The following is a 71,201-nucleotide window of genomic DNA, read 5'->3' as shown; positions in this document are numbered from 1 at the left end:
TTCCTTTACTGATTGTGTTCAGATAGAAAAAAAAACAAGTTTATAATCTGCGTTACACCACACCGGGTCCCTCTGTTCGCTTTGCATTTCATGACAATGTTACACACAGAATTTTCCCAACATCAGCAAACAGATACGAGGGTGAAATCTTACATGTTAAGGCACAAATACGGGAAATACACTCGGAAATATACGAAAATAAAAACGTCGACAAAAACCAAAAATCTGAACGAGGCCGTTTGTTACTAACATGTATTTTGAGTCTTATCAGACAGAATTAAAAAAAAGACCACGAAATGATAAACAAATGAATTATAATGAAGAGTGACATGCTTAAAGCACTCAGGAGCACATGAAGAGTTACAAATCATACAAATAAAATATATAGCTTAATATAATATAATAGCTTTTCCAATCATTTATTTTGAAAAGTGTGCCGTACGCCATATCAGACCGACAGAGACATACATGTACGGGACCAGAACGACTCCCGTGAAGGGAGATACATCAAACCTCATTTCAAAGAAAAACAAGATGACGAGGGTTGGGGTTTGTGTGTCGCGACCTTCTCTTACTTCTGTTTTCCAAGTGACTGTCTTACATCGATCTATTAATAGGTAAAACAAGGCCATTTTCATTTTTGGTTTCCAATTCCTGAGCGACCGAGAAACAGTTGTTACCCTCAAACCGAAAGCGAGTCACAAACCTTCTCGTGAGCCGACGCTCCTCGGCGGTCGTAAACTCCGTGGAAGCGGCGATTTGGCCGTCGGACTCTTTCGGTGTTTTTCAACAGGCGGCGACACTCAGGATAAAAACCTCCCTCACGTCCCCGATGTTCCCTCTTGACTCCTCAGTCGCCATCGCCCAGGGCAGAGCCATCCAGCTGACCGGCCCCGGGGCCGAAGCCTTCCAGGGGGGCCAGACGCTGACCGTGGCCGGCTCGGCGGCCCCTCAGCCCGGAGCCGCCGTCCTGCAGTGCGCGGCCCGGCCCGGGGACACGCCTCAGCAGTTCTACATCCAGGGAGGACAGGTGGTCATCCAAGGTAGGCTCAACCTGGCAGAAACGGTTATTTTATTGATCGGTCGTCGCCTTACTGGGAAACGATATCATGGATTGTTCTCAGGCTAAAACTAATAGATAAACAGGACCGTTTCTGCTGACTTGCTGAATGAAAATGCCAATATGACATTTGCTCGGGGGTCTTTGTTACGGAGCAAAAGTACATGAACATCAGCGGGACGTATCGGAGCTTTTTTCGATCGCAGAAATGCTTGCGATGTCCTCTGATTACGCCTCACTTGGTTTACTTTTTTATGCCTCCGGTAGCGTATCTGATGAGATCTTCATGTCGCCGATCGCCGTTCAGCTTTACGACGGCGATCCGGATCACGTCAGCGTTTTCATTGACGATAAATGTCGATGGGTGTTTCCCGGACGCCCTCGGGTTACCGACCGAGAAACGCCTCATCGAGCTTAAATGAAACTACAGGGAAGACTGTGTTCATTCATTACCGGCGGTGTTGTTTTTGAATATTTTGAAGATGCAGCTTCTTGAATTTATTTACCGTCGCAGCTTCAATGTAAAGCAGCAAGTCAGTAAAACTGAGGGACGTCTGGAGCGCCGTTGAAAAGAAAGCAGTGCGGTCCAAATACCCAGTATCTCACATAATCGTGCGATGAAGTAAATGTACTTTTAAAACCCCCCGGCCAAAGTCATTATTTATATTGTCGGAGGAGGTGGAAACAGATCGTATAAAAGCAAATGATTTTTCTCCGCTGCTCCCAAAGTGCCGGGTCCGGGCGCTCAACAGTTTGCACGGCGGCCGCTTGGGACACAATATCCTCTTGTTTGTCGAGCGTCTCTCCTTCGGTTGCGTCACCGGAGCTAAAAATACGCCCACGCCCCCCCCTTCGCTGCCCCTTCCCTCCCCGGCTCCTCCCCCTTCCTCCCTCCCGGCACGCCGCTTCTCTGCCTCAGCTTCTGATCCACATGGGGAGGCGGGAGGCGGGAGGCGGGGGGAGGGGAGGGGGGGGGCTCATCTAATCCGACGTCTTTCACTGACTTCAGCGGGCAGGAGTGATGTCATTGTGATGTCAATGCCCGTAATTGTAATCCGGCCGCAAAGTTGCCGAGCGCCGGCGCTGATGCAGAATTAGCCGAGCGGCGGGGGGGAAGGAGACGCCGAAGCCACGGGAATAAGAGTAGGAGAGCGCTTCAGTTGGCAGAGGTGTTTGTGCCGCCGCGGTGCTGGATTATTGGAACCGAGAGATGGCCGTGACCGGGGACGAGACTGAGTCAGGTACTTTGTTTTGGTCGTTGTTTTGTTTCCGTCCGGTGCAAAAGTGCGCCGGCTGGTGTCAGCGGGTGTTTATTTCCCTCGCGACACCTGCCGTCGCGTTTCCCGGACGAATGTCTCCGACGCGGGAACGGGTTCCAGTCGCTTAAGCCTTTCAAGATGACTATCTTTGTCAGCGAAAGGGTGCAAACGCTTGGCGGTCTTTTCTCTTTTGGACACGGAGCGCGGCGACGGCTCGGGGGCCAAAAGAAGGGGGAAGAAAAACCAAACGAGCTCTTTTACGCCGCTTCCAGTCTGTACAGACCAGCTTTCTCAGAGCCAGGCGCTCCGGCGGTTGTCAGGCAGAAAGCCCAGCAAAAGGGGGAGGTGTGTGTGTGAGAGTGTGAGTGTGTGTTTGTGCGCGCGGGGGCGGGGGAGGCGGCGGGGGGTGAAGGTATTTGCTGGTTTGACGTCACTCCGGTTTCCTGGAACAGAGGCCGGGCGAGAGAGAATGCAAAGTGAGACGCACTCGCTGACGTCAGCGGGGCCAGTCACTGTTATCACAGGGAGGGGAAGGGGAGCATTGTGTGTGTGTGTGTGTGTGTGTGTGTGTGTGCGCACCTGCCACACATACGTGCTCTGTGTCAGTGTGTGTTTACGAGCGTGGACGTGAACTTCTCGGGAACAGAGTGAAGTAGAGAAGCCGTCATAGCGAGAGCCGGGAGTCAGAGGTGAACGGCTGAGTCATCTGCAATGACTAAACTCAAATTACACATTAACCACTTCCAGAAAGACGCCTGCTTCCTTTTTTTCTGCCATCTGTGTCACTTTTACCCCGCGCCGTACAATAGATCGCCCGTGATCCGAGGACGACGTTCTCGCAAAACATGAACTCTCATAAATTTAGAGGAAGGAGGGCAAACAGGTGGATTTTGTTTGTTTCTTTTTTATTTTCCCCTCCCTTTAAAAAAGACTGTTCTTGTTCCCCGGAGGCTCTTGTTATTTTGCTTTGTGGTCACCTAAAATCTGATTTTGTGGCGTCGCCTTGTTTCCTAATAATGGTCATGAGATCTGTTCCAAAAGAACTTGCCAGAAGAGAAAACAACTCAGCAAAAAGTGTTTATTCATATGCTATGGATGAGGTTGTTTTCCTTTTTGAGACGGGGGTTCCAGTCACGGTTTGTCCTCTGTGACGCAGAAGATCCAGGGCCAGAAGTAAGCAGAAGCGAAACATGTCTTTTGTAAGAGGAGATCAACGAAACCGGGGCCACGTCAGCGTCACGGTGGCCCTCAAAGGGCCTCACGGAACTGAACCAGGGTGAAGGGAACGCAGTGTAATGGAAAATAAATGTAATTACTCCTTCATGTTAAATAACTCTGAATTTATGACTCATTCAAATCCAACATGTTCCATCTGCATCAACTCTTCTCCTCCTGGACATTTGGGCATCATTTGATCATTTTCTCAGTTCTTCTTGTTGGAAATGTCATGGACGTGGATGCGCTGCGATCTAATGGCGGGCGCCGTCACTGTGCGGGTCACATGATCGGCGTGAGTGATGAGAAATGTAGTTGATGGTTAACGCAAGGGTTTGACCGCTTCACTTTGAGCCAATCAGACCTTTTTTAGACGTTCTGACGGGCCACATACGACGACGTGGCGGCCGCATTTGGCCCGCCGGCCTCGAATTTGACACGTGTGAATGTCAAATAACAAAAAAAAATGAAATAAAACGAAATACATAAATATGCATCATGACGGTAATCTAAAAACATATATAGATACGAGATAAAATCAGCAAATCAGCACGGGCAAAAGTTCTTTCTTACAAAAAAAGCATTTTCTGTGACAGCCACAAGTAGCGTTGAGTTCATCTTCTACTCGACGAAGTGCGAGTCGTATTCATTTCCAATGTGATAAATGTCAAAAAGTAGTTTGCTGGAGGTTTAACGGGCCCTTCGGGGTTTAAATGAGCCGCAAAAAAACAAAACCAGGTCGTCCATGTTCTTTTAGACTTCTCCATCTTTCCACAAGTGCGGCCAGTTGAGGACGGCTGGTCACCAGGACGGTACAGAGGAAACTCACCTCTTCAGGCAGGAGGCTCTCACAGGGCGCAACCGGGCCTGCAAAATATTTAAAGTTCGAAAACATTTGTGGAAATGTCGGAGTTTGAAATGTCACTAAAAGACGCAGGGGCAGGGACGGTAATGAGACAGCAACTATCAGATTCATTTCCTGTTTAATTCATTTACTTTTTACTGAATTTCAAGCCTGAATATTTGACTTCCGATCTGCGCAGCCGCCACCGGAGACATACCCGCCTACCAGCTGAGGTCCCCGAACTCAGGTCTGGCCCAAAGCATCGTGATGGCGGCATCGCCGGGCACCACGCATAGCCCTTCGTCGCAGCACGCAGAGGAGATCACCCGCAAGAGGGAGGTCCGGCTGATGAAGAACAGGTAGGACGTTCGCTCTCCCTCCGTGTCCTGAAACATTACAGTTCAGGGAACTCAAAACAAAATGTTAAGACACTTGGATGTGGAGTGGAAACCCATCCTTCTGGGGCTCAGCGCTCGGACGCACGGGCATGAACAATGGAGCCGAATCATTTTACCCTATGCTTTTTGGAGGGGACGAGGGGGGGTTGCAAAGAATTAGGGTAAACAATTTTGTTTGGATTTCAACGAGCCAAAGGTAAGTCAGAGTTTTGAACGGAAAATCAGTCTGACTTTTTAAAATGTGAAACACGGTGTGAAAATTTATCTCAAAATCAGGAAGATAGCCTTTGTCAATGAGCAGGTAGCTGAGTAAGAGTAAATTGCAAAAAAAAACAAAAAACATGAAAGATAAAGTAGTTTAATTTGCAAGAAATGAGTTGAAAGCAATCCAGTAAAAATCAGCAAGCAATTTAAGTGAACCTGTGAAGTCACAAAATGAGACTATAACTCTGAAAAAGACACGAGACAAATACAAAGACCGTGGAAAAGTTTGTAAAATTCAAGTTAAAATGATCAGAAAATCATGGAGAAATGACTAAAATATGATAAAAAATAGCTGTCGTCCGTTGCCATTTTTTCCATCTTTGGTGCCAGTTTCTGGACCTGAAAGTCGGACTGTAGAAACGTTGTCACGCCGTGTGGAAGCCGCGGGCGGTGCCGCCTCATTCAGCGCCGCCTCATTCAGCGCCATGAACCGCAAACAAACAATCAGACGTTTCGGTCCGTCCAGGGGCGGAGCTCCGTGTCGTGGGAACTTTGAAACGTTACTTCCGTCAAAACATGATTGTATCCAGATCAAGAAAAACAAATAAAAACTACCAAGATGAATGTGGCAGCAGCGGATGAACAAGAAACCGTTGAAAAACATCTGCCGTCTCCCTCGGTCCGTGCGAGCTTGCATATTTTAGCACGGAGGAGGAATTAGTTGTTCATGCGGAGACTCAACATTTTCCTTTGCTCTGCTTTCTCTCCTCTCCAGGGAGGCAGCCCGCGAATGCCGCAGAAAAAAGAAAGAGTACGTCAAATGTCTGGAAAACCGCGTGGCCGTGCTGGAAAACCAAAACAAGACCCTGATCGAGGAGCTGAAGGCACTGAAGGACATTTACTGTCACAAACCCGAGTAACGGGCGCTCGGCGGCGCCCTTTTACCGACTGCTGCATCAAAACAAAGGAAAAAAAAAAAAAAAAGAAAAGACTCCGGAACAAAAACCGCTTCGACCGTCTTTGTTTCCCCGCTCACTCAGGCCCGGCTCGCGCCCAAGTCAGAAGGAAGTCGAGTCACTTGAGCTTGCCGTTTTTTCGCTCTCGTTCGTATGTGGTGCGTTTTTGCATGTGAAGCCTCAAGTGTCCTGCGCACTCTTGCTCGCCGTCGGCGCCGTGCACCCAGACAATGAGCCGAGAAGCCGAGTCAGAGGAAGAGGAAACGCAGGTGCTTCCTGAATACGTAGAGCTCCGAAAAAGAAACGATCGCCGCGTCTCTGAGGTCCGACAAAGTTTAGATGCAACACCAGCCTAATGAGTCAGCCTGACCTGGATAAATGCCATTTCTTTTTTCATTCATTCTTAAACGTTCGGTGGTTTCCCTCATTCCTTCCCGAACAGAAACATGTCAGTGAGTCAGCTACGTTTTGTCAACTTCATTTCTCGGTTGTAAAAAAGGGGAGCGTCCGCCAATGTTTGTTTGGGTTTTCTTTTGTTTTGTTTTTCAGACCAGATCGTAAGACATGATCTGCAAAAGCCCAGAAGAATAATTTAAGTCATTAATATTATTATTGTGTTTGAAATTTTGGAGCCGGACCGCTCTCTAATCTCGTCTCCAAGGGTCCACAGAGTTTTGCACCCAACTGCTTGAAGACTGGCAGATGCACTTCCTGAAAGCAAAGCGCGCCCGTCTGTCTGAAACTCGCCTCCGAAGGCGAGGTAGAACTTGTCCTTCATGCTCTGCAGAGGAACCCACCCGATTGTCGCTGATCCCATAGCCGATCGGTCGAGCACAATAACAGCGACCGGCGGGTTTTGGGGGAAAAAATAGATAAATAACTACGTAGCCCGTTTGCTCGCGTCACATCAGCAATTTCTGTTTCAAACGACGACGCGCGATTCATCCTGCGCTGCAAAGCATTCGGGTCTAATTAAAAACCAATTTCCAGAATCCGAGTAACCAACAAGAACCCGGAACAGCCATTTTGCCAATATCAGTATTATTCAAGACCAATTCATTTAAAGTTAATTGCCGAGACAAAAGGGAAAAAAATGCATCCGAAACCCGGAGAAAGCCAAAACGACATGTTTATTTGCTTTGATGTCAGAATAAACCTGCCGATTGGCATATACATATATATATATATCAGTGCACGGAAAAGTTATTTTCCTTTTTTACCATTGGATAAACAACAAGTCCAAATTCCAGGGAAATCAGTCGTATCAACAAGTCATCCATTTGTATCGATGATAATATTTGGGCGCTCGCGTTGCCACGGTGAAGGATGTAAAACGTTATTTTAATCTGCTGAAGATCACTTTGAAAGGTTTCGCTTGTCCGTTTCCATGACTACTGAAGTCGGCGTGGACGGTTTGTCTCTATGTGACGGCCCGGCGGCCCGAGCGCGTTTACACGTGCGCCCCAAAACCGGGTTGTACCATTGTCTCTTAATTCAAGTGGTCACATTCGCAACCCAGATTCTGCCCGATATTATATTTGTATTTATTTGGTGGACATTTTCAAAGTAAGCTCTGTTTTTCCCTGTGTGTGTGTTTGAAAATCATCCACTGTGTTTGTTACGTGCTTGATGAGAAATCGATCTGGTAACGAACGCATTTAAACAGGATTATTCTCACACCCCGACTTGTTTGCCACCAAGGGATTATCGCGCGGCCGTGAACGCTCTGGGTGCGGGACGAACCGGGGACCAGCAGCAATAGAACCCGGAAACAGCCGCCGAGCTCCTTCAAACTGGACGGGCGGCCGCACGAGTCCCACGTCGGGGGTCGCCGGGGCCGGGGGGTCACCGGGTCAGGGGGTCACCGGGACCGGGGGGTCACCGGGTCAGGGGGGGTTCACCGGGACCGGGCGCACCGGTTCGCCCTCCTCCGTCGTCGGAAGGCACATAACTCACCGGACGCGAAACATTTTCTACTGGAGAATAACGGCGCCGTCATGCAGATGTTTTTGTTTTTTTATCGATGGATATCAATTGTGTAATGGCACTGTATTTGATCCTGGTTAGCTGTAAACATGCTCTGTTTAAAGGGTGATGCCAATTGTTTTTATTTTATTTTATTCTGCCGACTCTCTCGTCAATGTTACGATGGCAAGACCCGCTTTCCGCTTGAATAGATGTTCATTTTGTCCCACTGAATATCAGAGCCGGCCGATAGAGAATCCTAGAAATTGCACTCCGGCTATTTGGCCGCCGAAGCTCTTCAACCACCAGTGAGGTTTATAATTACCGTTCAGGCCCCGAAAAGAGCACGTTCTCGTGTCGCAGCCAAACAGCTCGTCATGGTTTGTTTTCACAAACCTCCCGCGAGAAGGCGGCCGGCGATGGCGTCCAGGTCTTTGATAACAACCCGCTGGGATTTCTCGCGGCGTCAGGTGGCTCCCTCTCTTACCAGGTGTCGTCTATTCAGTGTACTTCTTCATTTAGATTGTAAAAACCAAAACTATTTTTGTTTCTCTAATAAAATATTCAAATGTAACACGGAGTCCTACATGGCTTGCTTCTCACTCTTCCGTCTGCAGACTTGGGTTCGTGTAAGTATGGGAGCCGCAGAAAACACCATCCATCGGTGGCGATTCCGGGAGAGAGGTTGATTTACTTCCAAAATCAAGAAATGGTCCCATATCACGCTTATTTCCAGACAAACGTCTCCCAAGACAATGATGCTTGAAGTGTGTTGCTGGGCGACAGCGGCGCCGCGCTGTCTTTTTAACTGCAGCCTCTCCCAGGACTTCACCGCAAACATCTTCAGTGGAGGGAAAGATGGATTCTTCTCCAATCGTGAAATGCTTTTTGCCTCAGCGATCCGCTTCGCCGCCGAGTATGATGCTAGTATCTAGTATCTACTGATGCGGTGGCCCTCAGTCATGTCTTCTGTCCTTCGGGTTCCTTCTCCTGTCTTTCTAAATACTCCAGGGCTTGTCTTTTAATCCCGGGCTCTCGGTCTCTGAGTGGCCAAGCAGTTTTGAAGGCCTCATTGCATCCTTTGAGAGCCGCTTGCTGCACATGATGCAGAGCCGGCTTGGTATGTGGGAATTATCTACCAGGATAAAACCATATTTCAAGTAGAATTCCTGGTATCGTCTGTTAAAAGCTGTCTTTTTTTTGGAAGTAGGCTTTTCTCGTGTCTCCTCTCTGGGTCTTTTCCCCTTCGCAAACAAACCCTCCAAAGACGTCTGTTTCTTACTCATTTCGTTAGATTGTGGGTTCAATTTTGCCGCACAAGTGACCCAGACGTCACCGGGAGAATCATTTTTCAAAGTAAAGGTTTTTCAAAATAAAAGATCATCCCTAAAGCAGAAGTAATTCATTATTGTTTGTGCGTCCCGGTACCTATTGATCCAGGCCCGGGGTCGGGGCCCAGCGCTGTAGAGCAGGGGTCGGCAAACCTTTCGTCTCAGGGGCCGAATTGAGTTTTAAAATTTGACAGACGGGCCGGGTCAGCACGAGATACCATACATATAAAGAAAAAAAGCATTTGTTAACAGTACATATCAGATTCATCTGAGATTTGCTTTGAAAGTCAAACCAGCTCGGTTTTGAAGGCTCTGACGTTTGCTTGCATTTCATCCCTCCCAGCTTCACGTGCAGCTCCTTCATGTGTGTCGCATGTCGGCAGTAAAGGCTGAATCACAAAGCCAATCTGTGTCATTCCACTCAGGAAAATTCTCAAGTAGCTCCAAAAAAGGAAATACCTTTGTCGAGCGATGCTAGTCCACGATTAACGGGTCTAATGGATAATGAATAGGTGCTAATGTTTAGCCGGCACGGTGCGGGTGCACGGAGGGGGCTGTGTCAAGCAAACTGTAAGAGATGAATGCAAAAGATGCAGCCGCTAATTCATGTCAAAAGAAGACACTGGCAAAGTTCACGAAAGGTCTTATAGGGTAAGAGGGTGTTTCAAAAGGACTAAAAGATTCTCTGATGTCTTTTTCTGGTCCAAATGACACACCAAGATGCAGTATGTCGCTGTGATTTTCTCTGCCCGTGTTCATCCAACGTGAAAAGAGAGCCAATATTTGACCTTTCCTTTCTGTTTCAAGTCTTCCTGAATCGTGTAAAAGCAGTGAATAGAACCAAGGCCAAATCCACAACACACGGTGTACTCGCATCTGACGTCAATGCTAAAGTATACAATGCCGCTGCAGCAGACCTTTAGCTACGCTGCAGTACAAACATGGGTTGCCGGGGGCGACGATTTCATACTTCTCTCTCGCATGGCACACATCAAGTTTGGAAACATACTGACAGTTTGTTTTTTTTGTGAAAGTTTCTGCGAGGGTTCGGGTGAAGAGTCGACCCTGGTATCAAATACAGACAAAACAAAAAGACGCGCCGATGGAAGGTCTGTTTCTGCTGCCAGCGGAAACACCGTCTTTATTTTAAAATGCACCTTTCAATGGCAATTTGAACAGAAGAAACCAAGATACAGCATCACTTATTTCATTCTCAAATACATTTTATTGTCTATCTTTTAACTTAGTTTGAGTCATTTCATCTGTTCTTTGAAAAGACATTTTAGTGTTGATGAGTCCTTAACCGCGGCCTCATCTGTGTTCTGCAAAGTTCTTCTCCTTTTGCGAAAGTCCGTGAACGGAAAATATCTCCGATATTTGAAAGTTTTCGTTCCCGTCGCCCTTCGGTGACCTGAAGCGCTCGCCGGAAGTCTTAAAGTTCAACCAACTTCACCGTCGACCACAAAACGCGTCCACGAATCCTCCGACTGCGTTTGCCGTCTTTTATCCCACAAGGTCGGTCGGGTTTTTATGGTGTTCGAAAAGTTAAGTCTCAGAAAAACAAGAAGAAATCAAATTGCTCCGCGACAATAGGTTTTTGTGTGTTATTTTCCAAGAGAAACTCTCCCCAAACGCTTCGTTGGGGAAAAGAATCTATTTATGTATTTATTTATTTTCTCTTCCAGCAGAGCCAAAATACAGCAAATGACGTCTGAACTTGTGCGTTGGATGTTTTTCAAATGTTCTCCCATTGGTTTTGTTTCGCATCGGTTCAGGGGCCTCACTGAGCCCCCGGGGCGGGGGGCCACGGGACCGGAACACGCTGAACAATCGCCCCGACCAGATACCCAAACCGTGACCCCGACCCACATGGGGCGATCCGGGCCGGACCGCGACACTCTGAGGAAACCCAGGATCTACAGGAGGGCAAAGGGTCCCGTCTCCTTCCGTCGTACGGAAAATGTGACGGGGAGTCCAGGGCGCTTTTACCCGTCGCCTTCCTCCATCTGTAATTCAGCCGGCACTTTTACAGACGACATCGTGTCAAAATAAGAAGTGCGCATGTGGTCTTTTCATGCCCGGTTTCGGGTCATTTCAATTTCTGAACAAAGAGTGAGAAAATCGCCGCCCTCAGGTGAAAAATGAATTTAGAGCGTAAACCCACGCTGCCACAGCCCGCCACAGCCGGCGCTTCGGTTCTTTTCAGAATCACAATCTCCGGCAAGGTCCGACGACACCAGAAAAGGCGATCAAAATGAGTCGTTTCCATGGCAACCTCCGAGGCGCATCTTTAGCCTTGGAGGAATTGAGTGCAATAAAAGCAGTGGTAAGTGGTTTTTGCTTGATTAAAGCGGAACCGGCGCTCTCTCCTTTGTGTTCACGCCGGTGAAAGCACAAGAACACGCCGTGCCGTCGGGTGAAAGTGAAGCTCGCTCGCATGAGGAACCGGGAGATTTTCTTTTTTAATCTTCATTAGACGACTCCCAAAACATTTGCAATTTATGTTTCACACCATAAAAAGAAATGACGAGAGGCCTTGGAATGAAGGGATAATATTTGGACTTTTTTTTCTTTTTACAAAAGCGTCGTCAATATTTCTTAACCTGATATGTAAACGTATGTTCCGCGTTTTTACGTCATGTCGATCCGAGAACTTCCCATTCAGACTGTTGATACGAACCCACCAAAGTGAATAACCGGGAACTGCACTGGAAAAAAACCAGTCGTATTCAGTCGTGTTCAAACGCATTCACGAAACTTTAACCTGGTTTCAGTGAGAACAAACACAACTGGAGCAGTGCGTGGGAGTCTCTTTAATATTTCATTTTGTTGCCTTTCAACCGTCTTCATGGCCTTTAGTCCACTGAGGCTGGAGTGGAATTTTCCACCTAGAGACAAACCGCCTCCAAGCTGCGAGGACGAGCCGCCGCTGCCTTGACAACCGAGGCCGCTGTGGAGACGGAGCGGACATCTAGCGGCCAACATGCGCCACTGCAGCAGACATGTCGACTCTACAGTAAGTTTCTTTCTTATTCTTTTACTCTTACAGTTTTTGTTACATTTAACCACGAAGTCCCGCGGAAATTTCTGTTCCAAAACATCATCCGCGATGCACAAATGAACAATAGTTCTGTAAAAACGGGCACGCGAACGATAAAAGAACTGACTTCTAAATCAGCAGTGAGGCGCAGGGGTCTCTCCGGTAAAAACAACAATCCCTCTCCTTTTTTTGCATTCGTGATCCTGTTAAAATCAAAAAATGGAATCGAATTTATGTAATTTAACAGATTTTTTGGAGCCGATTCCTCAACCGCGGAGCGCTGGATGAAAATGCTGTTTGTTCTGTATTATTGTGATGTATATGACATTAGGATATATTACACACACATGTATGAATGTGTTTATACACGGAGGCAGATGATTGGCTGTAGCCAAAAAGAGAAAAAACAGCGAGTGTTTGGGAACAGAGGGCGGTCATTGCTGGAGGTTCCAAAGTTGAAATCTTCACATTGTTGCTTCGCACTGCTGTTGAAGGTCACGGCCCGGCCGGCAGCGACGTCATGCGTCTTTAAGCCGTAAAACTACCAACCGCGCCGGACGTCCCGCCGGTGACGTCCCGGGTGGTCCTTCTCCTCACGCCTCTGCGGGGAAATGATGTTTCTGGAACGCAAATTCAGTAAAGAGCCCGTCCCGACCAGATGATCTCAGCTCCGGTGAGGCCGCCTGCTGACGCCGTGTTCCTGACCCAGATGCTATTTGTTTAGAGCGCACGTGTCAAACTCACGGCCCGCGGGCCAAATGTGGGCCGCCACGTCATTGCATGTGGCCCGCGAGAACGTCTCAAAAGGTCCGATGGGCTTAAAAGGAAGAAGTCAAACGTGTGCATTGACCATAAACTACATGTCCTGCCGTTCACACCCATCTTCTTACCAGGGAAGCGACGGCGTCCCTTCATCTGTCAGAGATTTGTCCTGGACTGGAGCTCCGGATAAAACCTGGGATGGTAAACACATGAATGTCAAGCCACAGTTCTTAAATTGTAAGACAATGTCAGCAACTCTGTTGACTTTCTCTCACACACACACACACACACACACACACACACACACACACACACACACACACACACACTCTTTCTATTGACCTGCACGATAGACTCTTCAAACAATCAAGGTGCAACATTTCACAATCACAGGTGCAATAATAATACAAAACCACCTCCGTGCTTCTCGGGTAAATTTCGTGCTAACAGCGCTAACTTCAGTCTTGCTAACTCCAGTCTTGCTAACTCCAGTCTTGCTAACTTCAGTCTTGCTAACTCCAGTCTTGCTAACTCCAGTCTTGCTAACTTCAGTCTTGCTAACTCCAGTCTTGCTAACTCCAGTCTTGCTAACTTCAGTCTTGCTAACTCCAGTCTTGCTAACTCCAGTCTTGCTAACTTCAGTCTTGCTAACTTCAGTCTTACCAAAGTGTGTCTCTCTCCTGTTTACATGTTCACATTTTGCTCTTTTTCGTTTTTTTTTGCTCTTCTATTTGTTTTTTATGGCCTGAATTGGACCTGGGTACAAATTTCATAACACACACTGTAGGGTGTGCTGGTGCGACAATAAAAGTTCCTAGATTTCTTGACTCCTTGTCACCCTGCTAATTATAGCAAACAAAAGTTGCTTTGTTAGGGAGCCTTTCTCAGCTAATCATGATAGTGTCATGTCTTTCACTGCGGTCCACGAGTCTCCTAAGCCGTAGGTTTTCTTTGCAAACTGTGTTGTTGGCATACAGGTCGGAGTGGTCATGCTTTTACAGCAAACAAAGCTAACGTTGGATATCAAATATATCGTCTTTGTTGCAGTTTGAGTTGAGATAAATGCAAAAAAAAAAAAAGAACGAGTGGATTGGCAGGGAGAAGGTCTTCCTGAGAGGATGTTGCATCTCCGCCGTGCCACTCACAACCGGGATGGGCTGAATATTCCTGGACTATCACAGCTTACTTTTTTTACATTTTCAGTTGCAAACAACCAAAATATAGAACAAGAGTTGTGAGAAGAGGAAACCCGAGCACGGCCAGGGGTCAGAATCACGCAGGTGTTGCATCCTGGCCTCCGGACGAAGTGGAAGCCGCCGATATCAAGAGCAGAAAGCTCAAAGTCGGAGGCCTCCTTGAATCTAAACCCCGACATTCCCTTAAGCGTTGCGATGTTCTTCAACCTGTTAGTCACAAGCAAACCAAACCAAACCAGACCAAGAAAAAATGGTTACCGTCATTCCGGACTATAAGTTGCTACTTTTCTCACACGCGTCTAATTTATGGATTCTTTGGGCCAACGAGCTTCACGCCGCCAAAACATTTAGTCACACAGGACCGGTGAAATGACCGAGAAATTACGAGACCGTTCAATTCCGACGGCGCAGGAGTAAAACCCAGATAGGAGGGCAAAGCCGGCGCGGCGTTTATTCAGGTGCGCTCAATGGTCCAGAAATGACGGTACATCTAAATAAATTCTAGAGATTCAAAGTGTTTATCGTCACATGCACCGTGGAGAAACGTGTTTCCCTGGACAGTGAAAGTCCAACTTTGCTGTCTGCAGTGCATTTTCATATGCATTGATGAGAAATAATGTTAGTTCCCATTATTATAAGTATGAACGGCGCTGGCAGTGCAAAAAGACACTGGAGTGGCGCTCGGTGTGGAACCCACAGGAGGAGTGTCTTTAAATGTGTGCAGATGAGCGCGGCGCCGACCGCATCTGAAAGGGCAGAAAAAGAAGAACGAGCGTCTGCTGTTAAGAAGTCCGAAGGCGGACGGGTGGAACGAGTTCTTCAGTCGTGTCCTTCAACATTTCACACTCCTGTTCCTCCGGCGGAGAGGCAGCGAGGTTCTGCTGATCCTCACGGCAGGCGTCTGCGGCCCGGAGCCGTGGCGCCGCCGCACCACGCCGTCAGGATGCGCTCAACAATGAAGCTGCAGAAGTTGCAATGGCTATAATATTTCCACCAACCGTGATTAATTTTACTCACAGAGCCCTTTTCTCGCACAAAATACCACACAAAAGCTTTTGGGCGAGTGAAAAAAGCAAAAAATAAAACATGCTGATAGATACAGTTGTGATGCAGCTCTTTGAATATTTGGTTCAGTGATTAACTAACAAAGATCTTCACTCAACACCGATTAAAGGGACTTGTGTTCTGTCTGCGTAGAATTTTGAGGCCGAAGACGACGCGTCCAAATGTGTGTCCACTTCCATCGCTTTACCAGCAGATGTCACAACTTCCCCGGTAAGCCACACAGAAACTGCACAATACTACTCATCCTTTTACTTTTAGATTTATTAAAGGGCATATTTGAACATATTAGAAACTGACTGCGCAGAAAATTGAATTCTTAGTGATGAAAGTGATAATGACTAATTCTGTGAAACATTTATAATGATGTTGTTTGACAAACCACGGGCAGAGTGGACGTTGGACAATGTTTTTAGCCACAGCAATTCAACCACAAACATAACAAATGAAAAATTAATCTTGCTGTCATTTGCTCATTTTGAACAACGTTTGACCTTTTTTACAACAATACCACATATTTTGATTTTTTTTTTCTTGGACATTTTACATTAAATCTTTTTTTTAAATCTAAATAAAGTGTCTGCCCCCACAACCTAAGGCTTCATATTGTTTTTCGCTGATTTTTTTTCAGACATCGAGCTCAGGGTTTGCCAGCGACGGAGGTGACGTCATTGGAAGGTTAACCAATGCCAGCCCAGCAATCAGAGGGCACAACAAGCTTCATGAGGCAACACACACACACACACACACACACACACACACACACACACACACACACACACACACACACACACACACACACATTTGACATCAACATTTCCCTCCCATGTGATATGATATGATTCATCAATATTTCAGGCCCATCATTATCCAAATATATAGAATAAATGCAGAAAAATGAATTGAAGCTACATAAATACTGACATATATATATATGTATCACCACTATGAGTTTTTTTGAATCAAATTGAATGTGCTGAGTATTTTCCTACATCTTAATAAAAAGGATTCCTAGTTTTGTTTTGTTTTTTTTATTAAAAAGATAGTATTCTTTATTTTTTTTTCCAATTACTGATTTCCATTTGTCTCTTCTAAAGAAGAGGTAACGCCAACGGACAAGTGTCAATAAAGTTCATCATTTAAAAATCCAACGTGACGTCAATTTGCAAAATGTCCGCAAAGGCGACTTCTATATTTATCTTCCATCCGATCGCCCGGCCGCCATCCCTCCCTCATTGGTCCCGTCCCACCCCCGTGAACCGGAACCGTTTCCCGGGATCGTCAGCCCTCCCTGCCGGCTCCCTCGCCTCGACGCCGCTTAGCGCCCTTCCTCTCCCCGCCTCCTCCTCCGCCTCCTCCGCCCCCTCTCCTCCGGGGATGCGTCCCCCCCTCCGGGATGCCTCGGGTAGCGGAGTCGGCTCGGAGCGCCAGCCGCTGGAAGTGACTCGGACGACCGACGGGAGCTCGACGGGGCGCCGCCGCCGCGGATGCGACCTCCCTCCGCTCGCCGGCATTCCGCGGTGAAAGCGAGCGGCGAGCGGCCGGCCCCGGCTCCGGCTCCGGCTCCGGCTCCGGCTCCGGCTCCGGCTCCGGCTCCGGCTCCGGCTCCGGCCCCGGCCCCGGCCGCGGCCGCGGCTCCGGCTCCGGCTCCGGCTCCGGCCGCGGCTCCGGCGGGGCACCATGGGGAGCACCACCTCCTGCTGCGTGCCTTCCAGCCCCAAGCTGAGCAGGAACACCCACTCCCGGCTGGAATCCTACCAACAGGAGTCAGAGCTGAGCCGGGAGGAGACGGGATGCAACCTGCAACACATCAGCGACCGGGAGAACGTCGACGGTAAAACACAACTTCTATTTACTCCCGCATTGACACGGATTTTTACCCCGGTTAGAGTCACGCAACGTGACAAGGACTCATGCATCTGCAGCTGGAGTGATCCAGAATAGGATTAGATCAGATAAGATAAGATGGTCACTTGTCGATTGTCACTGCAAAATGACAGGGTAGAAAATAGAAATCGTCGAAATGATATGCAAATAAAGAATTGTACAATATACAATTGAGTGTAAACAACAAATAACAGACATGCTGTGTGTCTTGTTATAGAAATAAGCGGTAGGAGAGGAGGGTAGCAAATGATCATCCTGAAGAAGTAAGGCGTCCTGGAGGACGTAGGAATATAATATATAAGTATTGCATGGATCGGAGTGTCAGGAAAACAAGGTCGGGGGTCGGGAGGGTGCTTCAGTTCTGGTGAGGCCTCGGAGCTGCAACATGGATGAGGTTAAACCATCGGGAACGCTGCTGAGAAGTAGATGTGGCACATGAACACGTGTTTCCTAAAGGCCAAAGATACAGCTGAACATTGAAAACAACCCAACACATCCTGTTTTAAGCGCCATCGTGACTCTAGAACTCGACCGTGTCGTTTTGAAATGATTTGATAAAATCGGATTTTAGCCGCTCTCCGATGTCCCCCTACCGGAGGCGACGTCGCTATCGACGGCTTGCAACCGAGGCCGGCTTATTGTTCAAACCGCGGCGGAAAGATGCGGCTCGGACGCGGCGTTATAATTATCTGTCAGCTTAATAACTTCAGAAACAGTTCCGCTCGTGCCTCAAATCCCACGGCTGCAGTCGTTATGCGATATAGATTTGCCACGGTCAAGCAAATATCTAGATGTGGACGGCCCCGCCGACACGCCAAACAAACCGATTGGATAAAGTCGGTGTAAAATACCCGTGCGCACAGTTGTCATTTCATGAATAATAACTGATAGCGATGAGCGTGGTCCCGTCCGGTCTCTGCTGAACGCCAACGCAAACTGATTTATGAACAAATAAGTGAAATGACCGCCGCAGCTGGAAAGCGAGTGCATTTGTTCATTCTTTGGTGACCCGCAGTTGACCTTCCGGTGACTTCCTTGTGGACCTTCGAGATACTTTGGAAGAGACGTCTTTTTGTGGGGGATGCACTGTTTCTGATATCCTTCATATACCGAGTCAAGATAAGGAAATCAAATCCACCAAAATGATCAATATTCATGCTGGATTATGTAAAATGGGTCAATTTGCCCGCCTTGATGTAATTATGTTAAGCTTTTATTGACATTTGAGCAGCGTTCAGAAGATGCACCGGAGCGAACGGCTCCATCTCTGTAGCTGCTCGGCGTCTTTTATCATCATCATCAAAAAGAAAAGAAAGAAAGAAATCGGACGAACCGTCTGAGTGACATGGAAATCCGACCGACGCTAAAATTCTATCTCAGACGGCGTCGTCAATGGAGATATAAATATCGCGCCGCGCAGAATCGGAGATCTGGACGTTGGCATGATATTTTGGTCTGCCGGCTACACTCTGTTGTTTCTTCGCGATGAGACGGCCCACATCAGCCACCCAGGCACCGGATTTTCACCCTTTGCTAATCCCATCCCGCCGGTGACTGTTTGCGTCCTAGAAAGCCGAACACGGCGTTCACGCCTTCGTTCCGGAGTTGGTTTGAGGGTAAAACGGCAAATCGGTCCGTGAATTGTTCTTTTTTATGCTTCCAGGGAAGTTGAACCCTTTTAAAATGGAGGAAAATGGCTAAATTGTTTGTGCTCGTGCTTTCACATCGAGACAAGAGAGAATAAAGAATCAGGAAATCCGTGCACCTCCGACAGCAGAACTCCCATGCGGTCTCATGAAAGGAATCGTGCACGTGAGGCCCAACTCGCACCTTCGGCGCCGTCACGGGAGCACAGATGATGCAAACCTACAGGGAAAGTACGCTGCCTTTTCCGAGCTTTAGGCAGGGATGTTGTGAAAGCAGGAGCACGAGGGAGTCCTGCGGGTTCCCATCCTGCACGGAGACATGGAGGTGCAGACACGCTCACGCTCACGCTCACGCACACGCTCACGCACACGCTCACGCTCACGCACACGCAAACTGCTTTGTGTCGCTCTTTGTTTTCATTGTGTGCATAAAAGAAACTGAAACTATGGAACACACACACACATATAGATCAGAACGGAGCCCTTCACACGCAGCGTCCTTTGAATGGTGGCTTCTTATCAGCAGAGATCCAGACTTTACATGCAGACTTTCTTTGGTCAGAAAACCAGGCAGACTTTTATTCCCAGGGTGGAAACTGAAAGGATCTGAAGGTTTGATAGCACTGGGCCTTTGCTGTGGGTTTTAACATCGCTTATGAAACCGCACAGGGCTCGGCAGTATATTGATCGATCGATCGGTCGATGGTATATATGGTCGATGTATGAATTGACAACGGCGGAAGATACTTTCGCCGTTTTTTGCCGAATTCTCTCTTTTGTTATGTTGAAATTAAAGTAGATCGTACCATATTTGTAGGTGCGGTTTGGAGAACGTCAGTTGGTTACTTTGCAGACCGAAGCAGATAATGGAGTGTATTGATTGAAACACGGTCATCTGACTATTCATCCATTCACTCTCTGTACCGCTTGTCCTGCGTTCGGGGCCGGAGCCTCTCCATCGGTCGCAGGGCCGCATGTGGATGCATTTGTCCGTGGAGGTCTTCAATCTTGTCCAAATCTTCTTGTCGTGGCAACCGCACTTGAATTTCTCCACCTGAAGACGTTTCGGCCCTCGTCCCAGAGGCTTCTTATGATCTGTGGGTAACCTGCCCAAAAAACACCCAAAACCCTGGCGGTTAAACTGAAACTCCGCACAGGTCAGTAGAAGTGAAGAAGCCTGCGGGAGGAGGGCTGGAACGTCTTCAAGTGAAGAAAGTCCGGTTGCCACGACATCAAGAAGCCTGCAATCTCCTTCATCCACATTTCTGGGTCAAATTTAGGGTCATCGATCGGCCGACGGCGTGTTTTTGGACTGTGGGAGGAAACCCTCACAGACACGGGGAGAACATGCTACCGGCATCGGAACACGGTGATAATTGTTGTGTTTTTCGTCACGCATCGCACCGGCCCGGAGGCACTCCTGAGTTGCTATTATCTCAATGTAATCTCCCGAATCAACAGAGTTGGTTCATCGCAGTGAGCGGCAGGTCGGGCCGATTCACAAACTCCTGTTTGTGTCTTCCAGAGCAGAAGAGGCCACTCGCACAGAAAACATGATTGTAATGCTTTCATTTAGTCCCCGTCGTTTCAAACCCTATGGTTGCGTTCGCCACGGCGTAGCGCTCGATGTTTCCATTCCACCGGAGGCCTTTCCGTGTGGAGTTCACACGTTCTCCCCGTGTCTGGCTGGGCGTCCTCCGGGTTCTCCGCTCTCCCGCGGTCCCAAACACAAAACATGCCGCAGGTTCATCGGATACCCGAAATTACCGGGACGTGCGAATGAGAATGGATGATTGTGTGTGTCTGCGGGTGCAGCGGCCGGGATGAACCTATCCTGCCTCTCGCCCAGCGACAGGCGGAGTAGGGTCCTTGGGTGCAGGGAAAGTGCTTTCGGGAATAAATGAATAAATGAATATATATATCGTATCATTTTCTTCTTCTTGTATTTGCAATGTAGGTGTTCGTTCCTTGGACGCACGCACACGTCCGAGTTCATCTTGTGTTGTTTTTCCGTCTCCCGGGGAGGAAGAGGCGCCAATTTTGAGCCAATTCAGTTTTGAACTCAGCCCGATTGCACCGTACACATTTGATTTTTGCCTCCTGGACGCCGTGCATGTACACCATCATTGTTTGTCATCTTTCTCTTCACCATTGGTCGTCAAATCGCAAAACCTGCCAAAAACGATGGCGCGACCATATTCCGACCGGCATTAGTAACTCGGTGTTGCAACTCCATCGGTAGTTGCCGGCATCTGTCAGCTCACCTCCAACCAGCACCCGTGAAAACACAAGTTAGCAGGTGCAAATTTCTGCCTGAAGTTCACGGGTTCAGCTGGAACCTCTGTAACCCTTGATTTTCATCTCCCAAAATATTCCACCTGTTTCTCTGCAAGGGGAAAAGATAAAAATGAAAGCGAGCGACGCTTCACCCACCAAAACAGACAAACACAGCCGCTTTGGATTCTTTCAACGCTTTGAAAAATCACCCTTCCGACGACGGCGATGTGACGTCCCCCGCGTGTTTCCAAGTCACGGCGTCGCATTCAAATCCCCAGATGGTGGCGTTGCAGCGGGGGCGCGGGGGCTCGCACCATTGGACGCTCGGCAAACAAAAAAAAGAAAAACATATTGTGTGACCGTTGTGACATATTCGGTGGTTACCGGCAAGGAAACAAAGCGGTTTGAAGGAGATGGAAGAGACGGACGAGGAGCCTCTGTTTTCCAGGAGGGGGATGAAGACGCCCCGTGCTGAGAGGCCGTCTGCCTTTCTCCGTGGTGTAAATGAACCCGGAGCGTGTCTAATACCTTGGCTCTGTTACGAGTTCACAGACGGTATGAATGAGATTAGCGGCCTTCATTACAATCTGCAGCATCAGAAAGAAGCGTTTTGGCCCATCAAAGAGAAGCCCGGAGGGGCAGCTGGGCGTCTGTCGGAGCAGATAGGAGAAGTCTCCGGGGGCCGATCATCTCAAAGAATGAATGCCTCCATTTCATGTGTGACGTGCCGCTTTCAAAGACGCAATCTCTGTCTGGTCCTATAGGCTCGAATCACCGCCTTTAAAAGTCGGTCGCGCCGACCGTTGGCCGCGGCCACGCGCTACCGCTGCGTTTCTAGCACATTCGGATTCTGCACAGAGCGGCTTTATCTCAAATAAAGCATCCGGTTTTAGCCCAAAGCTAAGCTAAACTGTCAGAAGCCGTTTTGTCCGTCTGATCTTGAATGGGGTTATTCAAAAACTCGCAGCTGATTTTTTGAAGCCGTTGAATTTTGCAGTGACTCGTGGTTCATTATGTGTTAGCCACGGCTACGAGAATCATTCAGAAGGTTATTTATAAGAAAGAAGTCATTCGTGATGGAGCGGCGAGATCCATATTGACGTAGACTTCGTCCGATCCGTTTACGGCCTCCGCTCATCGACCGAAGCTGCGTTTCTCATCTTTTGTCAAAAGAACCGCATTTACTTTCCAGCAGAGTCGTGGTGTGTTTGGAGAGACCAGCCGGCCGCTCACGTTGTGTTAAAATGAACCTAAAAGCCAGGGGTTGTGCAGATGCAGATGCAGATGCAGATGCAGCGGCCCGGCGATCCTGCACCGAGACCAGACACGGCGTTCATGGTTGAAAACCAAGACGGATCCAACAAGTCTGGGAGAATTTTTCCCTCCAGAAAAGTTTGAAGAAACACTCAGGCTTGAGGAGGAGATACCATTTTGCTTCTGTTTAGAACCCATAAAACCCTGTGCCTTGATTTTTTTTTTTTGGTTTTGTTTTTTGACTGTTCCGACACGTCGACCGGTTGTAGTTTACAGGCAGTCGTACCATTAATTCTGTCTAAATCTCCGTCAGTTATCTGAGGACAGCCATTCATTTATTCAGTCCAACTATTGGAAATGACTTTTAGATCCTTTTTTTGTCTTTCAGCAAGATATGGATGAAAACTGCCGCTATATAATTTCCCCCCCGGCCTGTTACGTGCGGTTGAGTTTGGGTCTTCGGTTGCTTTCCCCCTCAGTGCAGTTAAATTTAGAACGGAGACCCAAAAGAGCCGAACCGGGACTTTTTTGGAGAAGGCGGTCACGGTCTGACTCCCCCCAAAAAAAAGAGAAAAGACAGAAAGTTACGGGGTTCATCTGTAGGATGACGTCACTGCAAGAAGCGCCAACCAGTTTTGTTTCTACCTCAAAAAAAGCCACCGGCTCCCGGAGCGGTGAAGCCGATGCGACGATGGATGAGAGCGAGATGACGGGCCGACGTTTGTCCAAAACACACTCTTTCTCCTTTCCGGCCTTTTCGAGCATCTACTCCGGAGGTCAAATAGTTTTCCCGACAGAGACACAGAACGTCTGTCTATGGTGGAGAGGAATTCTGTCCACGGAGAAGCGGCCGCCGTCTCCTCGCCGTGGAAGATGGCCGGCGACGGAGCCGTCATATGATCGTCCCTCCATGACAAAGCCCGCTGTGTTTCCGCTCTTAATATGCCTGTTGTTTCTGCGAGGCGGCGCCATCAGCTGATGCTTCGGACGGTGAAGTGCAGTAGTGTGACGGGGGGGAAGGAAACAGGCTGCGGCTGAAATGGTCCGAGGGTGAACTTTGTGTGGTGATTGTTATTTAGGCCCTCGCATGCACGGATGCCCGGGAGCTTCAAATTCACCCAAATATGCTCTTCAATTCAATAAGTATTTACCCAACATAAATGTCAGTGGCTTAATTCTACTGCGTTTTAAGATAGCATTTCAAGTAAACTACGTCAGTGAATAAAATACATTTGTTCAGACATTATTATTATTATTGTTCAATTCTCACCCTTGCTGTTGTTTTTTTAATCCCAATTCTGTTGTTGTTGTTGTTGTTGTTGTTGTTGTTGTTGGTCTCTGCTGTCTATTTGTGGATGTCTTGCTATCTTTTAATTGTCTTCTCATTGTCTATTTATATTTATGTTTGTATTTATTGCTCCTCTAATCGTTACGCTGCTGTGATAAAAGGGTTCCACGATGGGGATCCAAAAGTTCATCTTATTTTATCTTAAATCCAATTTATTTTGCGTCTTTTTTATTTCAGGATAATTTGTTGCTGGTAATTTGTTGCCAGTTTTTAGGTTGTTTATTGAACACCATCCCAAACATCTAAATATTTCCCGATAGGTTTTGTTTGTAATTTTTTTGCCATATTTTCTCATGATATCTATGCAAGTTGTCTGTCGTTCCAATGAAATGCTGAAGTATATTTGGCATTTGTTTTGCCTTTTGAGTTAACTCACTGCCTATGTTTGGAAATTTGTCCTGTGATTTTTAGATACGTTATTATTTTCTTCATTCTGATTTTCATGTCAACCGTTTCTTCAGTGCAGAGAAGTTGTTTTATTCAAAATTGAAATAAGTCTTAAAATGTATTTGATTTTGTCCATTTGATACGTAACCGCCAAAGTCAAGCCATCGTTTCTTGGCTTATTTTTCAATGTGACCAAAGAGTAGAAACATGAAGCACGTGTTGGAAATGTGTTATTTTTAAATGTAAGCTACTTTTGTAGTATTAGTGTTAAATCTGCTGTCAGAAACGTCTCCTTGATCTCTGCGTCTCCACACTGGTGGAGACGGAACGCGGTAGAAGTTTGAAACTGATTCCTCGCCGCGTCCTCATTATCTTGTCTCCTTCACTTTGAAGCTTCTGCCGCCGGTCGCTCCATAAATTCTTTAAATCTCCACCGTTTTTTTTTTTTTTTTTTTTTTCAAATTAGAGGAAGTCTTGTCAGATGTTCTTTAATTATTGGTCGTTCCACGAGCGAAATATCTTATAACTGCATCACTTCTTTAAAAACTTGAATCCCGCTCTGTCTGAATGTGTTCAGCGACTGGCGTTCGGGACGGCGTGGGCTCTGCCATGCTTCCCGCACGCTTCCCGCACGCTTCCCGCACGCTTCCCGCACGCTTCCCGCACGCCCGCCCACAAATCTGGGCAGCTGCTGAAAAACCCAACGTCTTACAGTTTCCGACCGATGGCGCCGCTCTGGCAGGGTTTCTCACGCAGACGAATCGGGTTCTTAACAAGGAGGATCATAAAGCCCCAGTGAAACCCATATGCCGCTAAAATTAATCAAAAGCATTTTTTTTCTACAATTCAGACATTAAAGCTATAAATGATCATTTCCATTTAATATATGTATTATAGAATCTGAAAAAAAAATCACAAGATATTTTACCCGTTAGATATTAAATATCTTTATTGTGTTTTATGGTTTGTGATGCCAAAAGCAAACGCTTGTGCAAAAAGTTAAAACTTTTTTTCTTTGTAATATTAATATTGGAAGGGGAGATGGAACAAATTCCCCTCAGAATCAATGACAGAACTCACCTCCGCCTAAAATGGAATCCGTGTCACCTTTCTCCTTTTAGCAGATGAAACATCCGACAAAGTAAAAAAAAGATCTAAAAATATCCTGCCTGGATCCATGGCGATATTGATCAGCTGTCTGTCACTCAGTTTATGAGGGATGAAAAATCCCTGATCGGCAAAGGGCTTTTTTTTCCTTCCTCTCTACAGATTTCTGATTGGTTCATGACCAGATTTGTCAGCTTTATGATTTGGCGGCTTTATGTCATTTTCACATTCGTACAATGCATGTAGCGTTTCGCCTCCACCGAGCCGAAACACGCGTGTTCAGCTGGACGGCACGCCTCGCTTTTGACCGTCCGGAATACGTTATTAAACACATTTGATAATGAAGGTGTGAAGAAAACCGGCTCATTAACACATCAGAAGCGTCTGCTCCATGTTTGGTCCCTGCCATTATTCTCTCCTCAGTCTCACGGCAACGGGACGCAGAATACATGGAAATGTGTTCCGGCGAGGCGCCGAGGAGGCGCCGCGAGGTCGTACGATCGCATCGTAATTATATTTGCTCGAAATGCATCGTCCTGAAGAGCGATCTGGCGACGGTGAAACAAAATGGCCCCCGGACGGTCGAGGCACGACCTTAAATCTGAAGACCGGGGTGAGCGAAAATATTAGTAACACAAGAAATCTGGAAGAAATGTTCAAGTTGTGCAAAATAACAACCAAGTGTATTTTGTTGAAGCTTTTTAAAAAGGCATTTAAGTGACGCTGTGTTAGATTTTTTTGTTATTTAAATTTAAAAAAGCACTGAATTTATAGTTTCGTGGACGTGTGATCGTCTCTCCTTCACACGTCCTAATCTTACCTTGGCTTTTTTCACCATTACTTTTTTTAATGTCACTTTTATGTCACAGACTGAGCCTGCAACTTCTATCCAGTCTGAGGAAAAAACAAAAATCCCCATTTGTTCTGTTTAAGAGGACTCAAGTCCCAACGCTGTAATGACACACACACACACCCACCCACACACACACACACACACACATACACTCAAAGATGAGACAGTGGCTCTGGCAGAGGTGAAAATAAAGCGAAAAACAATATACAATCAGCGGCGAGAAGAAGAGCTGTGCTTGGCTGATGCTAAACAATGGGTCCCGGGTCCCGGGGGTCGGGGGTCTTCTCATGAAGAGGCTCCTCCGTTGATTTATCGACTAGCAATGAGCCGGTAATTCAGTCGTCCGTCCTCCCCCTCCTCTCACTAATTATCACTTCAGACGAGGCCGTTGGCTTTGAGCCGTCAAGGTTGAAAACGCTTGAAAGACGCCGTGATTCTCAGGCGGACGGATTAGTTTTATCCAATTTTCTTTATTTGGGTCTATTCTCAGAACTGCAACGCCGTTCTGGCCGAGAAGACGTAAATAAAGGTCTCGCCACCTTCACCGTCGAGCGTGGTCGTTTTTCGGCGGACGCATGTTTGGTTTCATGGCTGCTCGGTTGGAATGTCATGGAACGAGTTGAGCTTCATCTCCCGCAATTTGAGAAACCTTGAGAAACCTTTGTTGCCAATCAGAGGTTTTGTCTATTTCTTTATCTTTCTCAAAGTTAAGAGCGTCTCTACTAAATCTCTCACAAAAGCATCGTGTCAAGAAATAATATTTGTCTGGAAACTGTTTGGTCTGTTTGGTGTTTCGTGGTAGAAGTGATATTTAATTGGATTTAAAGGAGTCGTTTTGATCAGTGGCTGTTTTGGTAAAGCTCTTCGGATTCTATTTGACACCAGTTCACATTATTTAGACTTTAGATTCGATGAATCTTCGAAGCGGTGATCGTATCACCGACTGCTTCCGATTTTGTTGGATTTTTATCGTTGACGTTGTGTTTTTAGAGTTATTCGTATAATTTGTTATTCGATATTATTAGACTGCTATCCGACAGCCTGCCTTGTTTCATTATTTGACGTTGAGTTTTCTTTGTTTCTATTCCCATGGCTTCTCTTCTGTAAATGCAGGGTTTGGTGTCGTGTGATTCTGTCTCTTGCGAAGCCTCTTTCTGAAGGACGCACCTTTTATTGCAAAAAATAATTCAGAAAAATCATCAAGAAATTTCCAATTATCCTTTCCTTTTGTTTGCATTGCTGCCCGCAATTTCCACTCCGAAGCAAATATCGTGATAAATAGAGAAAAACAGGTTGTGTTCTTAATTATTTTTTTTCGTTTGTTTGTTAGTTTCTGCCTTCAGGTTCAGCCCTCGTCTGCTCCATTTTACCAGAAGAAACGGAATTTAAATCCTAATTTTCCACAATGGGAACATGCAGAATCCTTGATCATTCACACACACACACACACACACAAACACACACACACACACCGATCAATTAGTTATCCTGAACTTTTTCCTTTTCGGAGGGATTATAATGAGTGGAGCGCAGCCGTGATTGTGTTTGCCCCTGAGAAGAATCTAGCGATTTTGCGAAGGTTTTATGGCTGTGTTTATTAAATGGTGAGAGTTTCTAGACACGTGGGATTGGAAGACATATATGGGTTGTCATCCACCGAGCCAAACCTCCATGAGAAAACACACACACGTGGTAAAATTAATGTTTTTGGCCTCACCGAACGGATCGAAGAGTTTAGCGTTTGAAAGGCGCAAACACTCGAAGCTATGATAAAAATACATTTGCACTTAAATCCCAACTTGATAGAAAAAGCCAAAGCACTTGCAAATCGTTTATTGTTTTTATTGTGCTCACCGGATTGTGAAATATGACTCACTTTAGGAATGATTAGCAAACGCGAATCACAGACAGAATCAGAAAACACTTTATTTGTCCCCGAGGGCCGACCGTGCACGTGCACGTTATGCATCTTGTTTCCTTTTTGTGATATGCAGTTCTCTAATTTGGTCATTCTTACGGTCTTTGTTTGCGGCCATTTGCAAATTTGCGACGAGGAATGCGGAGGAAATCACTTCCAAATCTGCGATAAATCACCTGAAATAAGAAAAGGCTTCATCATCTCGATAAACATTGGTTTAAGATATTCACACTTGGCCAAAAGTGGCGAAAAGTGTCAAATGCTGTCAGGAATCCTTGACCGCAAACACAAAACTGAACGCCATCCAAAACCATTCAAAGGTCAAACGCATTAAAGTGTTCGTTTTGCCGTCCATAGATTCGGCCGCAGTAGCATCGGATGCACTGGTTCTTGTTCGGAAAGCACTCGGATGGAAAACGCTTTGTTATTATTATTGTTCCCATTGTTATTCTTATTTATTGTTAAAGCCAGTATAGGACCTAGTATAGGAAGGCTACTTACAGCAAACATACAGAGTTGTTTGCAAACACCTTGATATATTTCTGCAACAACAATAACAACAGCAGTAATAAAAATAATAATAGTGATGCTAAGAAAAACAATCATAAATAATTGCTGATAATCATTAGTGTGGTTGTCATTGTTGTTCTCAAAGTGATTAATAGTAATCATATTGACAGTAATGATGATGGCAGAAGCTGTTTCACTGGCCGTGATGAAGGACTTGTGAATCCCGGCTGGAGAAGCTGCTCTCCGCCTGCAGGAGTGATTCAGGAGAGCACCAGGAGTGATTCAGGAGAGCACCAGGAGTGATTCAGGAGAGCACCAGGAGTGATTCAGGAGAGCACCAGGAGTGATTCAGGGGAGCACCAGGAGTGATTCAGGAGAGCACCAGGAGTGATTCAGGAGAGCACCAGGAGTGATTCAGGAGAGCACCAGGAGTGAGTCAGGCTTCACGCCGACGCAGCCGCAACCAAAACAAGGGGATCACAAGCAGTCGCTGCACATCGTCCTCGCTGGCGCCGACGGGGAAAGAATCCCGGGTGTCCGAGCCTGAACGCCACGGCACCGAGAGGGAAAGGTGAAATAAAAACGGTCTTGATTATGATCGCTGTCTGCAAAGGCCGGAAAGGAAAACATAAATAACTGCAAATTTGAGGCTAATAGTCAAAATGTGTCATTTAGCATGTTGGGGATCAATGTTATGGCCCCATGTGAGTCATCAACAGCATTGTTCTTTTTTGCAAAACTTGTCGCCGTGCTGAGCTTTTAATAACGTTCTCCAGAGACGTAATTATACACTGAAAAATGTGTAACGCTTTCTCACGGTGTCACACCTGTTCCAGAAAATAGGTTAAACTCAGAGCAGAAAAAGCGGATCATCATGGTTTTCAGAGGAATTCAGCAGAAAAGTCTCCGTCTCCTCGCGCAGTGAACAAACCTTTTCCAAAAGAGCAGAGTGAAGATGTCTGCCTCATTTTGGTATTTCAATGATGTATTTATTTGGGTTTATATTGCACTGCTATGTATAACAAGATTGATATATTGATTTCAAAAAACATATCAATATTTTTCTTTCATTTTTTTCTAATTGAATACTACAAAGTAGCCTGTAGTACAATATTAGCAACATGAAAAGCAGTTTTTTTTTTCTTTCTCGTTTCTGCCGCAGCTTTACCAAAACCTATTTTCGACTTCAGAAAAAAGCCCTTTTCAATATCAGGCCTCCAAAACAACCGGTGGAGGTTTTTAATCACGGACTACCTTTTCATAACCTCGGACGAGCTGCACTTGACTGTTTGACATTTTCCATTTTCACCTTTCTCACTGGCACACGTGCAGTTTACACACTTATTGCACTTCCGGCTGATATTGCACACCACTTCAGTGTGCAAACCATCTGCACGGCTTGCATTTCTGCATAGCTAATATTCCTATTGTACCAGTATGTGTCACATACTGCCGTTTAAAAAGGGCCTCTATTGAGCACTGCTACGGATGTATTGATGCATTCATAGATTGACACTCTGGTGACCTTCACCGTGGACAGCAGAATGTGCATTCCACCGTAAAGGGGAAACACCTTTTCTTTCCATGCGCACGTCAACCAACGCTTCGGATCCTCAATCCTTTTTGAAACTTTAGAGCTCATCCTCAGAAAACCCGGGTCAGGACATGCAGATCCGGGCGCGGCTCGGTTGGCCGAGGCGGCGCAGGAATGTCTCAAAGAAGATAAGCCGTAGATGGCGACCGTTATGCCGCCGCCGCGGACGACGTCCCTACGTTTCGGTTCAAGATACATGGTGACATGGATAGATCATGAGCAGGATGCGTGGACGTCATGGCGCGCTCAGCCTGTTGTTAATTCATTATGTAATGCCGGCCGGCGGACGAGCTTCTCTTGTTTCGCCCGGGAGAAACGGGCCGCGAGTCTTTGTCCAACTTTACCGAAGGCGTCACATAACAAATGAAACACTTGACACCAGATGTGGCTCGGAGAGGAGAGTTTCAGCGGGTGCGCGTGGACACCAGGCCCGACAGATCTCGTCCATAAAACGCTTTCTTCATCCTGGACAATCACACAGCACAAACTCTGAAAGTTCCCGGGGCTGATAATGGTGGCGTTTATTTTCAGCAGCAGATCATTTGTAATATGGGAGCGAGCGAATGGGAAAATAACTTCTCCCAATATCCTCTAAATAACTGTGTTACGCATTTAAAATACGAACCGTCTTTCCGCTCTTTCTCAGGGAATCATTTAAGGATTTTTTTTTTTAAATAAATTCCTGAAAAAAAGTCCAGGAAACTTTTTCAGATACTTTCTTGCAAAGAATCATCATCATTATTGTTGTTGTTGTTGTTGTTGTTGTTGTTGTTATTATTATTAATGGGAGTAGCAGTGTTGTTGTTGTTGTATTTATTATATATTTGTATTTATATTTGTAGTTGATTGATAGGTTCTGGCCAATATTTTGATACAATATGGTATGATATGGATGGATGGATGGATGGATGGATGGATGGATGGATGGATGGGTGGATGGATGGATGGATGGGTGGATGGATGGATGGATGGATGGGTGGATGGGTGGATGGGTGGATGGATGGATGGATGGATGGGTGGATGGGTGGATGGATGGCTGGATGGATGGATGGATGGATGGATGGATGGATGGATGGATGGGTGGATGGGTGGATGGGTGGGTGGATTGATATGGCTGTTGAAAGGCAAAATAGTGGTGTATTCAATCACCTCTGAACATTTTTTAATGCCTTAAAAATGTGTGAAGAACAAAACCCAAACTGATTTAACAGATCTAAAAATTGCAGTTTCAAAAGGTAAGTGGGGTCGAGAGCAGTGAAAATACATTGATATTAGAGAATAAGCGTCCTTCAGGAAATTCAAAGGACCGTGTCTAGAAGCGTAGATCGCTCGCCCCCTTAATGCACAAACTGCCTGCGCCGTTTGCATTTCTGCATCGTTCATGTTTGACTCTCATGTTTCACATTCTGCCTCTTAAAAACGGCTTCTATTGAGTCCTGCTATGGATTTATTTACTCATAAATTCATACTATCTTGACAGAAAAAAATGCATTTCATTCGAAGGGGAAACACGTTTTCTTGTGGCGCACACGTCAACAAATTATTATAATTGCTATTATCTACTTTTAATTATATTTGTAGCTGCTTTCTTGATACCTTCTGGCCCATATTTTGACAATGAGGTCGTCATAATTGTTGTACTCAATCACCTTTGTACATTTTGTACATTTTAATGCCTTAAAAATGAGTGAGGAACAAAAGGCAAAGTGATTTGAAGGCCGTCTAAAAATGCTCAAGGGTTAAATGCTTTTTTAGAAATAGAAATTGCAGTTCCAAAAAGGCAAGTGTTGTCCAGAGCAGTGAAAATACATTGATAGTGGCGTATAAATGTCCTTCAGTAAATAACCAGCAAATGATAATTTGCTAGGTATTCGTGTTACATGTCGTATGACTTTCTGCATGAAGTTTCCTTCTGTGAAACACTGTCTTGCGGCACAGATTGAGTGGAAGCTTCCTAAAAAGAGTCCTGTTGTGGCCTCCAAGTCCCTTCTGGTGAGGCGCCTGGAAGCGCTCGGTCAGCTGTGTGTCAGCGGCAGCCTGGAAGACCTGTTTGACACATCTGACGTGCACTGGATGCCTCGCTGGCAGCCGCCAGGAACGATTCCTCCCCGCTGGGATGGTTTGGAGCGCACGTTCACGCACGTCCTTTGTCAGTTCACGTGCACGGCGCAGGCGCGGCAGCGATCACTCGCACTGCTGCTTTGGTTTTCATTCTGGGGGGGAAAAAAAAAGCACTTCATGCCTTTTGAATGGGTTTTTTGCTGAAAAACACCCGGTAGATGCTCATAGAGATAGAGATCTTTCTTTAAACCCAAATATAAAACAGTAAATCCCAGGCATTGGGTTCACACGTTCAGCCGCTGCTTAAACTCTAATCTGCGTTTTAAAAGGACCGGATGGCGGCAGCAATACCGGTGATTAGTGTTGCATTAGGTTTTGCAAAACCCCCAGTTTTCTGTAATCCATGATTATTCCTTCCAGCCTGGTGTCTGCCGCCTTCAGCCACCTTTAATTACAGCTCCTGTAGGTGTTTCTGAGAATAGAAAGTTAAAGGAGGTATCGGCAGGCATCGTGCCAGAATAGTGCATTTTCATTTCTTCACAGCTGGACTTGGACGTCGCTAAGAAAAAGCTCAGGACTTCAGAGCCTCTTAGCAAAGTGTATTTATATGTATTTACCTCAGGGTTTGTGTGATAACGAACATCCATCCTCTGATCCGTTGCTTTTCCATCGGCGTCTCAGTGGCGGGACGATCCTGGCCCGGCGGGACGATCCTGGCCCGGTGTTGTTCAGGGAAACCAGCCTCTTGCATGGGAGGAAAAAACACATCAACAGAAATGATGTGTTTTATTTTAATTTCATTTTGTTATTTACAAGAAATATCATGGATTTGAACTTTTCATCGTTCCTTTTTCACTCAAATAATTGATGTACGTATTTACCTGCATACCTTGTATTGTGTGTTAAACTGGAGTTTAACTGTATTGAAACTCACAACCGGAGGATTTTGACTTCCAGACTTTGTCGCATCGTTCAGGTTAAAAAATCACAATGTGGAAAGATTTTATTTGCAACTCCTGATATCAATATTTTTGAGACGATTTCTTGCTTATCTGAGGCGAACGGCGGGGAAAAGGTGAATCCGGGTTGATTTCCCTGCCATTCACCTAAAATGATGAAAACCGTTGTCCTGATGTTTGACACACACTCAGTGTTTTTGTGTTGTGTATCTGTACTGACGAGCCTTCTGGCTGTCATGATAATCCTTTGTTTCCACGTTAGCGGCCCTATCGGGTACAAATCTCAAATTGCAAAGGGGCGGCGTTGAGATTTGCCAGGTTTCTCCGTGTAATTTCCCCCCGAAGGCGTCGGTCAAAGAGCGTCTGGAACGGCGGCGCTCGCTTCGCCCTCCGGTCTGCAGCCGGAGGAGTGGCATGTTTGGCAGGGCAGCCTGCATGCCGCGCATTTTTAAACGCTGACTCCACCAAAAACACTTTTGAAGAATCTGACTGTTCCGCTGGAGTACCAGTGTGCATCCTAGCAGTGTGCCGGCAGGACGTTTGGGGTGCTCTCCCAGGAAAACTCAGGTTTTTACAGAAAAGCCATGTGATCCGTCCATCCAGCTATTCCGCCAAAGTAGAACACGGATACCGACATGTATTGGCAACACAGCTTGTCCAGCTTTTAGGGATGATGGATATTTATTGATTATTGGTCATCCTCTGCAAACAGCTTCTCCATGGCAGTGTTATAAAATACTTTTCACTTTGTCAGAAGATATTATTGTGGAAAAGCAAGAAAAACTGTGTTCTGACTCGCCACTAAAATGGCAAAATAGAAGTACTTTAAAATTAATTTACCACCTTTGAAAATGAAAACTAAAGTACTTACAAATTAGAAAAAATAATGATTTTAAGAATGGTACTAATTATTAGTACTATTATCTTAAATGCTTCTATTCCCTGTGTATCATTCATAATAATAATAATAATCGGAAGACAACATTTAAAATAAATGTTTAGATTTAATAAAATAAATGTATTACTTGCAAATGATCTGACAGATTCATGGAAATTAAACACAGGTTTTACACATACATTGTAAACAATCTGAGAATCTCAGCTCCTTTTTATTTCAGGTTGTGTTCAACTGTGAACCTTGAGTTGTTTATTGAATCAGTGTTGGAGTTGAGCTTTTGTTTTGAACTCTATGGCACAGGTTTATAGTTTGGAATGCTGGTATTGTCAGCCAGCTGTTATTCTATAATAATAATAATAATAATAATAATAATAATAATAAGCCTAGATAACAATAATAAGCTCAACCTGTGTTCCTGTGTATTGTTCATTATTTGTAAACACTGTTTTTGGGTTGAAACACTGATGAGTGTGTACGATGTCGGAAAGTATCACCCTTCCTCATCGTTATTATGGCGGACTTCCCTTTCGGCCTGGTTTCTGGCAGGCTGCTCTTTAACTCTCTCAGTCCAACACCATTCTGATACGAAAAAGAACATGTAAAAAAGCGTGCAGACTCCCTCTAAATGTCCAGTTCCATGGTTTAGGATGATCCTCCTCCTCTGCTCACTCAGAACAAGGTTCAGCTCTTCTGCCACCGGGTTTCACCACTGGTTACCAGTTACTCGACCCTGACCTGGTCGGTCTGCGGCCGCTGGATCTGACTGGCCTCCTTCTTTCTGTGGCCAAGAGGGGGGCGTCCAGACCAACCCTGGACTCCAGGCCCATTCAGGCTGCTTGGTGTGGTCGGGTAAAAGGGCTCTCAGCAGTGCACTGAGCCCATCCAGGCTAGTAGTTTATTATACACATCCAGTTATTTACCAATATTCCTCATCTCTATTCAGTGAATGACCAAGTGGTTCATGGAAAGCAGAGCCGTGGAGAAGGTCGGATTTTATCGTGACTCACTATTAGAGCCCGGTTAGCTTGGGAAGCTCTGTCGGCACCCGTGGAACTCGCACATTTTAACAATTGTTCGGGCCTGCTTCCAACTGTCCGGACCAGATCCCATCAGGTTTGTTCCGAATGTTTGACCCGGCTCAGTTTGAATGCTGCCGGACTCTAGCGGTATCAAGCTGGACAGTGTCTCTGAGACCACCGTGGACGGCCGGTCTACTCTTGCTCTGAGCGGGATCACTCCAGCGAGACAGGACTATTCAGCTGTAGCTGCTGGTCAGTCCTTAGCTCTCGTGCTTTTAGATCCGTCAGCTGCCGTTGACGTGCTTCACGCCACAGCCTCCTCTCCACGCTCCCTGAGCTCCACTTCTTAGGATTTGCCCTGGGCTCGTTCTCATCTTACCTCTCAGGCGGAGTATTGCGGGGGCAGGAGGTGTCTAAACCACATGGCTTATCCACCGGGCCGCCTCTCGGGTCTTGCGCTCGACCCCCGTCTCTTCTGATCATACGCCGCTGCCTCTGGTCAGCGGCTAGCAGGCCTCGCAGCCTCAGCGCGGATCTCCTCCCTTGCCGATATCCCTGCTCGGACAGAAGGACGGCAACTTTGAACTCTTAAGCTCGAGATCATGATCAACTACCGTGTTTTTTGCACTATAAGGCGCACTTAAAATCCTTAAATGTTCTCAAAAATCGTCCGTGCCCCTTATGGATGAATTCTTGTCGCGTACTTGTGGAAAATCTTGTTGTCTTGGCAACTAGACTTGAGTTTCTTCACTTGAAGACATTACGGCCCCCATCCAAGAGGCTTCTTCACTTCTATTGACCCGTGAGAGTTTCCCAAAATGACTGCCGGGGTTTTGGGCGGCTGTAGGTTATGGTGGCTTGTTGTGTAAATGTGAGTTGATGTGCAGAAACTAGGTGATGGGGGGGGTTGGTGTGCTGATGGGTGTTGTTCGTCGGAACAAAAGAGCAGCTATCTGGGATTACCTGGACGGTTTTGGTGGTGGATCTTTCCTGGTTGTTTGGACGGTGCAGATGTGGGAAAGTTCGTCCTGCTCTTGATCCCAGTACGGCGTTATACGTTTGTGAAAGGTTGTGTCGCAAGCCTCCTCCTCTGTTCAGAGATGTTTTTTCTGTTTTGATAAAGATGGCTTCTTTGACTCCTCTCTGGAACCAATTGTCTTCTTTGGCCAGAATGCGGACATTGCTGTCTTCAGAGGAAAGAATTGGTCCTTCAGGCGGAGGCGGACCATGAAGTCCTGTCCTGGTGGCTCCTGTGTCGGGTCATCTGTTTGTGCAGAGGTGGTTTGGTCTCTTCAATGTAGATGTCATCATAATCCTGAGTGCATGTGACAGCAGCCCCCGGTAACGTCCACATGAGCCTCAGTAGATGTGATGCAGCAGGTTTCACTCCTCTGTTTTAGCTTTACCTTTTCACATTCCAATCCAGGTAAAACCACTAAGTTGCTTTTTTGTTCCAATGAACAACACCCCCGCTTGCATAGCGACCCTCCCGTACACCTAGTTTCTGCACATCAACTCTTCCATCTACACAACAAGCCACCGTAACCTTGACCCGCCCAAAGCCCTGGCAGTTCTCTTCGGAAACTCCCCACGGGTCACTAGAACCGGAGAAGCCTCTCGGAGTGAAGAAACTCAAGTCCATTTGCCAAGACAAGAAGATTTCGCCAAGAATTCACGATGAGCTGGATGACTAAGAAACCCCACAGAGATGAATCCTTGTTGTGCTCACTGACCTCGAACAAATTTGGTGCGGTACACTTGCTCAAAAATCTGTCAAAATGTTTTAGTGCAATTTTGGGAAGTGAAGAAGCCGCACCGCTTGATTCATTGTCAGACCATTCCTGTCCATCCATCCATCCATCCATCCATCCATCCATCCATCCATCCATCCATCCATCCATCCATCCATCCATCTTCTATCGTTCATCCAGAGTTGGGCTGCAGGCTCAGCAGCCGGAGCAGGGAGTCCTGGACCTCCTTCTCCCCAGCCATACGGTCCAGCTCCCAAGGTGTTCCCAGACCAGCATAGAGACGTGGTCTCCCCAGCATGTCCTGGGTCTCCCTCCACCCTCCCAGATGGGGAACACCTCCCCAGGGAAGCTTCCAGGAGGCATCCTGACCAGATGCCCGAGCCACCTCATCGGGCTCCTCTATGTGGAGGAGCTCATTTCGAAACTCATTTCGGCCACTTGTATCCGCAGCCTCGTTCTCTCGGTCACTGACAGCTGGTGACCAGAGGTTAGGGTGGGAACGCAGGTCGACCGGTAAATTTAGAGCTTCGCTTTCTGACTCAGTTCCCTCTTCTTCACAACAGAGCAGTACAGAGTCAGTTCAGAGCAGGACCTCTTCCCCAACCCCGAGTGGGCATTCCACCCGTTCATGTTGAGCACCGTGGTCTCCTCGTTCTGGACATTCTCCAGTGAGAGCTGGAGCTCCTGCTGACACCGTGAGGTCGTATTAAAGTCGGTCCTGGGTTGAATATGGGTTGCAACGTCAGTCGACGTGAGATCACTAATATGTTCCAACCTCACACTAACTTCAGGTGTCTGCTATTGCTGGCAACCATAAACCAATCCAAAAACAGTACGTAGTACGCTGACCTCTGGTACTTTTTGTAACAGTGGTCCGTACTGTTCTTCAACACAGTATTACTGTACATTTGTGTGGATGAGGCCCAAAAAAGGGCACCTGTGAAGATGCTTATGAAGCGAATTCCAACCCAAGGTCCTCAGCACAACTATTGAACTCAGACACTGAAGATGAGGAATGTCCTGGATTTGTGGAAGACGAATAGTTTGAAATGTGAGTGAATCTTTCTGTATTTGTTACAACTGAACAATATTCTGAATTATTGTGAATGAGTTGCATAAAGTTCGACTAAACTGACATACCGTATGTTTTATCACGCGCCTCAGAATGGTGTGCGCCTTTCGTGTGAAAATAGACCTGTTCATTGATATTGCGCCTTATGGTCAGGCTTGGCCTCCCTTCACAAACAGATGGATATCCTGCTTGAGTTAAGGCAAACATGGAACCATGTTCACTGAGGGAACTGAGATCCTCGCAGCTCCTGATGGCGGCCCTGATCATGTCATACATTGTGACCCACCACCGGCTACCGCTCATGTTTCAAACTCAAGGCCCGCGGGCCAAATGCGGCCCGCCGCCTCATGTCGTGTGACCCACAAGAGCGTCTTAAAAGGTCTGATTGGCTTAAAAGAAATAAGTCAGACGCGTGCGTCGACCATCGACTAAATTTCCCGCAACTCGTGCCGATCACGTTACCCGCCAAGTGACGACGTCCCGCCATTAGATCGCAGCGTATCCACATCCGTGACATTTCCAACAAGTGGAATTGAGAAAATGATCAAATGAGGGAACGGTTGCTGCAGATGGAAGGCTGTTTCCAGAAGGATAGGAATGCACACGGAACAGGTTGGAGTTGAATGAGTCCTAAATTCAGTTATTGAACATTAAGAAGTAGCTGCATTTATTTGACAATACATTTATTCACATTCATACTGTTACGGTTCCATGTTTGGCCCTTTGAGGGCCGCCGTGATGCTGATGTGGCGTCCGCTCGCTGGAAAGAGTTTGACGCCCCTGGTCTACTGGTAACACATGCAAATGTCTCGGTTTAGAATATGAGAGGATGTGTGATCTACAACCGGTGTCGCCTTCCCTCGGTTGCAGGTTCTGCCGGCATTAAATTTGAATGTTGAGTGTTGCCTTAAAAACGGGTGAATTCTAAAGGGCCGGCCCACCTGAACCCTCTGAACCCTCTGAACTCTCTTATTCATGACTTTGTCTCCCGGCCGCTCGGCTCGCTGCACCGCTGGCACTTCCACCGCAACGGGGCTTTAAATCACTAGACAGTCTGAATGTTCCTCTTTGTCGTTCCCCCGAGTTACCAGGTCAAATCTGAGTCCGTCTTAATCTTTGAGGAGAATCTGGAGGCCTGACTCCTCTCTAAGAACACTGAACCTGGTATAAAAGAAGGAGAGGGAAAAACCCGGGGCTAAGATGGGATATCGTGGCTCTGAGTCGAAGTCCTTGTTTTCTGGCACCACCTCACGTCTACCGATGGCTGATCTTTGGTTAACTCATACATCTGTGTTTCTTGGGTTGCAAGTATCTAGTAAATGGAATTCTAACTATGAAATAACTTCTCTGGCACTGCGTGTAAAATCACTGGCTTCCATCGTTTTCTTCCTTTTGACATCACATGAACGGCAACCGTATTTTTTGGTGTGTTTTGGCAGAGTTGAACATGGAGTACAATCCGTCGGACCATCCCCGGGCCAGCACCATCTTCCTCAGCAAGTCCCAGACTGACGGTAAGATGCTTGTTTTGGAAAAGGGACGGGGTTTACGCAACATTCTTTAATAAGTGGGATATTGTTAAGGTTCGTCTTAAAAACATGTCTGAGACGAAACTGACTTGAGTTTTAGTTAGTTTTTCAAAAAAATGTTTAAAAACATTGAAAAATTGAACAGAACATTCCTTCTAAAATACTAATTTCCTTCTAAAAAAACACCTCAACCATATGATTCAGTGAGAAATGAACGTAAAGTAGTATAGAAAAAAAACAAATGAATACAAAATGATTTTTTTTCAAAAAAATATTTGACGTTTTTTGGAATTGCACAAATGTTCTCAGAATATTGGAGACAAATCAGTGGGTGAATTATTGAAAATATAAAAACGATTTTAACGCTAAGATGCTGCTGCCTTTTTGTTCAGCATTTGGAGGGTTTTCACGGCCATTCATGCCAAAGTGGAATTACGCTCCACTTATTATGATGTGGACACGCCGAATAGTGAGTTCATTTATTCCCGTGGACTTTTCAACATGATGATATAAATGCTTTTCTGTATCGGCCAGCATTTAAATCTCACAACTGTTCTGCCGCGTGATGATCAACGTGCGTCACACTGACCCGGGTCCTTCGGTGCAACCCAGATAACGGGGCTCGGGGAAGAAAATAGAAATAAAAGCTCTTGGATTTTCTCTTTGTGGAGAGACGATGTGTGTAATATATGCGTCTGCCCCGAGGCCAGCCATCGGGGGGAGGGGGGGCCGTCATACATGTACTTGAGGAAACGTTAACACGTTTGTAAGAGGCAACAACACGGGGTCGTGGCTTTTTCTGGGAAGCCTCGGGCACAAACAGCAACAACAAAACTGCCTTTGTCTCGTTGGAGAAGATGAAAAATGCATGTGATGAATGTGTTTTCCCTCCTAAATTGGAGTCATAAATATGTAGATATCTCATACGTCGGGCAGTCGTTGAGCGCAGATGGTCCATAACGGGCCGAGATGTTTGCCAGCGACGATAATGTTTGTTCAACATCTGCAAAATGTCGCCTTGGAGACAAATAAAAAATCATATGCTCATGACCTGCCCTATTTCCTTCGGCTTCTCGGGATAAAGCCAGCATTACAGTTGTTTTTTCCAATTCCTCTTTAACAATCGTATCCCCTCATATGATGGATAGTTAAAGAAAGCTATGAGTTAAAACACGACGCATAAGATTGAATCGATCTCATTTCCACTTTGAGTATTCGAACTGTTGAAAATGAAAACAAACTTTCAGGATTAGTGCCTGGAGCCGAAAACAATAGATTACAGGAAGGAGGATTTTTTTTTGGTTGAATATTCATTTTGTAATTTAAGAAAAAGTTTTTAAGCCAAAAATGAAGTGGAACTTTGTGTGTTGGTGCCAGGGAGGGGGATGATCTTTTATTTTGTATTCAGTTTTGGAAGAAAGTCTTAAATGTTATGAGCGGTTTGAGGGTTTGGGATGGAGAGGCAGGTGTCGTCGCTGTCGGTGATTCATCCCAGTCGAAATAAAAACAAGAGTAAATAAATGTCAGTTTGAAATATATTTTATGAGGAAAAACAAAAAATATATCTATAAATTTTAATAAATATGATAAAAAAAATACAGGTTTTGGTAAGAAGCAACAAAAAAAACAAGGCACGATTTTTTTTTATTTTCCTGAAAATGTAAAAATTTCATTGAGGACAGTTCATCAAAAGTGCATCGATAATCAAATGAAATTGTCTTTTCACTGCAACCAAACCGGAGCCTTGAGGACGACTCCACGGGTTTTTGGGGGCCAAAAAAAGCAAATCAAATTGAAGCTATTGATATTTCCACACTGCCCAGCCCTTTCACCGGATGTTTATTGTTGCAGCGTGACGATCGTGTGCGAACGTGCGCTCCGTTTATCAGGATGATGTTAGCGCTTTGTCGGGGCGCAGAGTTTACCAGGAGGGGGCGCCGGACGCCCCGACGCGTCTGCAGACATCGCATTTATTTAACTCCGACGCTGAAGAACTGGAACGCTGGCTCATCCGACTCATCCTGACCCGGATGAGCCAGAACGTTTATTTAACGTCTCCCCAAATACAACGTTCAAGATTCAAGTCAGCTTTATTATCAATTTCTGCGCATGCATGGGACGTACAGAGGAACCCAGAAGATGTTTTTTCCTCGTTCAACGGCGACATATATTAACAATATTATTATAATCAAATAATAACAAACAGTAAACATTAGGCTATGAGATATGAAGTATAACGTGCACGCAGATGCAGACTGATACTTGACGGCATGAAAAAGCAGCGGCAGAGGATGTTTTTATTGCGTTGACAGTTCCGCGCGAAGGTCAGCGGGTCGGACCAGAACGGTTTACGGTGCAACAGCGACGTGATGCTTTTCTCAGTGCAAAGTAGCAGAAGTGCCCAGAAGAAAGATGTGGCAATGTTGAGATGAGTTGTAGTCATGCAGTAAAGCGACGCCTGGTTCCTCCTCTTTCAGAGATGCCGAGCAGGACTGGTGAGTGTGACTCTGTTTCCCTCTAGTGTTCTACTGACGCAGCTTCGCCCGGCTTCCTCGCCGCTTCCTTTCAAACGCTTTCCCTCGGTGGTGACCTCTGGAGTGTGTCGTGCAGGTGTCTTCTCTTTCCTCGTGAAAACGCCGCTCGCTGGCTACCGCTGCACTCTGGAGTTTGATGTTTGGCTTTGCGATGCTTTTTGCACGGGAGACTGAAAAAATGAACGCGTGAGATGATTCATCTTCTTTTTTTTTAGCTCGAGAAAAACGGAAGAGCCTCTTCATCAATAATGTAAGTCTGACTTTTCTTTCCTCCATGTTTCTCACCTGCATATAATTTGCTGCATCATCACAAATCATTGCTTTAAGTCCTGGCCGTCTTGCCCTGATGGGGTTTTGAAAAGTGTAAAAACAAGCCGCTGCTCTTCCTCAACGCGTGAGGCGCCGTTTATATCCCAGCCACTTTCATTGTATTGTTACATATTGTTGTTGTAAAATTCACCAATGATGACCATGTTATTTTGGTTTTTTCCTGTCTTATTTATTTCCTACTTATGGCGGGTGCAAGGTGGCGCAGTGGTTCGGTTCCCGGCCATGATCCGGCGAACCCTGCCTGACCGAGGAGTCCTTCTGGTCTGAAAAACAAATCAAATGACATTTTACATCAACTCATCGAGAAATGACAACAAACATAATAATAATAATAATAATAATAATACATTTAAATAAAGGGGCTGAACTGGACCTGCAAGGACATCATACGGACATATACATCAAAAATCACATTTAAAAGAAATCATAAAAAGAAATACAGTACAAGTGACGATAAATGAATAATCAATATAGTTTTCGTGACATGGAACGGGACGCTTGAAACCGATGGGTTTTCAGGTGCGATTCGAAACGGGGGAATGAATGGATGTTTTAGTTTGGCTTCTGCCTCCCGGCACCGAGGTCTCTGGTTCAACTCCCAGAGCCTGGAGTTTGCATGTTCTCCCCGTGTCCATGTAGGTTTCCTACGGGTTCTAAAAACATGCAGCGGGTTCATTGGAGACCCCTAACTTGGCCGGACGAGCGAATGGTTGTGCGTCTCTCATGACGGATCCGGGGTGAACCCCGCCTCTCGCCCGGCGGCCCCGGCGACCCCGGTGACCCCGGCGACCCCAGCGACCCCAGCGACCACGAAGACGGGATAAACGGCATCGTCAAGTCAAAGTCAATAGAGCGTCACTCTGAGACCCACGGGGCAAAATTACAAAAATGAATAATTCATTTGAATAAATAATTTTAGATAATTTGTCACCGTAAACAATGAGGAGCGATGCTGTGGTAGTTGTGGTTCAGGTGCGGTTTTAAAGTGCCAGCAGTGCTGAGGTGCAGTTTTAAAGAAAAAAATGATAGAAGTATAAAGTATCACTGAGGGTCTCGAGGTAACTGATGGTCAGTCTGTCGATGCCGTTTCCGCTTCACGGTTTTCAAAACAACTGAGCGACTTTGAGTTTGAAAACAGAGGATTTGCAATCATTATGACAAAAATAATGCGTACTGCATTCAGTGTCATATGGTTAAATGACTCCGTCCTCGCTGGAGTTAACAAAACAGGAATGGAAATGGAAATTGATTTGAGCCCGTGATTTGTGGCCTTCTCGCTCCAATATTGCACACACATCACGAGGAAGAACCCGTCTAAATCCAGCGTAACCTGGGAAGAACCTGGGAACAAGGGAAGATGGAATGACATCAGAGAATCACAAGTTGTGGTTGGACAGAATCTTTCTCGCCCAGCAGCACCACTGGTAGAGATACTGCAGAGCTGCAAGGGTCGCTGCTGGTGGTTCCCAGCCCACACCAGGGGGGTTTGTTTGTTTGTTTGGAAGTTTATTAGGACAGTGTACAAATACATGAAGCACAGAGGCAGAGATGTACCAGATTATAGCTCATAGCTAATTTCCATCTGTAGTCCTGGACAATATAAATATAAAACTGTATAAAATAGACAATATATATAAAATATACAGATAGGCAATAAAATAACTATACAATATATAAACAGGCAATAAAATATGTATTTTGCAAGTTGAAAGTGATATTGTTACTTTGGTCACCTGGGGCCCATCAGATGTGACCCAGAAGGGAAACATCTGATGGTAAAATACCCTTCTGGCATTGTTAGCGTGAGCATGTTTGAAGCTCCAGAATCCAATTTTTAACGGGCCGTGTAAAGGTGTGAAAATCAGTCAAGTTCCTAAGATTGTCTGGAAGCCCATTCCGTTCTTTTATGGCTTTACAGGAAAAGGCAGATTGAGAAAAGGCAGACTTTCTTTTAGGAACATTGCAGTCTCCTCTAGACACCGACCTCAGCACTGGACTTGTGAGTCGGAGCGAGGCTTGATGAAGGTCCTAAGAGGATCTTAAGAGGAGGTGGGGCGGCGTTATGGAAGATTTTGTGGACCAGACGGATATCAGAGTACCTGATCAAGTTGTCAAAACTTAATAATCTATATTTTCCCAAGATATGGCAATGATGATAGTGCCTTGGCTTTTTATCAAGAATTTTCAGGGCTTGATTATGTAAAGATCTCAGAGATTTTAGGGTTGTTAGGTGAACCTGAGACCAGGATGATATGCAATATAGAATGTGGGATATGATGGTGGCATCAAGGTAGGACTTTGCAGCTTCTAGTGGTAGCGCGTTCCTGATGTGTCGAAAGTTCGAAATGTTAAACTTCAAGGCATTGCAGGTCATTTTAAAATGATTTTTAAAACTAAGGGAAGGGTCCAATATGACATCGAAATATTTGACCTCTTCAGCGTTTTTGATCACATGGTTATTCACGTGAATGTTTGGGAAGACATTCTGAGTTTTTTTTGTTTGAGAAATACATTGTGAGTGTTTTCTCAGTGTTCAATGCAAGGCAAGAGTTGTTGAGCCACTCTGGTGCATTTGCCATTGTGATGGATAGTTTGGCAGCAACAGAATGAGCATCAGAACCGTGTGAAAAAGGACCGTATCATCAGCATACATTAAGATTTCCAACATCGCTGCAGATAGAGGGCAGGTCATTAATGTATAGAGTGAAAAGTAATGGCCCTAGAATGGACCCTTGGGGCACGCCTGTTGTACAGGCTGTAAACGGTGAGGTTTTATTTTTTATTTTGACGCATTGGTAACGGTTCGCTAGGTATGATTGAAACCAATTCATAGTATTTGCTGATAAGTGAAAATTGTGCATTTTGGTCAAAAGCATAGAGTGGTTTAAAGTTTCAAAGGCCTTGCGAAGATCCAGAAAGACAGCCCCGACCACCCCTCCTTTGTCAAGACTGGATTTGATCACCTGGAGGAAATACCAGCATGCTGTGTCAGTGGACTGGTTTGATCGGAAGCCAAACTGCATAGGATGTAACATGTTTCCATTGTCGAGGTGATCACGTGTCATGCTCATTTCAGCTCAGGGGCCACTCGGGGGCTGCTGGACGGGTAAAATCATGACATTAACCACTGTTAATGTAGCCGGCTACTCTTCTACCGGCACACGTCCCAATGTACCGCGGACAGAAAAGTAGGAATTTCACTGTACAGGGAAAGTGGTTTCTACGCCGTACATGTGACGATCAACGCTTTGAATCTTGAATCTTTTGTTCACTTCACCCTAAAACGTGGTGTCTTCTAACTTTGTGAGCTCACGGGCCTTGAGTTTGACACCCCTGGCTTACACTCTCACTTTTTAGTCTTGGTGATAAAAAGCCGGATCGGGCACCACCAACGCCTTATAGACGCCATCTCTGAAAACCTTGAAGAAAATGAATTCTCTGCAGGTTTCCTCTTGTCAGTGAAACCTAAAATATATATTTTTAAAGTAATAATAAGTCATCTTGGTTACGGCTGAGAGCGGATTTGGTCACGAGTCACATTTGTGCGTCTCAGACAGTGAGGTTTGGTCATTGGAGGCAGGAGAGGTCGTGCCTCACGTGCCGATCTTGGAAAGAAAAAAATGTCAAATGAAAAAAAACCAGAATGAAACGGTTACAATTATCAGTGATTTGCACTATTAAGATATTTTTCATTGAACTTCACCAGTTTGAGGTGGTTTTTATTCATAATGGCTGGATTTTCATGTTTACCGTTCAGATAGTGAGAAGTGACGTGCGGTGAGGCAGCGGCCTGTTGAGCCTCGATGATGGCCGACTGCTGCGTGCTCTGCACCAACACCGCATCGCTGTCTCTGCATGTCGCTGTTCAAATGGTGAAACACTTTTGCCAGATGAACTACATTTCCAATGTACAGTGTTTTTTTTTTGTCAACACACGTGTTACGAGTTTCTTGTGCTGATGATCATAAAACGTCTGCCGAGAGCCACGAAGTGAGGCACCAAGTTGTCCTGCCTCAAGGTAGGGGGCGCTTGTGCTTCCTGGCCGCAGACTACGGTGCCTCACCAGGAACCTCAGCACCGACCTCAGCACCGACCTCACGACACCTCACTGGTCTCTGAACGTCTTTTGTGTGGCTCAAACCAAACAAGTTCCCTCAAAATCAATCCTTTTCCCCCCCATGTGTCCTTCTGCTGGTTCATCTCGGCGCCACGTCTGGCGCCAGCATGGAACGACGGGGCGCAAGTACAGCTCTTGCTCCACCATCTTTCTGGATGAGAACACAGTCAGTCAGCCCAACCTGAAATACACCATCAAATGGTAAATGAAATCAGAAAAAACAAGTAATCTTCCTGGAAAAGAGCGCTTGTCTGGCACTGACATGAGCTTGTTTTCTCTTCACAGTGTGGCGCTGGCCATTTACTATCATATAAAAAACAGGTGAGGACTGAGAAGTACAAGATCGACCTGCTTTTCCTTCCATCCCTCCGTGAAGGTGACGCCGGCAACCACCCGGCTCGCCTTCTGTGCCCGTTGGGCTCACAGAACACGTTTGAGCCGGTTCACGGTTCGTCAGCCGCCGCCGAAAAGAATGAGGCTGAAAATAGGCTGCAGCTGCTGGTCCTGCATGATTCTGGGTGTTTCCCCAGGTTCCCAGGACATGTGAATATTTCACCGAAGCTGTTTGACGTCGGGTGATATCAAGGCGCTTACCGTGATTAAATCACATTTAGCTGAAATAAAGGGTCTTCAACGCGAGGAACCTCGCTATTCAAGTTCTATTATGAATAAATAGGACTTCTATTGATTTCCAATATCCAGGCTTAGAAAAGTTGAAACAATTGCATACTTATCTGCTGCCTTTGGAAGGGAATTCTTGCTTTTTTTAAACAAAACTAAATGCAATTAAGTAGCTAATTTTAATCAAAACTAAATGCATTTAAATTTCCAATTTCCCAGCGATTGCGATCCATTAAATGGCGTTTCCCTGTGCATTTTACTTTCTTTTTCATGTTCATGAATCAAATTTTAGTTTTAACTAAATCTTCATTTTTTATTGGATACAGTCTATCATTAACTTATTTCAAATCATTTTTTTACGACAAACAATACCTTTCCGTTTCTGTCTTGAATTTCTTTTTTTTTTGGAGCATTTATTAGCAGTTTTTGTAAAGTTTAAATCTTTGTCATTCCAATCAGGGCATTCTCGTCTTGTTAATTAAAAAAGAAAAAAAAAACATATATACATATATATATATATATACACAAAAAGGAAATGCTCTGGAGGAATGAATTGTAATTTAGAAATCAATCAGTGCTTTTATAATCTTTTCACTTTAGATGATCGGACAGACTTTGTTTTTCTCTGCATCTGTCCGTTTGAACAGGCGACATTAAGAACAGGAAAACACGGTTCGAAAGTATTTTCTGGATGTATTTTGTAACCAGGTTGTGGTTGCAGGGACTCGGATGGAGGGATGCTGCTCGACATCTTTGACGAGAAGCTGCACCCTCTGTCGGTAAGATGCCCGATCGATGCCAAACTCCAGCGGTCCACGATACTTGTCGCGATGCCCGTCGACTCAGTTGCGTCTCTTCCTCCGCCGCCGCCGCCGCCGCAGAAGTCGGAAGTACCGCAGGATTACGACAAGCAGGACCCCGAGCAGAAGCAGATCTACCGCTTTGTCCGGACGCTGTTCAGCGCCGCTCAGCTGACGTCCGAGTGCGCCATCGTCACTCTGGTGAGAGGCCTTTCTCCGCCACCGCGCCATCGAACCGACACGATTCTCAAATATCTAATAGATCAGTGTTTCCCAACCCTTTTAGAGCCGCCGCACATATTTTACATTGGAAAAATCACACGGCACACCACGAATAATATGTCAAAAACATTTTTTAACGGATTAGAATGAAACCGTAGTCTCAATTTACTTCGTGTGACATCTAATATATCTAATATCTGTAGATTAATCAAGTTGCAATGCAAATTTCCCACTGATGTGCAAACTTTTCCAGAACATTTATTTCAATGTCTGAAGACATGTCATCAATATGTCTGGAAATGGTATCACTGGAGAGAACTGGCTATTTCTTTATCAACGCCAGAGCCCAGCTTTTCTCCTCCAATGATTTTGCCGGCAGGTCGTATTAATGTTCTGCTGTTTGGATGTAGAGACGAGTTCAGCAACTTAATAGCAGCTTTCACTGCTTTCTCACTCGTCTTGGTAGTTTTCAACAACGCTGCCTGTTTGTTGACGCAGATACAAGTACTTTTTATTTTAAAAAAGTATCACGCAAAGAGTCACTAATCCCTCTGACACACAGATGCACAGGTTCATTCACCACCCGTTGCCATGGAATGGACACGCTGCCCACATAGACATAGGAAGATGCATTATTTGCGTTGGATAAATAATTTTCAGACCAATCAGGTGAAAGTGGGCATTCTTCCACGGCCCAGCTGATGATCTCTCACGGCCCAGTGGTCGGGAAACACTGAAATAGATTTACTGTGTATAAGCATAAACTTGACTTCCCAGTTACCGTTTCAGTGAAAATAATAAAAAGACTGTGAACCAACATTGTTAAATTCACTTGTTGGTAGCAATTCTTTTGAGCGCATTTCAAACGATGGAGAATTTTTTTTTTTTTTTTACCCAAAAAAACGAATAAAATCAAATTAGCCTGGCGTTTATGTTTTAATTCTTAAAAGTTGAACATTAATCAACTTGTTTAAACAATCATTGTTACTTTTTGATTGGTTTGGAGAAACATATTTATTATATAATGTACACATTTTTTTGCGGCATTTGTAAGTTTACCTTTTTTACTATTACTACTGTTTTTTTCAATTACTATTAATTTTTTTACCACATTATTTCGTCCGCTGTCTCTCTGACGGCAATTATGGGACAATTGTTATTTCCTTTGCGGCCCTTATTCACCGACGATTTTCAAGGCCAACAAACAAAACCCAAATTAAAATGTTTGCTTTTTAAGTTTTTTGGCTAGCCTGGGTTTTAATCATACAAATCCCCTGATTTTGAAAATGTTATTTTATTTCAAATACTCCACCGCGGCCTTTCTTTGTGACCCGAGTGCGTTGTGTATTGACGAGCGGAGTGGGCGTGGGCGTGGCGGGTGTGGACGCAGGTCTACCTGGAGAGGCTGCTGACGTACGCCGAGATCGACATCTGCCCCGGGAACTGGAAGAGGATCGTGCTGGGCGCCATCCTGCTGGCCTCCAAGGTCTGGGACGACCAGGCCGTCTGGAACGTGGACTACTGCCAGATTCTCAAAGACATCACCGTGGAAGACATGTAAATCCAAAATATAAGCGTATTTGCTTTCAGCATCTCATCACGCCGAGCTAAACAGCAACAAATGAACCGAAAGATTGCTTCGTTTATTAGAAATACTGGTATCGTTATGAAACGAGGGACGGCGGATGTGAGGTCGGACTCTTCGCCGTACCTCCGGCTCTGACAATAAATATTTTGACCAGATTTTCGTCCCGCCCAGAAACACGAGTCTCCGTATAAGAAGTATTTTGTTTTGGATTAACCGTCGTCCATCTCGCAGCGCTTTCTCCGATGCAGCGTTCTAGTTTGTTTGCGTGGTTGTCGCCTGACGTGCTGGACCTCCAGGTCACGTGTACGGCGTGCACGCTCCGATATTTCCAGCCTCATTTCCAGACTGAAAAAGACTGAAAATGTCCTCTCACTTTCCAATTGACCAGCTTTTTGTGAATCAGAAGCCGGCCTGACCCTCTTTTCCCGGTTCTGGTTTGACACATCGATAGAGAATCTATATATGTTATAAATACCCTCCAAATGAAGATCATCAATAAGTAAAAATGTCAATTCATGTGGTTATCTACATATTAGATATTTATCCTGTATGACATATACATATACATGACATGGTGAGAGAGAGAAACAGAAATCCTGAACATTGAATTATTATTATTATTATGTCATTATTATTATGATTAAGTCTACCCTATTGTCTTTTTTAATTACAAAGCAGTGCCGTAAAAGAAAAAGGAAGATCTATTATTCAATATGTTGAGTCTGGAAAGGTGTTTCTCTGCACAGTGAAGTTCTTACTCTGCCGTCCACGGTGAGGCCTGACAGGCGGCGAACAAATAGCGTTTTGTTGCTGCGACAACAATCAGATACTCAATAAAATGATCTATGAGTAACAATATCAGTGAATACGGGCGACCTATGTTCATCCACGTTTATTTAGTCTCTGCTCTTAAATATGCAGACATGACATTCTGTCATTTAAAGAAAAAAAGATTCTCTCATTTTAAATAGCAAATGAAATAAAAGAAAAGAGGTATCCTTTTTGCCGTGTGTGCGTGCATCCGGTGTGGAGTAAACCAAAGCTGCAGCCGTTATCGCTGCCTTATCTCTCCCGTTGTCATTGCTAATGCTTCCGTCCGAGGCCCGACTTAAGACCAAACGAAAGGCAGATTATTTCATTTTCGTCTCATTTTCAGTGTTATTTAGTCGGGAATTATTTTCGTCGCAAAATCTGAAAAAGCATCCTATTGGTGTTCTGTCCGTACCAGGGCTTTTAGAGATAAACTGCTTTGGATGTAATTTCGATATAAATAGAGCCGTGCGATTCCATCAACGCGTCCCCTCTCTTTCCCAGGAACGAACTGGAGCGACAGTTTCTGGAGCTGCTGCAGTTCAACATCAACGTGCCCTCCAGCGTGTACGCCAAATACTACTTCGACCTGCGCTCGCTGTCCGAGTCCAACAACCTCAGCTTCCCCCTGGAGCTGCTGGGGAGGGACAAGGCCCAGAAACTGGAGGTCAGACTCGCCCCGCCTCCTGTCACCTTGTGTAAATAACGGCACGTGGGATCCAATTTCTGTACCAAAGAAAGGAGAAAGAAACCCCTTTATTTGATTTGGTCACGTTCGGCTTTACACAGAGAAGGGAGGCGTCTTGCTCGCGGACTCTTCGGGAGGCTTCGAGAAGCTTCGGGATCCAAACAGGCTTTTGGTTCCTGGACGACGCCTTCTAGCTTTTGAAAGACTTTCTGATTAATAGCGGTTCGATTCTGAGAGGTGGAGTGTCGGCGCTCTCCCCTTGGCGTCCGCTCGCCGCCCCTACGGGCTCTATGCTTTCTACGCTTTCTACGCATTCTACGCTTTCTCCACAAAGTCCAAAGACAAGCAGTCGGTTCATTGGAGAGCCTGAATTGCCCAGATGTGCGAATGGTTGTGGGTCTGCGGATGTGTTTGCCCGGCACCGGTCCGGGTGAACCGCGCCTCGCCCGGGGACAGCAGGACGGTTCACTTTGCACTCCGAAGGTGTTTGGCCTCTCGTGGCCGACGTCAATACAACACAAGCTATACAACGAATGTGATAAGAAGAAGTTACTCTTTAGGTTTTCGCCGTTCATTTGAGACGAGATTCAAACCGACAGTTCGTACCGAACCGACCGGTCTAAAGAAGCAGGTATGATTAGCGCGGTGTTCAACCCGACACCGCCAACCCCGCAAGAGACCCGCTCCAGAAGACAGAGTCTCGAGTGTCCTGATCTATTCGTCAGACGCTTCGCACGGCTTCCCAAATTTCCAGAAGTTCTGCCCGGCCGCTCCGGACGAGAGCTTTGCTCAAGATAAAAATGATAAAGATTAAAAGATGTGTGAAAAACAGGTGACGGAGAGAGAGCCGGCCTGCTGCGCCGTTAAAAAACAAACAACCAGAACAGAAGAAGCACGATTCGAAGTTTATCTCAAACATTGGCACGATTTAATTAAAAAAACAAAACAAAGAATTTCTGTGGCAATTCGCAATTTATGATACTTTTTGCAGATTTTCATATCATTTCTAGACAATTATTTTACTTGCTACTCTTTCTAATTTGAAGAAAATGTTGACCTTTTTAAAATAGATTTTTAAACCTAAAACAAAGAGTCATAGAAGAGTCATCGTTTCAATTTCTTTGAATATTCTATTTATTTTTATTTATGTTTTTAAACAAAAACGAATGGTGCGATATCACAGTTATATACAATTTGATGCATAAGAAGAAGTACCAAGCTTTAATTTACGAGGAAAAAAAAACAGAAAAAAACAGGAACTCATTTCCCGGATGTCAGCCGTTGCAGTTCAGAGAAAAATGAGTGTGATGCCTCTCAAATGCCATTTTTTTAAATCAATTTTTCTGCCATATCTCTAGGCTATTTCCAGGCTCTGTGACGACAAATTCAAGGAGGCTCGGCGGGCCGTCCGGAAGCGCTCGGCCAGCGTGGACAATCTGTGCGGGATTCGATGGGCGCCCGCCATCCTCTCCTAACCGCTTCCTGAAGACTGACGCCGGCTGCCGGGAAGCTAACAGGAAAAAGAAAAGCACCGCGGGAAAGCCGTCTTCTGCCGGGTCGGAAGGCTGCGGCGGGGAGGGCGCGACCCGACGACGACCTCCGGGCCGAAACTGGCCGGGCCGGAGGCCGCGACCGAGGGGTCCCTCGGGTGACCCCGGGCCTCCGAGAAGGAAAAACAAACAGAAAAAGAAAAGCGACTCCGGACCGACGAGGAAGCTTTGCCTCGACGGGACGCGGTTTCCTGAACTTACCGAAAAATCTCCGCTCGACGTCTCGTTTCTCCCATAACCTGCCTTCCTGACGGCCCTTCAACGTCGACACCATTATTTATTCCACAAAAACTCAGAAAGCTGCAGCTGCCTCATTCTGGAGCACCAAGGAAGCTTCGCCCACTCCAACAACAGTAGACATACCTATACTTTTTTTGGAAAACGATCGGTCGTTCCCGTCCGCGCGCGAAATCCCACTGCGCTCACCAAAAACATTCAAGGTTTGGGATGTCAGACGATGCGCTACCTCTTTTGCTTTCTAGATTTTTTACAGGTTTACACATCAAGATACACTTGCTCTTATGCCATCTTCTGTTCCAGAGGCGTCACATGAGGCCCTCTGGTTTGGTGTGAAACCACGGCGACGGTACGGAGACCAGGGCGAGGAAATATTCACAGATGATGAGTGAGATTTTTCAAAACCGCAGTCACTCGGAGGGCCAGAACTAGTAGGTAGCAGCACAAGGTGGGCGCATCAAGCCCATCGGCGGGCGCTGTGGAGGCGCGGGGCTCCCAGGCAGAGCAGGCAGATGCAGGGGTTCCCCAAAAACAGCCGGATCACGTGATGATCTTCGGGGTGGCGCCGATATCCTCTCCCACATCTCCGCACCCCCAGTTTGAAAGCAAAAGTGGAGAGAGTGTGGACACTTTCTTGTCCCTCTCTGTCCCTGAAGTGGCCCGGTAGGCACATTCTTACCGCTTCCTTTTTATGAAACTTTCATTTTCTGGATCATTGGAGTCGATGGAGAGATTTTCTAGAAAGCGGTCTGTGCGGACGAGATAACCTTTTTTTTCTATAGAGGAGGAGGGATCCAAAAAAATACGCCCATTTACTTGTGGACGAGGCCTCGGGAAAAACAGTCATGTAGCACAGGAGTTTCTACCGGTCGCTTATTTTCAATGACAGCTCTTAGATGAACTAAAATTGAAACAAACAAAAAAAAGACAACAAACAATTTTTTCTCTGCTGGTAATTTCTACAGGTTTACAGTATTTCTAGTGTACCTCTTGATACTCAGGTAGTCTGCTTCAGAGTTTTGAGTTCTTGTGATTTGACTTGCATTATGAAGAGCAAAAACCATCGCTTTATTAAAGGGCCAGAATAAATACAACACGGAATTGCGTGTGATCGGTGCGTTATTACTACGGAGGTCGCAAGACGACAAGCGGCCGGTGAAATGGAAATCTTCTGCAGACAAACGGCAGGCGGTTTAAAACCACCGGGGTACACAAGGGGGCGGAGTGGCCCAATTAACATTAAGAAGAATTTCAAAAAGGTACAAACTGCGGAATAACATCATCTTTAGCTCTTTTTCACCATGCTTTCGTATATTTCCATACAATTAGGCGAAAGAAGTCGCTGAAAATAATGAATTGCCATCAAATCGGCCAGCAATGATTGGGAAAAAAAAAAAAAAAACAATAAATAAAAAAGATCCCTGAGAAATCATAATAATAGCAGTAAAATTGCTCCAAAAATGCCTTGGAATTAGAAATAAATGACTTAAAGTCACTTTTAAGCATCAGCCTCCTTCGGGTGGCGGCGGCAAAGCCGGACCCGTCAGAAAGTGAGCCGACCTCAAACACTGATCATGTTTATGGCCGGGAAACAATAGATATCGTTTTCCGAAGCTAAAATAACAAGATTTTTTTCATTTTTCAACAGCAGTGCAGCAACTTAAGAGTTAATTCTGCACCAAAACACACATTTTGAATAAGTAACATATCTGGTGTTAATGGGAGTCAGACTCAAACCCCGTCACCCTTTCATGGACGCGTTGCGTCTCCGGATCACATCTAAAACTTCTTCTTTACTAGTTTCCGTCGTGTTTCACCTGTTTGACTGATTAAAATGCAAAGCTTAAAAGTTTCCCTTCCTTTCAGTCTTATCAGATCTCACAAGTGGAACCCAAACCACAATTGCGATTTGAGTTTTTGGCAGGAAGTGGATTTGTTTTCATTTGCGGCGGCCGGTTTATGGTCGGAAAAAACCCACTGATGTGACCGACATTCGTTTAAGACGAGACGAGGACCAACTAACGCCGTGAGAACACTGATCCTTTGAAGGTGGAGATGATCGGAGGTTTCAATCACTCACAGATATTTGCATATCACACACACCGATCCATGATGTAAAATATTCGACGTGCACGTTCACCGCTTGACTCCAACGTGGATTTGACGCGACGTCAATGTCAGGGTGTCTGAAACCAACCGTTTCGTTTGTAAACTAGCAACGCCGTGTTCTTGGAGTCGTGTCGTAAACTGACCAAAACCCGATGTCTGACAAACATTTCATTTCGCTTTCCCTTTTTTTTCTGTGTGTTTTTGACCTCTGAGTTTTGTGGAAGTCAGAATTCGCCATCTGACGTCAACCTGGTCCCGAGCTGAAATGTCCCCGTAGTTAAATTAGTGTGGCAGGGATGTTCTATCCCGTGATGTTGTTGTAACTTGCAGCAGCTGAAATAATATCCAGTACACGTCATTTACACGCCGCTGAAGTTTCTCCGTAGCTTCCATGTTACTCGGAGTTTTGGGTGTGAGGAACAGGCGAGCGCTGCCCATTTTCCCCGACCGTGTCGACACTGATGATAAATGTATTTTACAATGAACGCCTCAATGAATGCTTGCTTCGTTTTCATATTCGTCCCCCCTTTTTTTAAAGTAGGTTCACTCCACAGACTGACATTGTGCTCTGTATAAACAGCAGTATTATGACTGTGAACTATTTATGGATGTGAGATATATGTTTGTAATAAAAAGACAACGCTGTTATTAACTTTTTATTGGCGGCGAGCCGACGTTGGAAACGGTGTCACTGTTACACGAGCGGTACATTGTCACATTAATAGCCACGAGTGATTGTCTTCTTCCAGTAAGTCGGGCTGCTACCTTGACATCCCAGCAATGCTGGTAAGAATAGCCGGCCGCAGGTCCTGCCTCCGCACAAAGCCCTCGGCGTCAGAGCCGACCGCCGCTCAGCCGCGCAGAAGGCGACGCCGACTCGCCCGGCGGCCGTTGGACTTTGACACGGCGGGACCGCCGTCTGACGCAGCGGCGATGGCGACGGCCGACGTTCTCTTCATCGCCGTCTGTCACAACGTCTCCTTCATGGGTGAGTCCCTCCAAGATCTATTATTAAGCCACGCCGTCCCGGTCGTCACAAACGTACATTTACACTGTCATTACACCGTGCGCCGCTGATACTGCATCTATATATTTATTATTGTAGATTTTTATAACTTTGCCACCTGCATCCTGGCAGATTATTGCCTTGTTGCCATGTTCATTATTTATCAGTTGATGTATCGATTGATTCGTTTATTTATTTCATCTTATTTTCTGGCAAAGCTGAATGGATGTCTAATGAATAATTGGGTCCGGGCCGTCTGTCAATTTCAAATATTCTCAAATAATGAACCGGAAACTATTCACGAAGTGAAGAGAGAATGAGCGAGAAACTGCCTGAGATATAGAAATACATGACTAATGCTACAAAATGGAAACAGGCTCTTGAATTATATATTGGATTTTTTGGCCAAAAACAGCCAAATAGATATTTTTATTTGGCGCCATATAAAAAAATAAATTTGACTTTGCCCCGACCTTTACTGGAGTTGTGTCCGTGCAGCCGTGTGTGATCTGGAGTTGTGATCGGCAGCTCCTGCAGGACCTCTGCGCTCCCGCAGGCCTGCTTTGCTGCTTTGTTGACAAACTGCGTCCCGCTAGCGGTCCGTCTCTCTATTGCAGGGAAAACCTGGTGGGTGTCGACGCTGCTTCTACGTCTCCTGGTCCTCCTGCTGACCGGATTCGACCTCTTTGCGGACGAGCGGGAGAGATTTATTTGTAACACCATCCAGCCGGGCTGCTCCAACGCCTGCATGGACGCCTTCGCTCCCGTGTCCGTCTTCCACCTCTGGCTGCTCCACCTCCTCCTGCTTATCCTGACGCATTCGATGTTTGCGACTTACGTTGCCCATCGAGTGATGCTGAGCCGGCGCTCCGAGGCTCTCCTCTGCCAGCGGAGTCCGGGAGCCTCGCCCTTCGCCCTCGGAACCCCCGGCTCCTCCGGGGAAGTTTCCTTGAATAAGGCTCCGCTTCACGGGCGCCAATCATCTGCGCGGCGCTTCGACCGCGCCTACGTACTGGTGGTGACTCTGCGGATCCTTCTGGAAGCCGCTTTTGGAATCGGGCAGTTTTTCCTCTTCGGTTTGTCGATGCCAAAGAGCTTCCTCTGTTACGAAGCCCCCTGCACTTCCGGGGTGGAGTGTTACGTCTTCAGACCTAAGGAGAAGACCCTGATGCTGAACTTCATGCTGGCTGCCGCCTCCTTGTCGGTCCTGCTGAGTCTGGTGGACCTGGCGAGCTCCGCCAAGGCCACGGTGAGCCGGAGGCGGGAGATGCTGGCTGAGGAGATCAACCAGGGGGAGCAAAACAGCGTGTTCACTGCTAGCGCGATGGAAGAAACCGAGGTTCTCCCAACCAGGAGAACCAGCCCGAGCGGGAGCTCCAAGAACGGTCTCCGAGTCGACAAAGCGCCGCCGGCCGGCGAGCCGTTTCGAGCCAGAGCGCCCGCCGGAGGATCGCCGTCGGCCAATAAGAAGCTTCCGCAGGGCAACGAGAAGAAGGACCCGAACGCTCAGCCGGCGGTGCTCGGCCACCCGAGGCCGCCGCCGTCCCCTCGCTCCGAGAGGGCGTCAAAATCCACGGCCGTCAAGATGCCGGCAACGTTCTCCTCAAACTCAAGCCAGCAGCCAGAGTCTCCCAAAGACAAGCGAGCTTGGGTGTGACACAACGCTTTCAACCAGTTTGTATTTTATATTTACATCCATTCATCTGTCTGTCTTTAGATTTACCACATATTCCCGACTGCAGAGCGCACACATATGTAGGCCGCGCCTACTCATTTTTAAAGGAAAAAAGAAATCGTACATAAATAAGCGGCAGGTGTCCCTGTTGAAATGTGAAATATTAAGGGAAAGATTTTTGTGAAAGCTTCTCATTCAATAAAGGAGGGTAACATCTCCAACTACCGGCACACGACGCAAATGCAGCTTTGCTGAACTTCCGTGCAGCAGCTCTAACTCCCTCTTGGACAGCCAGACCATCGCTTTCGCTCTGATTTGCATTTCTGCGCGTCTTTTTCACGAAGTGTGTGTGTGTGTGTGTGTGTGTGTGTGTGTGTGTGTGTGTGTGTGTGTGTGTGAAAAGCACAAACCGCTGATCTGAAGAACGATCGTAAATGTGAGTGGGTTTGCATGAACACTTTCATTTGTCCACTGTGACGTGTCGGTGGAAGGAAGCCGCCATAATTACCCAGTAAAAATCCATAAACCAGCTGTATTGTTGTAAAAGCCGCAGTTTTCAGAGCGTGTGAAAAAAAGTAGCGGCTTACATGCAGGAATTTACCTTGTGTATATATATGTATATTATATATTATATATATCTAAAAGCTGTGCAGGCTCCATTGGAGGATCCCGCTGTTTCGGTACCGTCAAGCCACCAAACAATGGATCTTTAGCTGTGTGTTTGAATAAGCGTAGCGAGCTGTTCCGGGATACGGGGGCAAGAAAATTGCGCTTATTTTACGGTTGGCATGAAACATTTTTCGTCCCTCTCTTCAACTAAACCATTTCATCTTTCGCTACGGCGGTTTGTTCTTTCGGTGTTGTTGCAGCCGTGCTTTGCTGTCGAGAAGGAGATTCTGGCAACGGCTGCTTTTGGACAGAAAAGTGCCAAGAACACAGTTCTAAGAAGCGTCCGGCTTGAAGGTGGTCCTAGGAACTCCCTCCCTCCAGGGGAACTTTTTAGTTTTGCGTCCTGGCAGACAGTGAGACTGCAGGCATGGCAGGAAGTTGCCAACAGCAGTGATGAAACCAAAGGCTGTCAAATGGGTTGAATATTTTCTCCATTCGCTGGGTGACAACCGCCGCTGTTTGCTCACTCCGTAATTATATTTGCAAAATATTCATGTTTGGCGGTGAGCCCTCGGTGTCGCGGCGGGCCAGAAGAGCTCGGACCTCCGTTTCTCAGCGGCGGGTCGGTCAGCTGACCCGCGAGCACGGTGGTTTTTAGAAATGGCGTGACACACTCTGCAAGGACAGTCTGGCAGCGGGTACCGGTCTCTGAGCGCCAACGTCATGAGTTCCTACGGAAGCGTACGAAGGTCCTGCCTCGCAGCAGGAGCTAGAATGTTCTGCAGGTTCCTGGTCAGGAGAACAAAAAGGTTCAGGGAAGCGTTCCCAGGGTGCCAAAGGGGCTGGAGAGGCCAGTTTATATCGTCGCTGCTGCATATTTACAAAAAACAACCCGCGTTCATTTCCCAGCTGAGGCCGGCGCGATTTAGCACCTTGAAGCCGCCGTCTTTGGTTCACGCGACACGTCAGACCTTCCCGTGTCCTTGGGAGGAAAATCCGCCTGATGACTTGAAGAGTAGATTTTGGTTGTGATCAAATACACGAGATGAGACCTTATTTTAATGCAGGACAAAAAATAAATCCCTTGACAGCTCAAGGCCTGAAATGTCACCGCGGCGCGCCAGAAAATCCACGTGACTGAAATGGCCGAGTTTACGGTCCCTTGACCTAGTTATTGTTCATGTCGGGAGACACCCTGTCACTCACAGAGCGCACGCCGACCTTGGGGAGGAAGTAGTTACAATGCTCAGCTGTCGCCCGGATGATTGACACGCCGACCTGACCCCTGACCCCTGACCTCTGACCTCTGCTTGTGCGCCCGGCCGCGATCCTGCAAGCTGCCCGGCGCGGTTCAAACGAAACCCTTGGACTGTCCCGTCGCGCTTCCTGAGAAAGCAGAAGACGTGTTGGAGTTGATGAAAATAAAAAACACTTGACTGAAGGCGCCTGCCAGGACGTCACACGGACAGAAACGCATTTCGAAGAAACAGCAAAACTAAACAAAGGGACAAACGGTCGATAACAGATAAAGGTGTTCGAGCGATCGGAGCCACAGATGTGTTTTGCGTCGTGATTTGAACGGAGTCTGTGTTTGTGTTGAGGCTCCTGGTCCTGTGAGGGTTTGCATCTTCTCCTGCCTGGACCGCACTGGTTTGCCACCAGATTCCAAGAAGGTGCAGTCGCTTCTCTGGAGGCGCTCGGCGTCCCAGGTGCGTGAGGGAGACAGAAAGGCTGCGTTATTCCACCGGAGCCGTGAATGAGAGAATGAATTGTTTGTCAGGTACTTCCTGGCTCTGGCCCGATGATCGCTTCAGGGACGGGCCGAGCTTCGCCCCCCGCAGCCTCGAGCGCAGGATAGGCAGGATGGATCAGGACCGGACGGATGAATGAACGTTTTAGTCAGAAGAACCGCTGACACGGCTACCTTTTGACCTCCGAAACTAAGCTTAAACTGTTTTTATTAGTTTCAAATGAATTGGCCTGTCGTTCCCTTTTCCACAGTTCTTATTTGTTTCCATCCTCATGACTCATTGTACAAAAGGTCACACGAAAAAAATCCCCAAAACAGCTTTTAATCATCCTTGAAACCCGCATTTTCCGACAGAACCTTTTTTTTTTTTCCCAAATCTTGGAATCCGTACCGCCGGGCCTTTATTTTTCACCGTCCTGCGCCCCCGGGGCCTGCTCCGTCTTCGGAGAAGAAAGGTTATGGAGCTCACGCCTGACAAACAATGCGCCGTGGCCCCGACACATGCCGCATGCCCTCGCCATTCTTCTTCTCTTGCGGTATTCGAGGCGGCCGAGACACGCAGAAACCTTAGCTGGCCGGCGTTGAGCGGAGAAGAGCCCAATCCATCGCTCGCAGGTGAAGGGGTCGGACGGGAGAACCCGCCGACCCCCGAATACGGGACGGATTTAAAACATCGTCCCCGAGGCGACGCGCGTTGTTGTCGAGACAAAGCGCGCAGAAATATTTCTTGTTGCTGTGCTTCCCTGGCGGGAGCCCAGCCACCGGGTCTGCTTTATTGCAGACACCAACAGAGATCAACAGATTAATGGCCGGTAACCAACAAAGAGCTTTCTTTTTAAAAATTCTCTGTTTCTTTTTAGTATTTAGTCATCTACTTCCATCGGCGAGCCGGGTGTCTCGGTGACGGGACGGAAAGTAATATGATCACAAATAATACATTTTTATTTGTGATCAAACTCCTAATAATTTTTAACTACTCATTCATTATCTATGATGATATAATCATCTATAATCATATATCTTTATTATTGGTTGAGGTTGATGTCCGGATAGTTTTCTCATTTTGAAATTTAGTCATTCTTATTTATTGTGAATGTGATCGTGCCCACAAGACCAGGATCATGTTTTTTTTCTGAAAACTAACATTTGTTCACTTGCATGCACAAAAAGACTTCAAGTCATAAAATCCAGTGGGATTTTACATGAGATTTATCGTCACACCTATGACGGTGATAAAGTTAAGATCCCTGCAAATGTTTCCAAACCGAAGAATCGGACAATCAAGGATCTGTGCAGATGACCTGCCGACGTGGAAAAAAAAACCCATCTCTTTCAAAAAGTCACTTACTAAAATGACCCGAGATTCGTAGAATTGATTTTGCATGATGTTGGAGGAGGGATTAATTAATTAGAAGTAAAAAGACTTTGTGAACGCTGTGCCGTTTCTTCATTTCGACTGGAAATCAATTCCCCCGGCGTTCACATTTCCGGTCCCCGAGGCAGCCTCGATGAAACAGTCCCCAAAATGAAAACAGGCCGATTGACTGAATGAGAGAGTTTAGGTTCCCTGGCGAGGGCAGAGGAGAAGAATCCCGGGCTTCCTTTGAAATCAACTAACCAGATTCATCACCAGCGCAGGTCCTTGGGGGCTGTTGTCTGACCTGGTTTGATCCGCCGGCGAGACGAAACCTCCGTCATGCTCAGACGTTACGGCGTCCCGAACCAACTGCCTCTTCCACTTCTATCACAGTATGAAAGAATCATGTTGGCCTGAATGCTGACGTGTCCTTGGGTAAGACGCTGATGGGTGATTAAATCATGATTAATATGAGACTGGAAAAATAATTTGCTATTTAAAAGGCAATTCCCAGTAATAACTTCCTTGTGATAATTTCCTATGTTTTGTTCATATATCCTTTTTTCATCACAGCATTTTTCCTTTAAATATTCCGGGCGGTGACGCAGCTGGATTTATTCATGTGACTCCCTCAAATTGATATTTCACATGGATAAAAAATGTGAGGCATAACTGGAAACGTTTCTAAATTAAAAAAAATTAAACTTATGTTTTTGAGGTTGGAAATATGTTTGAGGGACTTGTAGATGGTGAGATGTTCGCGCCTCCATCCCAGTAGTCTTCCAGCAATGACCGCTGATCACCATATCTGACCGCACTGAGCTGCAGGGGGGGCAGGAGAGGACAAATGGCAAATGAATGAAGTGGTTCTATTTATCAGTGAATTGCATTATTAAGTTATTTTTCATTGAACTTGCTAGTTTTAAATGGCCTTTATTCAAAATGGTTGGATTTTCACATTTGCTGTTCAAATAGTGAGAAGAGACGTGCGGTGAGGCAGTGGACTGTCGAGCCTCAATGACGGCCGGCTACTGTCATGCGCCGCACGAACACCGCATCGCTGTATCTACGCATGTCGCTGTTCAAACGTTGAAATACTTTTGCTAGATGAACTACGTTTCCAATATACAGTCCTTTTTTGTCAACACCTGTAAGTAGTAGTAGTAGTAGTTTCTTGTGCTGAGCGATCACAAAACGGCTGCCAAGAGCCGCTAAGTGAGGCACGCAGTTCTCCCGCCTCACGGTAGGGGGCGCTCTGGATTCCAGGGATTCTTGCGGCTCCTCGGCTTGCCTGGTGAATAAGCTCCTCTGCAGGGTTCATATGTTTGTAAATCTGGTTGTGATGAAGTCAGTGCCTCGCCAGCCATCAAGCTCAGCGCACCTCATTGTGTGACAATGCACTGAAAGCATTACAATGTCTCTTTATGATGACATCATTTTACCAAATATCACAAATACATGCTTTTTTCCCTCGGTTTCAATGCGCACCTGCCTCCCGTACCTATCGATCCCCACGCTTCCTGCGGTCGATGCATCGCCCTGCGGCATCATCCCCCCGTCGCTGGCGACAGGCGGAGGAGATGGAGGAGGGGAAGCTGCAGCGCTTCAGACAAGATGTCAGACGCAGATTAAATCAGAAAATATTGATCGCCCGCCATCTTCCTTGCAGGCGGGGGGTGGAAGGGGCTCCCCGACGGCCTCGGCTCCAGAAAAAAATCCATTCTGTCTCACTTTGATGTTAATGACGGAAAGATGGCGAGCAGGAGGAAGAAGACGGACGGCTGCAGTGAGGAGACGCCCAAAGGCTTCTATGTCTCGTCTTCACTTTGTTTTAACGCGGAGGACTTTATCAAGAGCACGTTGTCAAACGGCCGCGAAGCTCTCGGCTCTGGTTCAGAAAATGGAATTAACCATAAATAAACCAAAGGCCGCTTGAGTTTAAATGTGCGGATGGAATATTTTCCAGATCGGATCCAGAAAAACACCTCAGCTCCTGCTAACCGACCCCCCGCCTCCGCCCACGCCACTTCTCCCGGTCATGAGAGACGAATTCGAGTCCTTCGACTCGAAGCGTACGGGTGGAGGGATCGAGGGATCGCCACCATCCACTTCAAGATTCTCCTCAGCACCTCCAAAGCCCTCAACAACCTGGCCCCCCCATATCTCACCGATCTACTCCATCGCCACTCTCCAGCTCGTGGTCTTCGCTCCTCGGATGCAAACCTCCTCACTCCAATCTTCATGTCCAAGTACGGCACCCTGGGGGACAGAGGCTTCGCCGTCGCCGCCCTCTGGAACTCCTTCCTCTCGGCCATCCGAGAGTCCAATTCACTGTCATCCTTTAAACAAAACCTCAACCCGCCTCTTCCAAACCACTCACAACACCTACAGCCTTTCCCAGTAATTGTGTGTCCGTCCTGCGTCTTCTGTCTTTCACCTGTAAAGCGTCTTTGAGTACCATGAAAAGCGCTATACAAATCTTATGTGTTATTATTATAATTATTATTATTATTATCCTCTGATGGTTCTGGATCCGCTCGGTCCCGGGAGGAAGCACGATCGTCCCGGAACCAAACATTCCCGGATCATTTCCAGGCTCCTCCTCGTGTTGTTGAGCAAGACACTGAACCCCTGGGTGGCGCGAGATGGCTGCCAGCCCATCATCAGCCATGATGGTTCGATGCACAGGAGGAATTTCCCCATCACGGATTAGTAAGTATGAATTATTACATTGTTTAAAGTATAAAGTTAAATTCCATCCTGCAGCGACGCAGCAGGTGCCAAGGTCTCTGGTTTGATTCCCGCAGTGCAGAGCGCTCGTGTTCGCCGCCTGTCCAAGTCCAGACACATGACGCAAGGTCGACTGACAGACTGAAGGCATGAGTGAAGGCATGGATGAATGCATGGATGACTGAAAGAATGCATGGATGAATGAATGCATGAATGAATGCATGGATGAATGAATGCATGGATGAATGAATGCATGGATGAATGAATGCATGGATGAATGCATGGATGAATGCATGAATGAATGAATGCATGGATCCCAACCTGATGCCGCCTCAAAGACGTAGCAATACCCAGTTATGAGAAGGTCCTGAATATCAGAGTGCTGGCACACGGTGTGTAACACCCACTCCCCGTATTCTCTTTCCCATTTTTGTAAAAAAAGGTCTTTTTCTGGTTTATGGCTCTGGAAAGGAGAGGAATGAAAGTTAGTCGCAGCAAGACAGAATATATGTGTGTGAATGAGAGGAACCCGGTTGGAACGCTGAGGCTACAGGGAGTGGAGATCAAGAAGCTGGAGGACTTCAGGTACTTGGGGTCGACAGTCCAGAGCGTAGGAGAGTGTGGAGAAGAGGTGAAGAAATGGGTCCAAGCAGGTTGGAATGGGTGGAGAAAAGTGTCAGGGGTACCAAGAGATAGAAGAACATCAGCCAGAAGGAAAGGAGGAGGTGGAGGAGATGGTGGTGAGAGCAGCCATGATGTAGGATCTACAAACAGTAACAATGAGGAAAAGACAGGAGGTCTCAGGAATGAAGAAATGAAGATGCTGAGGTTCGCTGTGGAAGTCACCAGGATAGAGAGGATCAGGAATGAGTCCATCAGAGGGACGACAGAGATAGATGTTCTGGAGAGAAGGTCAGAGATGGTCTGGTCACGGACGGAGGAGGGAGAGTGAAGATACTGGTAGACGGATGCTGGAATCGGACCAAAGAGAAGGTTGATGGACGTGGTGAGAGAAGATAAGAAGGTAGTTGGTGTGAGAGAGGAGGATCCAGAGAACAGGGTGAGACGGAGAAGGTGGATTGGTGGAAGCAGAGTCCTCCAGGCACGTAGATACTTTAGATCACTTCTTTCCAATGGCAGATGTTCTGCAGGGTTCTCAGAATACGAGCTTGCAGATTTTAAGCGAGGAAGCACCTGTTTACCGCGATGCTTCGTGCTAATTCATGAGGTTTCCCTGCATCCTGGCCTCCACCAAACACCGTGCCGGAGCTAAGCTACGCTGGGCAGGACTGATGAGACCGGGAAGAAAACATCTCAGAGTGGAAGACTGGAAATCTGACCATGTTAAAAGGGGAAAAAAGAGAAAAAATGAGTCAATTCTACAATAGTTGAGCTAAATTGAGCATAACAGCAATTACAAAGCACGAGGAGGAGAAAAATCAACTGAAATCAGGAAGACAAGTTTAAAAAAAGGTTTGAAAGGAAAAAAAAGTTACAAAACATTTGAGGTAGCAGATGAATAACTTCCCTGTGGGCGGAGGAGTGGTCCATGTGTCCGCCTCACGGCGAGAAGGTCCTGGCTTGGAGACCCTGGAGCCTGGAGACCTCGGAGCTTGGAGACCCTGGAGCCTGGAGACCCTGGAGCCTGGAGAGCTTGGAGACCCTGGAGCCTGGAGAGCTTGGAGACCCTGGAGCCTGGAGAGCTTGGAGACCCTGGAGCCTGGAGATCGCCTGGGCGAGGATGAGAGCGTCTCTCAGGAGCCTCGCGGTGGATCCAGAGCAAACGCTGCCTCTCGCCGGCGGCAGCTGGATGGGCTGGGAAACCCCGAGCGCAGGAGCATCGGGACGTAGAAGGTCAGGACATAATCTGAGGTGGAAAGTGTGGTTCTAAAGTGTTTGTTAAGATCTCAGGTGGCCTGCTGGCAGAGCTGGAGAGGCAAGGCTCCGTCCCAGAGGGAGGCAGAAGGTGAGCCGCTAAAACACTCCACTTCCACTGGAACATTCTACCATGATGGAAAATATTGTTGCGTAAAACATCAATTGAAAAAGAGAATTATCTGTTTATTTTTGGTGATGCGTGTTTTATTCGGCTCAAAGCCCATTGGTACCACATTTTACATTTTCAAACCGTTTTAGACACACTTTCTAAACGTTCATGTTGTTTACGCGTGCATTGATTTCCTGTGGAATGCATGGAACACACACCGCTGTTTTACAAGAGGCGATTGCTTCCGAGTTACTAATCAAATGATGATCGCTTCCTTAAAAAAGCTTTTTCAACACAATCTTTTGTCATTTTTTAATCAAAGTAAGGTGGAATGGTTTCAGTATTCCACATTTATTCCACAGCGCACCTGAACAGAAGCTGCAAAAATAACAAAATCAATCTCTGTGTACATTATGTACATACACACCGCCTCTATGACCGCATGCATAGTTTGACACATTAAATGCTGTCTATGTCTCTATATCTCTACTTTTAGTTCAAATATCATTTTACCAAGCATACATTATGTTTACATCATTTTTTTCAGCTTCTAATCAATCGCCGCTTTTATTTTTCAGGCGAGCCTTTCCCGCCGGCGCCGCTCCTGCCGTAAGTTTGATTTTCACCTTCTTCCCGTGACTCGCTCCCGTGTCTGGGCTCGCCTCGGCTCTCCCTGTGACAGAGTTTATTTTCTTTTCCCGTCCGGTTCTCACTTTATTTTTGAAACAATCCCGGGCGGAATATGGATGCGATTCAGAAAGTCGTCATCATCGTGGAGTCATGCGTTGCGTTAGGAGAAGACGGCTGGCTGATCCCAGCGGCCTCGGGGAAATAAAGCAGAGGCATCATATGACAGGTCGGCTGGCTGAGGGAAAATGTTCTCGGACGGCTCGGAAACTCAACAATAGCTGTTTTTGAATCCTGAACGGACACATGAAGTCATCAGCGAGGGACCTCCGGCACCGTGCGGAATCCACTCGGACGTCTTAACGTGTTTTGCTCAAACCTGATAGCTAATCGGATCATTTGACAAAGACGGTATTGATAGCATCCCGACCGCGGGCGGCGAACGAGGCTTTCCGAGTCGAGATGTTCGTCCCGGGTGATCTTTTCCCGAACCGGCGAGCGGGTTTCTTGTTAATGTTGGGCGGAGACGGATCGAATTACTTGACGGGTAATTGCACGGGGGAAAAATCATCAACCTGGTGGAAACAGTCTGACTCCGTCTAAATCGCCTCAAACTCTCTCCGCTGCTTTTTCATGATGCGTTTGTCGCCCCGTGTAAACTACATTTATGAGACTTTCCCACATCCCGCCCCACAGCACAGCACATCACGCTCGGCATGGACTGATCGGACAGAAAACATCCAAAAGAGTTCCCAAAACAGCGTGTGAGACTAGAAATAGGACGATGTTAAAAGGTCAGTGTGAAAAATGGGTGAATTCTACAATACGGTTGAGCTGAATTGAGCATAACAACAAATAAAAAGCACGAGAAGGAGAAAAATCTAGACGGCGACAAAAAACAGGATTTGACAAGTTTAAGAATGAGGCTTAATTGACAAAAACACAGTGAGGCAGCGGACGGATTAATGATAAGCTTCATGGACCTGCATGAGGTTCAGGTGGAGCAGCGGCTGGCACTGGTTTCCTCCTGCCGTCCAAACACATGCGGCGAGGTCACTGGAGCCCAGACGTGCCGGACGGACACCGAACGCTTGTTTATCTCTACGTCCGGCCCAGTGATTGACAGGCCCCTCGGCCAATGACGGCCGGGATGAGCTCCGGCGGCGCCGTGGCTCCGAGGGCGAGAGGAGCGATGGCGGCCCGTGCGTTTGACACCGAGGCCTTCAGCAGGGCTCCCTTTATCGATCCACCCCTGCGTAACTATGGCTCTAAAAAAACATCTCACTATGCAGAAATACGGTTCAAAGAGCCGTCACACGGCAGAGAAAACTCTGCGTGGAGACACAATAAATGCTGCTGCTGAAGAAACAAATCCAAAGTGCACAAGTGTCCTTCTACTGCAGCTACAGCTGCGGCACACAAGTGACAATCATAGTTAGCGGACTGAAAGTGACGGGAAGATCCTTTTCCCGGCTGTCACGGGCCGCTAGCTTCGGAACTGCCCGACCTTTCCTAACGATGTCCTGCTTTTCTTGAAAAGTCTGTCTTGAAAATGGCTTTGACCATGAATCTGCAACCGCATCAATTTCCTCTCTTCCTTCAGCCGTCACAGTTGACAAATTAACTCTTAGTTGAGCACAATGATCAGCTCGCTACAGATGCAGCCCGCTAGCTCTGGCTAGCACATTCTCTGACTACCACATTCTCTGACTATCCAATCAAAGGGCGTGCGACACGTTGACGTTACCGTAGCCTTCTAGAAGGCCTCTTCGCAACTCAAAGTCTGGTTGAAGCAACAGTTTCCTTTGACCCAGATTCCTTTGACTTTGACCCAACTAATACTGGCTGAAATGTGTTAAATGGTTAAATGCTTGAATATGAAACTACGGTGTGTCCGGAAGCAGCGCAGCCAGAGGAAAAGCTCCTACAGCAACTGGACAGAACATTTGGAGTTATCTAATAAGTATTCATGGACAAAATATAATTACATCAGTCTGTGATTCAGATATTTTTAGGCCAGCAGAGAAGGCCCTGCCGGCCCTGACAGCCCACCACTGCGACGTAGATAACGGATGATTGAATGAAGATTTAAGTTGATGAAGCACCTGAAACACCCACTAGATGGCGTTGTTAATTTGGAAATGGAAAAGCAGAAAACAGCTCACAAAAGTTACTCAGGAAGCAGAGTAGACTTTTTTTCCGACACACCTTGATCAGCTGAGAAGGTGCTCAGAGGAGCTCAAACACTCGTAGGAGAACATGGACGCATCGGCGTTCTGATGCTACGTGTGAAAACTATTTGAATAGGCCGAGTATTCAAGAGGATTAAAGCTGACAAAGTTACAAAATTGTAAATGGATTTTTTGGGGGATAATTTCCATGTGTACCGAGACATAAAGAACAGTCTAGTATGAATCCTGTCCTCGGTTGACCCCCCATTTATTAAGTTATTTACTCATTTGCTGATAACATTAAAATCATGTGTTCAGGCTTATGCTTAAAATACCACCGCTGGAAATCACAACTTATTTACTTTCTTTCGCTTTTACTCAAACATTCCCGAAAAATGTGAAAAATCAGCAATGGTTACATAAGAATTCTCCAGTCAAGTAAAATAAAGTTACCATGGGAAATGATTGAAATGCCTCAATGCCATTGTCATCTAAAAACAACACGCATTGTCATGTTGAAAATACTTGATAAATAAGTCGCTTTTTTTAATGCTAGTTTTCTTGTTTCATACAGATCGGAATTTTATTTGTAACACAAAAACAAAAGTGACTTCCCCTCATATTTACATTGGCGGGACAGAGTAGCAGTTAAGTCTTTATTGATAATACATAACAAGATAAATGTGCAATATTTCTGGAATATATTTAATATTGGTAATGATTGTGTAACAGCTTGGGGTGGAAATGCTTTTCCAATGAACGCACACACCGCAAGAAACTCAACACACCCGTGTGACTCATTTCCTTTCACCTTCACACACGTCTGTCCAACAATTTCCTCGCCGCTTCCTGTACGAGGTCAAATATTAGTCGAAAATAACGAATTTAACGATTGCGGCTTGAACTTGTTGCCATTCAGACACCAGAAAGCGCTGCGTGTTTCCGGCGCCGTGGCCACTAGAGGGCGCCACAACAACACGCAATGTCCGCCGCGCCGCCGCGTCCGGTGTCAGAGTTCAGTAGTTTTCACACCGAAAACACACCGTTTATTCACCATTTAGTGAAATCTGTCCCCAAAACGCTCACGGGTACTGATGGCAGTGGGAACTTGTACATCTGCACGCTTGGATGTGTGGAAGATCATCGGTGTGTGAGGAGGTGTCTGCAGGCGGGCAGGAGGTGTGTGCAGGTGGTGTGTGCAGGCAGGAGGTGTGTGCAGGTGGTGTGTGCAGGCAGGGCGCGTCTCTGCTCGGCGAGCGTCAACATCTGGCAAACGCCTGTAAAACGGCGTCATTATGAAGGGAAAAATGACCCGATCAGTCCGTCACCGTTCTAGGATTCCCTCATCCGGATGGAACCCGCACAAGAAGGATCCTAGGAAAACCACGCCGCTGCACTTGTCATACAGACGCTACTAACGCTTGACGCAAGAGGATTTATCTTTCTTAACTTTCTCTAAAGTGACTGACTCATTCTTAAATCGGTTAAGTGCAAAATTGAATGCATTCATCCCAGATTATTGGGTTTAAAAGCTTTTTTTTTCAATTCAGGATTAGAGTTTAAAGCGCGTTTAAGAAGCAAAGAGACCACCTGTGGAGACCCTTCGTGTCGCTCCCACGTCCTCCCACGGCTTGACAGTCCGCGAAAAAACCCTTCACCTTCACACGAACGAGCGGGAACATTCATGAAACCAAAAAAAAAATCACGATTTCATAATAAACGTCAAGAATAAAAGTAACGATGGAGGTGAAAATGACGAGGACGCAAAGACGTTAAAGTCCATAAAAACGTTTTTATTCTCAAAATAGAATCTTCTATCAAAGTGAAAATTATACATATTTACAATCTCGTTAAATTCCCCATATACAAAATGTACAAGGTATGTACAGCAATAATTATATAAATACACTTTAAGCGACCCGTATGGAGGCAGTATTAAGGCATCGATTCAGGAACTTGGAAAGCCACTTCCGGGACAGTAACCGGCGGGTCGAGCTTCTTCAATCTGTTTAAGACACGTCGGTTTCCTTCGAGGGGCGGGTATACCTATGGAGGCAGGGAGGAGGGTGTGTGTGTGTGTGTGTGTGTGTGTGTGTGTGGGGCGATCTTGCTTGCGCGCATCCAATTACGCGCAGATAAGAGCGCGCATTCTTCGCGCCAGGTGCCATTGTTCCGCCGCCGACAGACCCATTATGGAAAAGAGAAACCATTAGGGGCTCATTAATGTGCTAATTACAACACGCTGATGGACAATTACCCCGACACAATTACCCCCCCCCCCTTGTTCAACACCCGAGGATGTCATTTGGATAAGGCAAAGA

General features: G+C 46.3%; 3 protein-coding genes and 1 pseudogene across 5 annotated transcripts in view; 3 read left to right on the top strand and 1 right to left on the bottom strand.

The window, feature by feature from the left end:
* Positions 1-8,475, top strand: part of crema (cAMP responsive element modulator a) — a 15,044-nt gene extending 6,569 nt beyond the window's left edge. Inside the window, exons 8-10 of the mRNA XM_086153153.1 lie at positions 855-1,043; positions 4,578-4,737; positions 5,756-8,475. Of these exons, the coding sequence (XP_086009279.1) occupies positions 855-1,043; positions 4,578-4,737; positions 5,756-5,900 (494 nt within the window). The 3' untranslated portion in view covers positions 5,901-8,475. The remainder of the gene's footprint in view (positions 1-854; positions 1,044-4,577; positions 4,738-5,755) is intronic.
* Positions 8,476-16,685: 8,210 nt separating this feature from the next.
* On the top strand, positions 16,686-54,278 carry LOC147230042 (cyclin-Y-like). Of its 2 annotated transcripts, XM_086153151.1 has the most exons (11): positions 16,703-17,126; positions 39,273-39,347; positions 41,840-41,857; positions 42,112-42,146; positions 46,450-46,544; positions 46,629-46,664; positions 47,686-47,743; positions 47,846-47,965; positions 49,377-49,543; positions 50,889-51,051; positions 52,431-54,276. In XM_086153151.1, the coding sequence occupies exons 1-11, from the start codon at positions 16,973-16,975 to the stop codon at positions 52,545-52,547; spliced, it is 1,038 nt and encodes a 345-aa protein (XP_086009277.1). In that variant the 5' UTR covers positions 16,703-16,972; the 3' UTR covers positions 52,548-54,276. The 2 variants fall into 2 exon arrangements, with proteins under 2 accessions (XP_086009278.1, XP_086009277.1); XM_086153152.1 differs by lacking the exon at positions 41,840-41,857 and having other exon boundaries at positions 16,686-17,126; positions 52,431-54,278.
* Positions 54,279-55,634: 1,356 nt separating this feature from the next.
* LOC147230041 (gap junction delta-4 protein-like) lies at positions 55,635-57,760 on the top strand. Its single transcript, XM_086153150.1, has 2 exons — positions 55,635-55,956; positions 56,592-57,760. Exons 1-2 carry the CDS (start codon positions 55,749-55,751, stop codon positions 57,629-57,631), a joined length of 1,248 nt encoding a protein of 415 aa, XP_086009276.1. The 5' UTR covers positions 55,635-55,748; the 3' UTR covers positions 57,632-57,760.
* A 12,892-nt stretch (positions 57,761-70,652) lies between these two features.
* The window catches only part of LOC147230040 (frizzled-8 pseudogene), a 3,381-nt pseudogene continuing 2,832 nt past the window's right edge, over positions 70,653-71,201 (bottom strand). The window contains exon 1 of the transcript XR_015106662.1: positions 70,653-71,201. This exon is cut by the window's right edge and continues 2,832 nt beyond it. The product of XR_015106662.1 is annotated as a frizzled-8 pseudogene (transcript).

The sequence above is a fragment of the Fistularia commersonii genome, chromosome 10 (genome assembly GCF_037954325.1).
Source record: "Fistularia commersonii isolate RoL2024-O1a breed Wild chromosome 10, RoL_Fcom_v1.0, whole genome shotgun sequence".
NCBI lineage: Eukaryota > Metazoa > Chordata > Actinopteri > Syngnathiformes > Fistulariidae > Fistularia > Fistularia commersonii.
This window is presented reverse-complemented; position numbering and strand designations above follow the sequence as displayed.

Coding starts and splice junctions, on each gene's coding strand:
- LOC147230041 (XM_086153150.1), top strand. CDS start 55,749: ATGCTGGTAAGAATAGCCGGCCGCAGGTCCTGCCTCCGCACAAAGCCC. Junction 55,957..56,591: donor TCACAACGTCTCCTTCATGG/GTGAGTCCCTCC, acceptor TCTCTATTGCAG/GGAAAACCTGGTGGGTGTCG.
- LOC147230042 (XM_086153151.1), top strand. CDS start 16,973: ATGGGGAGCACCACCTCCTGCTGCGTGCCTTCCAGCCCCAAGCTGAGC. Junction 46,545..46,628: donor CTGAAATACACCATCAAATG/GTAAATGAAATC, acceptor TTCTCTTCACAG/TGTGGCGCTGGCCATTTACT. Junction 51,052..52,430: donor ACAAGGCCCAGAAACTGGAG/GTCAGACTCGCC, acceptor CCATATCTCTAG/GCTATTTCCAGGCTCTGTGA.